Raw genomic sequence first — 72089 nt, forward strand, 5'->3', positions numbered from 1 at the left:
CCTTCGATAACTGCAACATTTCTCAATTTTTAAATAAAGAAAAGGAACGTGTATAAAAAAAGATAGATTGTAGTAAATGACAACGATCCCTTGAGTACTACATATAGCCATCAACGTGGCGCAAACATGGGAAGTTCACAGGGATCTGTGGCGTTTGTGTGAATAGTGGATTTAATCTTCTCTGATTTAATTGATTTGGGCCACTATTTCAAACGTGGTCCGACTCAAGCATACTTTCCTACCTTTATCTTCTTTACAAAGAATAATCAGCTTTATCAGTTTAATTACTTTTGTTAAGTTTAAGTTTCTACTTTCTAGATCAGTATTTATCCTATTAAATTTTAATCATAATCCTGATTTTAGCTATATCTTACTGAAATCATGTTGATGTATTTCATAAGGACAGATTTTTGCTTATTCATTAAACTTGGTGATATTTTTTTTTCTAAATTACCAAAATATACTCTCAAACCTTATACGTGCAATTCTTTAACATAGAGGAATATTTAGTCAATTGAAATGGTTATAATAGTATAGCTCTAGTTACCTATACAAATACTTTCATCAATTGACTAAACTACCCCTCATTTTAATAAAACTACATTACTTATGGTTTATGGGTACATTTAATAAGAGTAAATACATGTTCCACCCAAATATTAGCGAGATGGTAAGTTTCCACCCTTTCTTTATTCATTTCACACCCTTAAATAAATATTAATGATTTTTGTGTCCTGACAGTGATGTATTATCAACTCTCTTACAAATAAATTAATAATTACTTTTTAACCCTCAATTAGGAATATAGAAAATATCACTTATTCAAATTTTTCAATAACACATTCTCTCACTCTTTTTTCCATGCCATTTTAGCAGGTGACGCGCACGTTACAGTGTCGTTCCAGGACCTTTTTGTTGGACTTTCCAATGACAGAATTCCCCTACCCCATTTTCCGACTACCTTGCCTTCAACCATCCCAACATTTTTCGCCGTCACCCTTCACCTCATGTGTTCACTCCACAACTTCTTTCCGGCCAACCCCATCACCAAAAATCTTCACCAACCCCCATTGACTCACAAATGGCCTTATCTATAACCCTTGTTTTTCATCCCTGTGCTCACCTTTCACCCACCCATTGAAGCCCCCTCTCCTCTAGGGTTTTTTTCGGAGTTGTTGACATTTGGTGGTTTGTTGGTGGTTTTCTTGTGTTATTTTTGTTGCTGCGCCTCTTTCTCTCTTCCTTTTCTCCTTCCCTCTCTCTTTCTCTTTCTCTCTTTCCTTTCTCCATGGCAGATTTGGATTAGTTGCAGGGATTGTTGTGTAACAGTTTTGGATGTTGCGGCGATCTGGGTTTTTCTGTTTAGGGGTGCAGTCGACAGATTTCAAATTGTAAGGATTGCTAGCTTTTCTCAAGGTGGCTTGTGAGAGAAATTTGAGATGTAGAGGGTTTTTGAAAATTTTCTTTTCATTTAATGAAGTACAAATGACCACTTTACCCTTTGTCTGTTACATTGAATGTTTTTCTGTTAATTTAAGGTAATAATTTGGAATAAATGAATCGGGGTTGGAATCTTGTCATTTCGCTAAGAGTAATGCTACATGTACAAATATATCTTACAAAGATTTGTGTACAACTGATGTAGCACCAAATATAATGAAGAGTGAATATGATAAGTTTGAGTGAATATATCTATTCACTATTTCATTCATTTTATGCCACATCAGTTTGTACATAAATCTTTGTAAATTTGTTTGTATATCTATTTATTGTTTTGCCAATCTTTGGGTGGAAACATGTCTTTTATTCTTTAAAAATTTTGCCCAAAAGCGCCATGAATAGTAAACCTCGGCGATATTTTATGAAAATCTATTATTGAATTTGAATGCTTGCCTCCATTGCGTTTTGGTTCCTATTTTAAGTTTTTGTAACACATACACATTAACAATTTATACCATTGTTGTTGGTTTTTTTCTACTATTGCCAAACTATTACCAAACATATTGTATTTTTATGTAAGAGAAAACAAATTAGAGAAGTGAATGTTAAAATTAATATAATGTTTTTTCCTAAATTATGACATAATTTGGAGATTTAGTATTTCATATATAATTAGTAGTTTTATGATTAATTGAAACTCAATCTCATTCTAAATGTTTTATCAATTTTTAATTATGTACTTGTTTAATTGAACAACATTAACATACATCTTTCTTAGATGATAGACTGTTGTTCTCATGCGTATTTATTTTGTGAACAACAAATTCATTGTTCTTCAACCATATTAAGAATACAAAGTAGGGATGAAATTAGTCTTTTAAAATAAATAGTATCCCATTGGCCATCGTATAGAAAGTCAAAAGAGGTACAACTGCTAAAATATGATTATTTTAAAAAATAAAAAAAAAATTAGAATGGCTATTTTAATTAAAGCTAAAAATGTCAAATGAGAAAGTGGTAACTCACCCAACGCAAATCTTTCAAATATATTTTCAAGTGCAAGTTGGAAGTTTTGTCAATCATTTGATGGTTGATTATATATCACTCACTAATCTGTTTAAATAAGGTAATTAATAATGTATAATTTGTCTTTTTCTTTTTAATTACCGAGTAAAAACTGAAATATATAATTTAATCATAAGGTTAGAAAACCTTTTACAAATCTTAGTACTATTAACTAACCTGGCAAAGACGGGTGGGCCAGGTACGGGCCATATACGGGTCAAGGTATATGGGTCCAAAATATTAGACCTTCCCCTATCCTATACGGTATGGTGGACCGCAGTTACCATTTTTTTCAACATATAGGAGAAAAGAGATGACAATTCCACGGGCCAGGCGAGTAAATTCAAAGAATACCTACATACCTTGGGCATAAAAATGAATGCTATTGATTAACACAACTAATACTCTCTTCAAATTTAGAAAAATATTTATCCCCTCAATTGATGTGCCTCAATGCCCTTGAGTAAAAGATACACCTCATTCGTTAAAAACATTCAATTGCGGCACAGAGGTGTCAAAGACTCAGAACAAGAGAAAGAGAACCACCAAATGGATTTACAAGAGAACTTAGAATTAACATTTAACACAAAAATTATCTTTGGACGCTCTGTTTGTAACATGAGAACCAAACACTAACACGTATGCGTATTCGAATCCAAGCCAAAGCCACAAGTTTACAGCAATAATCAAATAAAACATAAAAGCAACAAATAAAGAACACCAGATATATGTGGTTCGGTAATCTTTCAGATTACCTACATCCACTCTTCAGGGCAAAAGAATAGAATCCACTAGAGAAAAATGAGAAACCTTACAGAGATTAGTTTTCAACCCCTTTACCACAAGTACAACCCGAGAAAAACCCCTCTGATTTACACCCGTACACCCAGATGCTCTCACCACTCATACATGATCAAATAGGCAGAAATTAGAGGCAAATTATACAGCAAACAAGGGAAAACAATAGGACAGCTAAGACCTACCATCACCGTTTGATTCTATCGACTTCTTCTCGGATTTCCGCACAGCATATTCCAACTGTTTTCTCTCTCTGTTAACCAAGAGAGAATGATCAAGATGAGCTGCGCAAACCTAAATCAGATTAGTTTTTTGAAGATACCGAAAGACTGAAATGCCCCTTAAGTCAATAACAATTAACATTGACCACCCAAGGTAAAAGTTGACTTCCGTGTGTGAATATTAGTGCCACATCACAACAAATCTCCACCTGGCATTTGATCTTCTCCCTTTCTTACTGCCCTGAAAAAATCCTTTAGTTCTCTTCATGCAGAAGGCTCTTAAAGAGCCTTAACTTTCCAAAGTCACTAATTTAGTAAACATATCTGTTGGGTTCTCCTTTCCAGGAATTTTCTCTATCTTAATGACTTTATCTTCAATCAAGTTTATGATGAAATGCAGTCTAACATCTATGTGTTTGACCTCTCATGAAAGACCTGATTTTTTGCACAGAAAAATGGCACTTTGACTGTCATTCTTGATTGAAACTTTTTCCTGAACTAGTCCCATCTCATCAAGCTTCCCCTGAGCCACATAGCCTCCTTGACTGCCTCTGTAATTGTAACATACTCTGCTTTCGTGGTGGACAAAGTTACAATAGCCTGCAAATTAGCTTTCCAACAAACCAGATTATTCCAAATGGAAACAGAAACCAGTCATGGATTTCTTATTGTCTACATTTCTAGCATAATCAGCATCCACACTCCCAAGATGGGATTCTCCTGGAATTTGCCCTTTGCTGTAAATAATACCATGGACAATGTACCCTTCACATATCTAAGTACCCATTTTACAGCTTCCCAATTAATCTTTCCAAGGTTACTCATGAATCTACTAACTGAACTAACTGCAAAAGCCAAATCTGTCTGGTACAGACCATTACGTATATCAGACTCCCTATGCATTTGCATATGACATACAAGCCATTTCCCTCTTTTTCTTCTTTAGTTTCTGGACCCTGGGTTACACTAAGTTTACAATGTTGACCTAGTTTGTTTTGACGGTTTAAGTCAGCATGTTAAACTTCTTGATTAATTTTCCAGCATACTCTTTCTATGACAGTATAAGACTTGCATTTTTCCTATCCCTTACATGTTCATACCCAAATTATTCTAGCTTGTCCTAAATCTTTCACCTCAAAATGTTTACTCATTTCCCTTTTGAATCTATCAATTTCAGAAAAATCCTTACAAGCTAATAGCATATCATCCACATATAAGACAAGTATATTAAGATTCACCATATAAACATTGAAATAGAAACAACCATCAAAACTACTTCGGTGAAACCAGCATTCAACATAAAATAATCAAATTTCCTATCCACTGCCTAGGTGATTGCTTCAAACCTACAAGATTTTTTCAAAAAAAAAAGACTTGGTTCTTAGGCCCCTTTTCAAACAGTTTCAGTTGTTCCATTAAAATTTTCTCTTCTAAATCACCATTTAAGAAGCTATTTTTATGTCTAACTGCTTAGTTCTAAACCAACTGAGCTACCAAAGATAACAGTATTCTAATGGTGGTATGTCTCCACTACAAGTGAGAAAATCTCATTGTAGTCCACCCCTTCAACCTGTGTAAACCCTTTTGTCACTAATCTTGCTTTAAACCTAGGTGCTTCTACCTCTGGTATGCCCTCTTTTCTTTTAAAACTCATTTGCATTAAATCACCCTACTGCCTTCAAGTTTGTCAACAAATCCAGGTGTTTTTTATTAAGGAATCAAATTCTCTTGCATAGCCAGTTTCCCACTGCCTAATTCTCTAACCTCATGGCTTCCTTAACAGTTTTAGGTTCCTCATCAATTTCTTCAGCAACTTAAAGAGCAAAGGCTACAAATCGCATGTGAATACCTACTAGGTAATCTGATTTCCCTTCTTTCTCTATCTCTAGCTAGTTGATAATTTTGCAATTCATTTTCAACTCTATCATTTATCACCATTATCCTCTAGGCTAGGTTCATCCTCCTGGGTTTGAACATCAATATTAGGGTCTGGACCAAGGCTGTCCAGGTTTGAGATATCTCCACCTAAATCTAGGTTAATCATTTTTGTCCTAATTGTATTGTCCTTTTCACACTCACTCAAACCATTTTGATTTAGACTAATCACCTCATCCTCATTAAACCTAACATCTCTACTGATTATACATCTTCTTCCTGCAATATCCCAACACCTATAACCTTTATGCCATCAGGATACCCTGAGAAAATACATTTATTGCCCTTGGTTTTAGCTTATTAGTTTTCTCATGAACATAAACAGTGCATCCAAAACCCTAAGGCTGCTATAATCAGCAAGATACCCACTACTTTTCCATGGGTGTTCGGAAACTAGAGCTGAGGAAGAGATTATATAATCAGTAAACAGTTGTTTGAGCAACCTCTGCCCAAAACCTGGTAGGTAATTTGGAACAAGATAACAACTTCTAACCTTTTCAGAATGATCCTATTCATCCTCTTTGCTAAATCATTCTGCTGGGGTGTGTGTCTAACTTTCTATTGTCTCAGAATTCCACTCTTCCTACACAGTTATCAAACTCTTTATTGATAATTCTAACCCAATATCTATCCTAAGTTTCTTGATTTTTCTTCCCAGATTGGTTTTCTATCATAATCTTCCAATCCTTGAACTTCTAAAGGCTTCTCCTTTAGTTTTCAAAATATAAATCCATACCCTCCAGAAAATCATCTATGATGCTAATGAATACCTACATCCTCCCAAAGTGGATGTTTGGTTGCCCCCACACATCAAAATAAATATAGGCCAAAATACCTTAGAACAGTGGTTTCCCACACTAAACCTGATTATGCTCACCTTCCATAAACACAGTGATCACAGAACTCTGGCTTCTCAATTTTATCCCCTCCTAAGGCATTCTGCTTACTTAACTCTATAGACCTCTTTCACACTAATGTGTCCCAACCTTTTGTGCCAAATAGAAGTCTTGTTAGGTTTTTGTGGGGTCACTGCTGCTGTTCCAGCAACAATGGATCCATTTAAGACATATAAGCCATTCTTTTTCTCTCCTTTCATACCACTAAAGACCCTTTAGTAACCTTAAGCACTCCACCTTGACCTTGACTAAACCCATTTGAGTCTAAGCTACCTAAGAGTAAGATCCTTTTCAACTCAGTACGTACCAACTTCTAAAAGGACTCTTGAACTGCCATCATGAAGACTTACCTGACATCCCCAATGCCTAAACCCTACACACTGCATTATTCCCCATTATAACCTTGCTAGATTCTATTTTCTTAAAATTCATCAGTGAACTCCTATTTGGAGTCATGTGAAAGTGCAACCAGAATCCAAAATCTACTCAGATTCAGATTCTCTATCAGAAGCTACTAGGACATTAGAGCTTTCATACCCATCTGGCTATATCAACACGGCTACTAGCCTCTTTCTCCCCTGATCTTTTCTTCCTATCTGGACAATCTCTTTTAAAGTGCCCTTCTTTATGACTGAAAACACTTCCTTACAAACTTTGATTTAGACTTAGATCTACCCCTAAGTGACCTTTCTTTGACACTTTTTTTCTCAGATCTACCTCTGATATTTGACCTTCTCCATCTAACCTTACCCTCCTTTTTAACGCACATCCTTAGTATAATGGCTACTACTACTTCATCTAGTTTAAGGTTTTTTCTACCATACTTAAGAGTATCCACAAAATTTGGAAAATTTTAAGGAGGAATTGATAAGGATCACAACTTGATCCTCATCCTCATCCTCAACTTTAATACTCAGACTTTCTAATCCTGTACAAGTTTCATAAAGTCATTCATATTGTCCCCTAATATTTTGTTTTCATCCATTTTAAAATTGAAAAATTTCTGTTTTAAAACTAACCTATTAGGAGAAGACTTTGACAAGTATAGTGAGTCTAACTTTTCCCAAATTTCTGCTGGTGTTTTCATCTTCTTAACCTCTCTTAGGACTTTATCTTCTACCCAGAATTAAAGTACTGTAAGCTTTATCTAACAGTCTCTCTTCTCCTTCTCGGACAAAGACTCTGGTAAGCTATCCTCACCATCTAAGGTATCGACAATCCATCCTTAACTAAGACAGCCCTCATCTTCATTTTCCATAACCCATAATCATTATTCCTTGTAAATTTTTCTACTTCAAACTTAGTCATTTCTAGGTTTCAAACCCTCCTAGATACTTAGAGTATAAAGCCCCAATTTTAAAGACAAATTGAAAACCCTAAGTTAAAGGAATAGACAACTGAAAAATAGTCAAACCCTAGACTACTTGCAAAATCGTAAACTGGATGTCACAACCTAGAATAAGACCTAGGTGCTCGAAAACAGAGCTCTGATACCACTTGTTTGTACATGGAACCAAAAGCAGAACATAGTATACGTATTCGAATCCAAGCCAAAGCCACAAGTTTACAACAATAATCAGATAAACAGAAAGCAAGAAAATAAAGAACATCAATTATATGTGTTCGGTAATCTTTCAGATTACCTACATCAACTCTTCAGGGCAAAAGAATAGATCCATTATGAGAAAAATGAAGAACCTTACAGAGATTAGGCTCACCCCCTTTACACAAGTACAACCTGAGAAAAACCCCTCTGATTTACACCCGTACACCCAGATGCTCTCACCACTCATACATGATCAAATAGGCAGAAATTAGAGGCCATTTATACACAAACAAAGGGAAAACAAATAGGACAGCTAAGACCTACCATCACCGTTTGATTCCATCGACGTTCTTCAGATTTCTAGCACAACATATTCCAACCGTTTTCTCTCTCTTTTTAACCAAGGAGAATGATCGAGAATGAGCTGCGCAAAACCTAAATCAGATTAGGTTTATTGAAGATGCCAGAAAGACTGAAATACCCCTTAAGTCATAACAAATAACATTGACCACCCAAGGTAAAAGTTGACTTTCACGTGTGTGAATATCAAGTGCCACGTCACAACAAGCTCCAATCAGGAAACCAATTAAACAAATAAAAAAAAAAAAAAAAAGAGAGAAAAACCTCCAATAAGATAAGCTTTATGAATTTTCATAAATTATTTAAATACAAAAATTACAATCAAGATTAATCAACAACTTAATCAACAAAATAGAACCCTTCATGGACCCATTTCTCACCTCGAACCCTCTCCATTACTCCTTTCACTCTTCTTGCTGTTTACTGCTATCAAAATCTTTGTAATCTTTACAAAACCTTCATTTAAATTGAACTTCACTCGATTGTTAAATAATAATAATAAAAAAATCATTAAATGAAACGCTAGAAAGATTAAAACAATTAAATGAAGAGAGGAAGATTGCGTACTCGATGGAGAGGGAGTAGGAAAAACTGTTGTTGGAGAGGAAGGATAAGGAGAGATGGACGGTGGAGATTGCAGTAGAGATGAAGCTTTTTGAGTTTGATTTTGAAACCCTAAGGAACTGGAAAGAGGAAATGAACTGTGAAGGTTTCGTACCAATACCAACAGCTTAAACATGAAACCCCAGTTATAGATTAATAAAAACAAGATTACAAAACCCCAACAAAACAAGTCACAATCATACCCTTTCGTGAGTTGCAACGGTGAGAGAGAGGAGATGGCAAGTGGTGAGGTGACTGTTAGAGAGGGAGATGGCGACAATGAAAAGAGGACTAGGCGATAGTGAGTTGCGATGGTGAAACTTGAGAGAGAGGAGATTAGAGATGGCGACGATGGGATGAGAATGATGAGAGAGTTAGAGACTTACTTGAACTGTCGAAGTGATTCTGAAATTTAGGGATTTCATTTTCAAATCCCCCCCCCCCCCCTTTTTTATAAACCGTACCCGCGGGTTGACCCGTATCACCCTTAAATTACGGGCCAGGCCAAGTACGGTCCAATACATTAGACCCTACCCTAATTTTTTATCCGAATACGGTCGACCCGCGGGTTTGGATCCATTTTGCCAGGTCTACTATTAACCCTTAAATAATGAACTCAATAAATCTTAGTTTATATCTATCTTTGAATGGTTAATTTTACCGTTTAAATGTATTTTAAATAATTGATGATTATATCAATTTTCTTTCCAAATAAAAATCATTTATTCAAACGTATCATCAAATATTAACCAAAAAGTGGTTTATTTTTCAAAATCCTTCTTTTGTGGATGAAAGCACTTACAAATACATGTTTAATTTTAGCGATGAAATTAATGCAAACTAACTAAGCACACTAATCTTTAGTTAGTGGAAGTTTACTTTTTAGGCAATTGGGTGCAATAATTCACATGGAAGAAAATTAGCCTCTCAAATGCTTCACCTTACTCTGCTGCGTTTTGTACATTTTTTATAGTATTTGTAAAATCCTATTTTGAAACATTTTAGGATAGGAAAACGATACAAAACTAAAGAGTAAAAGCTACAAAAGATGTATTCACGATTTCTTAAAATCATTCTATATTATAATCACTGCAACTTTTGATTAGTAAATTTATATATTTACAAAACGATCAAAATACACTATCTTGTATTTCTACATGTATTCCCCCCATCATAAAATTTTCATACAGTATGGTCATGACAAAATCCCATGCCTCCTTTTCTTGTCAACTACAATTCTAATTAATTCCTCTCCTTTCTCCTCTTGCCATGGCAAAAGCTGTGTCTGCGGGTTCACAAAACTTTCCAACACTCGCTCCCTCAGCCCACTGTCATTCACCTCACAGAACCGCCTCGACCAATCCTCCGGCTCCACCGCTCTCGTCCCCAACCCCGGTGCCCGATCCTTTGACCCCACATTATGAGTATCCTGCCAATCAACTACATAAGTCGCCACTCTCCTGTAAAACTTCTCTTTAAACACTTCCCACACTTGATACTTATAGTGATTAATTATCAACGTTCCTCTATCCACATTCACGTAACCAAACCCACTTCTCAGATGAAAATGGTGCACCACATTGATCAACGAAGAGTTCAACGCCTCTGGTTTAACTATACTCTTGTGCCTCTCCGAGGCAACCATTCTGCACGTGTAACCCACCATCACTCCCTCAGCCGGCACGTGCTTGAGCCCCGATGGTCCGAAACTATAACAGGAAACACGTAGCTCCGCGATTTTACTATCCGCGGAGTAATTTCCCACGACGTCGTATAGCGTTAATCCCGACGGCAAGTGAAAGAATTCATCCACGTCGATAAACCCGACCCAATCACACAACTCCCGCGCCCGTAATGCGCAGTGGGCGAACCCGGCCTCTTGTGTCTTGATCCATGGCCAAACGTGTCTAGTAATGTTATAGTTTGAATCAGATAATGACTTGATTACCATCTCAATTTCATCTTCACTGTTGTTGTCGTAAATGAACCACCGTTGGACTCCGATTTCTGCGTGGTACATCACCCATTCCTTCATAAACTTTGCCTGATTTCTCAACATGGTGCATATGCACATTTGGTGCTGCTTTCGGGCGGGCGGGTTACGATCCAACCGGCGAATCGGGCGGGCTATTGTGCGATATATACCTTTACCTTTGATCCTAATTGATACTTTGACAGAATTATCTCCTCTTTGGGGGCCGTTCAAGACACTTAAAGGTGTCTTACACCGTCCGATCTCCTGGCCGATTGACAATAGTTCTGATCTTAACAGAAACTTTGTGTTACTAAAATCCCAGCCGTACACACACTCGAATTTTGATGCATTGGACATTCTTTCTGGCCGTAGATTAAGTCCCTTAACAAAAACAACCGTGGAATTATCACGGTCGATTAAAGCTTCGTAAGCAAGTGCGTCCCACCATTGAATGTGAACGATTGGGATAATCCCATGTGGATTTAAATCAAGGGATAATATAAAGCCACGCGGGGGGATAGAACACCGTACTATCTGGTTCTCAAAATCCTCGCCGTCTATTTGAATAGGCGGTTGCTTGATGAGATTCGGCCAGGATGAGTTGGTCGACGAATAAACGCAGCGGAAGTCCTCTTTGGCAAATAACCGAGCCGACGGAGGGTATTTTAGGTAAACAAGTACCTGATCTGGAAGCATAACCGTTTCTTGTATCGAGACGGCCGGAGAAACTGGAGTTACGTCCTTCATAACTTCCAAGATCGAATTTTGCCTCGTGGACCCAAGAACTGGATGATATTTATCTGTTTTTATAAAATAGAAATAATGAATTTAACAATTTTTCAGTTAAAAATAATAATATTAAAAAAATTTAAGTAAAAAGAATAAGCAAGTATGCGTACCTGCGAAGAAGAGGCGAACTGCAGAGAAAGTGAAGAAAGAGGTGACAATGAAGACAGTGCACCAAAAGAAGTTGCTCCATGAAACGACGTCGCGCCTCCTACTACGAACCTTCATCGCTGCCATAAAGTGCTACTGTTGTCGTTGTCGAAAGAGCTAACAACAACTACAATGGCAACGAGATTAGACAGAATGACTCAGAGAAATCTTCATCGTCCTCAATCATATATAAATTTTTTGTCATTTTTATTTTTAATGGAGTCGTGATGGTTCTGTGTTTCTTTTTCTTCTTCTAAGTACTCGAAACCTCTAAGCAAAGTGGGAGAGAGAAAGGGGAAGAGAGGGAACATCAAGATTGAAAAAGAGAAAGAGACGGCTCGCAACTCAAATAATATCTTTGGTTTGGTCATTGGTGTTTCGACCGTTCATGTCGGTTTACAATTTTACATGCGGTCGTTATTTTGTCTCATTTGATTTTTATCTTCTGTTTCTGTGGTTTTTTTTTGTCCAACTCCTTCGCCAATGACATACTACCACTTCATCTCGAAAAAGCTGAAACTTTAGGTTTCGTTTGGCTAACATTTGGGAATACTAATAGTAGTATTCCCAATAAAGTTAAACAGTAAAATTGTAAAAACTCACAATATTATTCAATATTATTTAACTTTTTTTAAACCCTTTAAATTTGTTAATTTAATTAAATATCCCTAAATTTTTTTTAGAAACTACAAAAAAACCCCAACAACCATATTTACCAGATTCCGGCCACCACCGCTGGAAAATGGCCAGAATCTGGTATAATAGTGCACTACCGACTGAATCTGGTCAGTACTATGCCGATCTAGCCTTTTTTAACCAGATCCACAAAGGTCAGATCTAACGCCAAAGATCTGGCCTTGGTCGTAGTCAGTCGTCAACGACGGCCAACACATGGTCATCGTTGACCATCAACGACAGCTATATCTTTGGCCGTCGTTGATGAGCAAATACGGCCAGATCTGGCCGTCAATGGCCAGATCCAGTCGTCGATGGCTAGATCTAGCCTTTACTGGCCAGATCCACCGTAGATCTAGCATTTACCGGCTAGATCCACCATAGATCTGGCCGAAAAAGGCCATATCAGCGCAAGACCGACAAGATCCAGCCGGTGATGCACCGATACGACGACTCCGGCCACCCTCTGGCGGTGGTGGCCGACTGTCCATGTGTTGGCGGGTGGATTAGGGGTGTTTTTGTTACTTTTTAATGTTTTATTATAGAGGTTTTTAGTAGATAAACAAATATATGGGGTGTTTAGTAAATAAACAAATATAGAGGGTATTTTTATTTATTTTCAAATCCTACATCGTAATACTAAAAGTGTAAAAAAGTGAACCAAACGGAGCCTTAGTATTTTTATTTTGTTTTATTAAACCACGAGAAACATTGGGTGCAAGTACTACATCAACAACATTTCCTCGTATAACTCTTTCATAATCTGGTGTGACAGTTTATAATTGATTAGCTCATAATTAATTAGTGGAATCCATGTTAAACCCATATAAGATCCTTTATGAACTAACTAATAACAAATTCTCACGTTAAGATTATAAAAGAAGGTTATTGGTATAGTATTATTTCATATAGAACACTTTATTTAACTAATTATTTAAATTAGAAGGTAGAACATTTGGTCTTTTATAGATCAATATTTCAAAAAATAACAATAATAATAAAAAATTATTAGATAACTTAATTTCATCATTTGTATATAATTTTTTAAGAGAAGATTATTACTATAACTTTCAGTTTCATTTTTTCTTCCCTCTTTGCATCTACTTCTCACTTAATTCTTTATTTATCATAATTATAGATTGAATTTTTATTTTTATTTAAGAGTGTTTTGGGACTGTAAAATTAAATGGCAAATTAATTAAAATCATTAATATTGAATAAAAATAAAATTGGACAATATATCCCTAAACTTGACAAATTTTTAAGGAAAATGATAAAGTTATCGAAAGTTACACATCGAATGACATGACAAAATTCTGATCGTTGATTAATATTAATTTATAATGAATCAACGGTTAGGATTTTATCATGTCATTTGGTGTATAGATTCGATACACACCCTTCGATAACTGCAACATTTCTCAATTTTTAAATAAAGAAAAAGGAACAGTGTATAATAAAAAGATAGAATTGTGAGTAAATGACTAAACGATCCCTTGACCTTGAGTACTACATATAGCCATCAACGTGGCGCAAACATGGGGAGGTTCACAGGAGATCTGTGGCGTTTGGTGTGAATGAGTGGATTTAATCTTCTCTGATTTAATTGATTTGGGGCCACTATTTCAAACGTGGGTCCGACTCTAGCATCACTTTCTCTACCTTTATCTTCTTTACAAAGAATAATCAGGCTTTATCAGTTTAATTAGCTTTTGTTAAGTTTAAGTTTCTACTTTCTAGATCAGTATATTATATTTATCTAAATCCAATAGTTATGAATCTTATGATGTATTTCATAAGGACAGATTTTTGCTTATTCATCAAACTTGTGATATTTTTTTGTCTAAATTACCAAAATATACTCTCAAACCTTAATATCGTGCAATTCTTTTAACATATGAGGAATAGTTTAGTCAATTGATAATGGTTATGATAGTATTAGCTCTAGTTACTTATACAAAATACTTTCTATCAATTGACTAAACTACCCATCATTTTAATAAAACTGTATTACGTTATGGTTTATGGGTACATTTTAATAAGAGTAAATGACATGTTCCCACCCAAATATTAGCGAGATGGTAAGTTTTCACCCCTTCTATATTCTCACTCTTAAATTAATATTATTAATGATTTTTGTGTCCTGACAGTGTTATTATCAATCTACCCTTAACAAATAAATTAATAATTACTTTTTAACCCCTAAATTAGTAGAATTAGAAAAATAATCATCTTATTACAAATTTATTTCAATAACACATTCCTTTTTTCCATGTTTCATTTTAGCAGGTGACGGCGCACGTTAGCAGTGTCATCCCAGACCCTTTTTTGGGGACTTTCCCAATGACAGAAATTTCCCCTACCCCATTTTCCGACTACCCTGCCCTCACCATCCCAGCCCACTCTCCCTAAAACACCTTGAATCCCTTTTTCGCCGTCACCCTTCACCTCATGTGTTGCACTCCACCAACTTCTTTCCGGCCAACCCCATCGCCGAAAATCTTCACCAAGCCTACCATTCGACTCAGCAAATGGCCTTATCTAATAACCCATTGTTTTTCGTCCCTGATTGCTCACCTTTCAACGCCGACTGAAGCCCCCTCTCCCTAGGGTTTTTTTGGGAGTTGGTTGACGATTTGCGGTTTGTTTGTTGGTTTTCTTGTGTTATTTTGTTGGCCGCCGCCTCTTTCTCTCTTCTCTTTTCTCCTTCTCCTCTCTCTTTCTCTTTCTTCTTTCCTTTCTCCATGGCAGATTTGGATTAGATTGCAGGGATTGTTGTTGTGACAGTTTTGGATGTTGCGGCAGATCTGGGTTTTTCTATTGTAGGGGTGCAATTGATAGATTTCAAAATTGTAAGGATTCCTGGGCTATTTCTCAAGGGTGCTTGTGAGAGAAATTTGAGATGTAGAGAGTTGTTTTGAAAATTTTCTTTTCTTTTCTTTTCTTTCCATATTTAATGAAGTGCAGATGATCACTTTACCCTTTGTCTTTACATTAAATGATTTTCATTAATTTAAGAGTAATAATTTGGAATAAATTAAACCAAGTTGGAATCTTGTCATTTCACTAATCTTTGGGTGAAAACATGTCATTTATTCTTTTATAATTTTGTCTGAAGAGCGCCATGAATAGGTAAACATTGGGGGGTATTTTATGAAAATTTCCCATTTAACAATAATAGAGTGATTCATTGGGTTTTGGTTTCTATTTTAAGTTGTTGTTGTTATTTTTTTTTTTTTTTTTTTCCTACTATTGCCAAACTAATTACCAAACATATTGTATTTTTATGTAAATAGAAAACAAATTAGAGAAGGTGAATGTTATAAATTAATATAATGTTTTTTCCTAAATTATGACATAATTTGGAGATTTAGTATTTCATATATAATTAGAACTCAATCTCATTCTAAATGTTTTATCAAATTTATTAATTAATTTACTTGTTTAATTGAATAACATTAACATACATCTTTCTTAGGATGATAGACTGCTGTTTTCATGCGTATTTTATTTTGTAAACAACAAATTCAGTGTTCTTCAAACCATATTTAAGAATAAAAATGATATGGATGGAATTAGTCTTTTAAAATAAAATAGTATTCCATTGGCCATCGTATAGAGAAGTCAAAGAAGGTACAACTACTAAAATATGATTTTTTTTTTTTTTTTAAATAATAATAATTAGAATTGCTATTTTAATTAAAGCTAAAAATGTCAAATTAGAAAGTGATAACTCACCCAACGCAAATCTTTCAAATAATATTTTCAAGTGCAAGTTGGAAAGTTTTGTCAATCATTTGATAGTTGATTATATATCACTCACTAATCTGTTTAAATAAGGTAATTAATAATGTATTAATTTGTCTTTTCTTTTTAATTACCGAGTAAAAACTGAAATATATAAATTTAATCAGTAAGGTTAGAAAACTTATTACAGATCTTAGTACTATTAACCCTTAAATAATGAACTCAAATAAATCATTAGGTTATATCTATCTTTGAATGGTTAATTTTACCGTTTAAATGTATTTTAAATAATTGATCATTATAAGTCAATTTCTTTCCAAATAAAAAACATTTATTCAAACATATCATCAAATATTATACCAAAAAGTGGTTTATTTTCCAAAATCCTTCTTTTGTGGATGAAAGCACTTACAAATACACATTTAATTTTAGCGATGAAAATTAATGCAAAGACTAACTAAGCACACTAATCTTTAGTTAGTGGAAGTTTACTTTTTTAGGCAATTGGGTGCAATAAATAATTCACATGGAAGAAAATTAGCCTCTCAAATGCTTCACCTTACTCCGCTGCTTTTTGTACATTTTTTTTTAATAGTATTTGTAAAATCCTATTCTGAATACATTTTAGGATATGATTTTGAGAATGTGTTCCGTACATTATTAAAAAATATTTTTTGAAAATATTTAGATTACTTTTTAACCCCTCTATATTTGTTAATTTACTAAACACCCCTCAACAATAAAAGTTTATAAATTAACAAAAAAACTCTCACCCATCCAATCGACTTCCGACAGTTAGCCACCACTGTCAGATGGTGGCCGTCAGTCGTTGGAATGGTGCACGATCGGCTAGATCTGACTAGTTGTGCGTCGATCTAGCCTTTTTCGGCCAGATCCATCGTGGATCTGGCGTTAAAGGCCAAAGTCTAGTGATCGTCAACGGCCAAATCTCTGGCCGTTTCTAGCCAGATCCATGGTAGATTTGGCCAAAAAAGGAAAGATTAGCGCACGACCGGTCAAATCTAACCAGTCGTGCGTCGTTCCGAAGCCAGCGACTGGTGGTGGCTTCTTGTGGGTGATAGTGGCTTGGGTGAGTAAGGGTATTTTTGTTAATTTATGAACTTTTATTGTGAAAAGTAATTGTTAAATGTTTTGAGTTGAATATAATATGATTAGATTGTAAAGAATATTAAAACAATCACGGCTACGTTTGGATAATTATTTTTATCCATATTTTGAGTCTAGTTTTGGGAAAAGTGTTTGTTTTATTATCTACATAATAGAATCCTGAAAACTCTTTTTCGACATTTTACTGATAGCTTTTTGACCTTTTTGAATTTTTTCTGCAAACGCGTTCTCTTTTCTTCTTTCATGCCTTCACCTGTTTTTTTTTTTCAGTCCTTTTTCACGGTTCGTCATTTCTTCTTTCACGCTTCTTCATTTCTTCTTAGTACGAGTAATGAGCAAGTATATTGTGATCACTAAAACGGGATAGAATATGGGCGAAATGGAGAAGGACCGAGTCAACCACAATAAGGTATTATAGACAACATGACGACTGTACGGGATAACATAACGAATGCACTGTGGGCAACACAGTGGACTATGTCGCAGTTGTTAATGAAGTATACGTGTAATAATGATTGTAAGGGTTAATAATTAGTACTTTTGTCATATATGTATTAATGTAATGTTTTTAAACAGTTGGATTAGTACTTGAAATTAATATGGGTTTTTGCTTTTTAATATAAACGGGTGACAAAATTATCAATAAAATATTTAGTATTATTAAAATGTAACTTGATAAGTTTTATATATAATAATACATTATTTTAACAAAACACAATAAAATATTATATTAATAAAAAAATATATTAATCAAATATTCAACACAAATATCAAGGTCAAAATACTCTACCAAACACATATTCTACAAATCATATTCTCGTAATCATAACCCTATCTAACTATCTAATACTATCCCCAAAATTTAATCCAAAATAATAAACCAAACGCACCCCATATTTTTTATTTTTTAGGATAAGATAATAGAATATGATAGGGTGAGAAAAGAGTATCAAATGCAGCCTAATGATTTACACCTAATAACTGGTTGTATTTAATTAGGTTTTTATGTGTCACAAAATGGTAATCTAATGGGGTGACTGTTGTTAGGTCAGCGAATAACTATTTGGATATGATCTTTTCAGATGCTTTGGGGAGTCTGCACATGAGCATCCTTGTTGCTGTGCAAACAGGGTGTTGATACTTGATTCATCTCTACTGCTCATTGCAACTTTATTGCGTCGGTAGAAAGTGTCTAAGGGAGTTCAATTCCTTGTCCCAACACAAAATGGCGTCGTAGTCGGGGCAATCCTAGAATTTTTGGAGTAGAAAGTGTTGGAGAGTTTGGGCCTGCTGTGCTGATGGATCGATACCCAAGTCTGGTAATGTAAATTCTTAACTAGATTAATTTTCAATTTGCGTTTTTTCTAATTTGCATACAAATTAATGATGTTGGCCACTAAAACTTTCTCAGTTAATTATTATTGTGTGACCTGATGGTAAAAAAATAAAATAAGATTTTACGAATTTTTGAATTCGAATCTCCCAGATACTAATATAAGTGACTATTAAAACTCTTATCTATTTGTGTAATCCCTAGATAGTTAAGATTTTCCAATCAAAATTATCTCCTTTATCACGTGAATGTTTCAAATAAGATTATATAAGTTTGGTAAGCTAAACTTGAAATTCTATACACATGTTTTGTTTTTATATTTTCGTAAGCTCAATGGTCAATAAATATTCAACAAAACAGTATCGTTGATTTTCTCTAGCTTATCTTTTGCTTGTCTTCTTCCCCCGTCTGTTTCCCACTCACCATTATCATTATCAATTAGTTAATTAATTTCTCATGAAGCACTTTTCTAACAGTTTTAATTGGCTGCTGCGGTTTTTCTAAACACCAGCCAAAATTTCTCACCAACCTTCACTTATTTTCTCAACTGATGTCATCTCTTGTGATTGCTCAAATAATTTCGTGACACCACAATTAATTAATTAAATTCATTTCCCAGATTTATAATTGCTCAAACTACGACATCAATGACACAATGGTATCTAGCCCGTGCGAAAACTTGTCAAATCAAATCTTTTTTTTTATTTTAAATTCAAAAGAAGTGGCATATTTGGCTTTGACTATGATCGATAATAATTAATTATAAGAAGAGCAACAAGACCAGTACTGTCTTGGTTGCCCCCAGCACCCTTTCAATTCAAACTCAAATAGTAAGTTCATGCATTTGATCAAATGTTCAATAATCTTCAAAGAGTTTGGAATATTCGTTGTTTTATGTTCATGAACCAACACCCTAATCTTATCATTGTATTTCCGATTCTTTTGCACACCTAGAGGACATTTTCCTCCACATTTTTGTTCAGACTTTCCACTTGATTAATTAACTAACGACATTTTATTTAATTAACTTACCCACTTGATAACCTTGTTTTCATATGGTGAAGAGCCAGTGGCTTTGCTAAATTAATAGTTTTCATCTAAATTAAGTGATTAATTTGGCAGAACTTGGCTGTCTTCTATTCAATATCAGCACATTGGTAGTTCATATCATGGTTGCCCTCTAATATTACCCTTAATCTTCTTTTACTCCTTTTTCAACCATTAATTTCATCCTTTTTTTTTTTTTTTTCAATATATATTTGGCTCAGTCAAAGGAAGAAATTTTGTCTTACGTTTCTAAGTTCATTTTAAGTATAGAACTTTGGTGTTGGTTCGGCAATATTACATATTACTAGGTCAATTACAAAGCCAAAAAAAGAAAAAAAAAAAAAAATTAACCCATTTACCCATTAAATGGTGGAGTCTTTGATAATGCCCAATTAGATAGCGTTAAAAGTGTCTTCAAAAAAGCATCTGGGTTTTTCAAAGACTGCATAATAATTTGAAGACTTAATTAACAATTTGATATATGATTAGAAAAATAAGCAGTCGACATATTTCCACAAAAGTAGTTTAAATTAGATACAAGAACTAATCGAACATTATTGAAATAGACAAAAGGTAATTAAACTAAAGTACATCCAAATAACTTAGTTGGATTCCAATTTAACTTGTGTCTCGATCTTTCAATTACATTAAGACTAAAAAACATTGACCAAAACAATTTACAAATTACAAGCAATTGAATTGATTGACCAATCAAGTGAATCCATGGTGGTTCACATCAAGGGTGAAGGCATCTCTCAATCTCTCTAAAAAGTATACAAGAGTTGCATCCAACGACAAAACTGGCCAGCCTTTTAAGGGGGCCAAGGAATCATATTATTTAATTATATATCTTATAATAAAATAAATATTTGTGTTGGTTCAAAGCCAATGCCAATGGGAGAAGACTTTAGTTACAAGATTAAAAATTTGTCAACCACGTCGTCTGGTTCTTCTTTCCTTTACATTTTCGAGACTCATTCCATTGTCTCAATACGGGTGGTGGCCATTTTATTATTGCTTTAACCTCCATGCTTTTTCTAGGGTTATCAACACTTATTGCTTTTTTCCATTCAATCATTTATCTCCCCTCTTAAACTACAGGCTCTACTTTTTTTAAGTGTTGATGAACTGGCAGCATCTTTGCTTCTATTATAAGTTGTAGCTTTTTAGACATTTCCTTTTATATATTTTTGCAACTATTCCTTCGATCAAAGACTCTTGGCCATTGTCATCAAAAAATATGGGAAGGCAACCTTGTTGTGATAAGGTCGGGTTGAAGCGAGGTCCATGGACGATTGAAGAAGATCATAAGCTTTTGAACTTCATTCTCAGTAATGGTATTCATTGCTGGAGAATGGTTCCCAAGCTTGCAGGTATTTATATATATATATTTATATATGTATCATGTATGTATTCTTCAATTTGTTAATGAAGTTATTAATTAAAATGTTGGTGTTTTGCATGGTGATTTAAGGTTTGCTAAGATGTGGGAAGAGCTGCAGATTAAGATGGATTAATTATTTAAGACCTGACCTGAAGAGAGGTGCTTTTACGGAAGATGAGGAGGACCAGATTATTCAACTTCATTCTCGTCTTGGTAACAGGTACTGATTATTAATAACATTCTCTTCTTCTTTCTTGTTTAATTTCTCTCAACTAAACTTAATTAATTGTCTTCTAATTATGCATTATCTGTTGTAGGTGGTCCAAGATTGCTTCACATTTTCCTGGTCGAACTGATAATGAAATCAAGAACCACTGGAATACTCGGATTAAGAAGAGGCTGAAGCTCCTTGGTTTAGACCCGGTGTCTCACAAGCCCATTGACAAAACCGAAGAGATAATCAGTATTTCTGCAGAGGAAGAAGAGACGAAGAGCGGGGACATAAAGTCGAATGTTGATGACGATTTGATCAAGAAAGAAAATGAAGAGGTTCCAGCAGAGAAAGTACAAGTACAAGAAGAAGTGAAATCAATGACCATGGATGATACAGCTTCGCTTTTAAACAACTACGAAATGTTGTGTGGAAATTTGGAGATGGGATCGATTTTGTTTAACAACCAAGAAACCAACACAACTTCGACTACTTCAAATTGCAGTACATCCTCCTTCTCCTGGGAAGAATCAAATAATTACAACAGCAGCAGCAGCAGCAGCAACAACAACAACAACAATCCTTCACTGTGTGCGTCGTCTTCTCTACAGCATCAAGAAGACGCTTTACAGCAATGGATGGATAATGTGGATTCAATTATCTCATGGGACTGCTTCAATCAACTAGAAGGAAACCCTCTTTCTTCTTGGAAAATTATTTAACCTGATGAAAAACACATCCACAATTCTGTCTCTTAATTAGGTTCTTTCATGAGTATCCTAATCATGAAGTCATCCTATTTCAAGCAATAAATTAAAATCTGTTCAGCTAGAAAAGCCAATTACATGATGATGGTGATGACAGTTACTGCATGCCATCATGGAAACCTTTGCTTTTATTAATTAACCTTCATGTTTTTCTGTACAATATTTACCATTTTTTCATATGTTCATCAAGTTAATTACTTCAGTTTTCTGGTCTCCTTCCTTAATTAACCTAAAATATTTTACTTAATATTAAGCATCCTTATTAATTTGTTGATTTAAATAAGATTATATTCATACAAAAAAGGCCAAATAAATTATCATTTTCTAAAAACAAGTAAATTTTTTATTGTTACAAGCAACATAAAATTGGAGTTGGGGTCGTGCTAAGCACTGAAATGAATTGTTTAATTATTTACTTTTAGTGCATGCTTCTGGTGGAATTAATAAATAATAGGTAGGGCTTGGGAATCTTATCTATATTTCATAATTGAGAAGCAATGAAGTTATAGAAAATAAGAATAGAGAAATGTGTTTTAGAAAAAGCTTTGAATAGTTTATAATTCCCACTTCAGAAAAAACTCATGAAATAATTTAAGACTTTGTTTTCTATTTTTTCAACATTAGTTTATGAATCCAATACATTGCATCTCTCTTTTTCTTTTCTACTTTTTATAATCGATTTTGCTTCTTCAAGGGTCAAAGCTCATAATGCCCTTAGGTTGATGTTTGATTTTGACACCAACGATTTACACGTACAAAGTGTTAAGCGGGTTTAGAAATTATACGTGATCTAAAAATATGCAGTGAGCAAATAAATAAGAAACAGTTTTTAAAATGGTTCGGATGCTCAAAAGCGAATCCTACATCCAATGCAGTTATATTAATGGATGGTTACAATCAAGTCGCGTGTATCGAGCTGAATTACAATATTCTAGAGAGAATATAGAGAGCAGAAGAGAGAGAGTATATGCTTTTTAAGACTGAAGGTGAGTCAATCCCGTAATATGAGAGAAGAGCCCTCTATTGATAGTTGTAGGATTCAAGGCAATAATCATGAGTCGGCAGTCTGACAGGTGTAATACAATTCTTAACCCGCTTTCTATTGGTCGTCTGCATGAGAGACATCCTTGAATCACGTAGAGCTTGGGCAGGTGGACAATTCCTAGCTACTCACAAGTCTGACATTCACTTACTAAACTGACGATAACCATACCTCTTCCGTCTTTGCGCTACGTGACAGCCATTAACACCATGTTTGACTAGAAATGAAGTCATTAACAGTAAGTTTGATAAGACCTCTTAACTAACGAATAAACCTAGCTCAACTCCGAATAGATACTCTACAATACAATCAAGAATTAATTTTCTCACTTGTCAAAATGTAAAGTAATGGCTTTTAGTAACATATTTTCCCCAGATATTAATTGCAACATAAATTATGATACCACTTGTCTATATTTTAAGGCATTATTATCGACAACAACCCTATTATGTTATTTAATTTTTGTGTCTTTATCAATCAGCATTTCAGAAACATAATATATAGTATATATATATACTCCCCGTGGTTGTTTAGAAGCAATAAGATATTTATCAAAAACACCAATAAGAAATATTTTTGTGAAACATAAACTATGTTTCCAATGACAATAATATCTTAATTAAAACTTTGTATCATTAAGTTATTAACCTCTAAAATGTAAAATTGTTTTAAATTGCAATAATGTAAATGTTAATATACGAGAGAAATTTCAATTATCATCATCTGGATAAATGTTTAATTAGTTGTTTCCACTACCAAAATATCTTTCTTTCCAATTATAATCATCAGAATTTTGAACCAATGTTGACGATAATTACACTAAAATTACCTCTGGGTGATCGAATGGTTCAATAGGGACTTTTGGGTGTATTACTCAAGAGGTCATGAGTTTAAGTTATTCCTCGATTGCTAATAGGGGTAGTCACTGGAGTTTTTATCCGGTCGATAATTCTAGGGTTTCAGATAATTAGTTAAAGTATACGTAAACTGACATGAATACCTCCGGTATATAAAAAAAAAAAAAAAAAGATAATTACACTAAAACTAAAAAAATAGGCTCCGTTTGGTTCACAATTGGGTGTTTTTGGGAAAAGTTTTCTGAAAAAAGTTAAAAAAAAAGTTGAATTGGGCGGGTATTACGATGTAAGATTTATAAATTAATAAAATACCCCCTATATTTGTTTATTTACAAAACACCCCCTATAATAAAATCTTAAAAGTTAACAAAAACACCCCCAACCCAATGTCAAATACAGACAGCCGGCCACCACCGCCGGAGGGTGGCTGGGTTCACCGTATTGGCGCATGACCGGCTGGATCTTGCCGGTCGTGCGCCGATATGGCCTTTACCGGCTAGATCCACGGTGGATCTGGCCGTATTTTCTCGTCAACGACGACCAACAAACGGTCGTCGTTGATGGTCAACGACGACCGTTTGTTGGCCGTCGTTATAAACCGTTATGGCCAAAGATCTGGCCGTCAACGGCCAGATCTTTGGCCTTAGATCTGGCCTTTTCTGGCCAGATCCACCGTGGATCTGACCGGAAAAGGCTAGATCGGCGCACTACCGACCAGATTCAACCGGTAGTGCGTCATCCTAACAGATTCCGGCCATTTTTCGGCAGTGGTGGCCGGAATTTGGTACATATGAATTATTGGGGTGTTTTTGTAATTTTAAAAAAAATATTTAGGGGTATTTAATTAAATTATAAAATTTAAGGAATTTAAAAAAAGTTGAATAATATTCGGAGTAGTATTCCCAAAAATCAAAATTTTTAAGTATTTTACTGTTTAACTTTTTTGGGAATACTAAAAATAGTATTCCCAATTGGCAACCAAACGGAGCCATAATTTCTCGAAATAACTACGTAAGAATATCGGCATATAAATAACCATATTCTGACGCATTATCAGACAAAAGCACATAGCAATCAACACTAATTAGGGTTTGTTAATTAATATTAATTAGAGCATCTGGGTGCTATGTCATCACTCTATTTCTCAGGCCTACGATCGTCTCCAGCATCATCATCATTTTATGGTAATCTAATATTATACATATTACAAAGATAATGATAGGGTCTAAGTTTAATTAATTTTTTTTTCTTAATCTGTTGTTTGTATCAAAGCTTTTTAATATATGTTGTTTAATCATATAATACTTAATTAATCAACTTTGATATACACCAGATTAATTAATTAATTAAAAATTAAAAAAGATGATGATAGACATAATGATAAGTTTATGTTCTTTAGTTTTATATTTATATTAAAGCAAGTGTTGGCTAAAATAAAAGCAAGTTGTCTTTAAATAAATGACCTTATATTAAGCTAAATAATTATTATAATTAAGTGATATGTACAAAATACTTACCAAAAACAAAAGCAAGTTGTTTTTAATTAAATAAATTATCTAAGATATATATTTCAACAAACATAAAGTTTGATTAATTCAGAGAAAATACTTATTATATACATTAAACTTTTTAAATAAAATATTGATGTCAATCTTAAATTTAACAATCGCTAGTTGTCTCTTTGACATGTTTATTATTATCATTATTAAATTTAATTAAAAAAAAAAAGTCTAATTTGAGGTTGATGGAAAGATTTTACATATTATCGATTAAAAGACTATAACAGATTACGAGTTGTTATGCATGAAACATCAACGACCAAAGATACTAAACACATCTCTAGTCAATGAGTAAAACAAAAAACTGAAAATTAGGTTAATTAAAAATTTAAAGTATACATTATGAGGTGGTAATTTGTTTATAAGAATTTATATGGTTAATTTAGAAGTATAGTATATTTATATTACACTCAAAAGGCAAAGAAAATTCTCCATCAAAATTTGTGGGCCTTTTCATATAAAGCTATAAGCCCACATGATTTAGGATTGAAGCCCAACAAGATATAGAATTACGGCCCAATTACGTATATTATGGGCCAGATTTTGGGCTTTTCGGGTTTTAAGGCCCAGTGAAAATTGACGACATGATCAAAGCGAGAAAGAGAAGAAAGATTGAGGTTGGAGAAGAAGAAGAGCAATATGTTAGCGGTACAGAGAACGATACGGAGGATGTGTACGAGCGTGGACGCTCCACGTGTCACTCGGTTCTCTCTGAATGCACCAAAAAACGTGAGCACTTTTCTGAATCTATATCTCCATTCTAATGTTTTTAGTATTCAAGTTGTGGGTTAAAAATGATCGCTTTATGTTTTTATTTTATTTTTTTTAGGGTTACCATTCTGTTTCGTTTTGTATTTCGTAGTTTATTGAGTAACAGACAATACCCAGATGGGAATTTTGGAAACACTTTAAAGAAGACGAACGTGTTGAATGCTCTGGGCTTGTTTGAAAATAAATTGAGAGCGAAGCCTGAATGTGACGATTTTTATTTGGTTTAATTGACAAGAACAAAAATTATAGTTGCATGGTTAGCTTTATAGATTATCCTGATCAACTTACCAGTGACAGGGACACTATACATTTTTGGTCTGAAATGGTTTTGATTTTGCAAGTTTTTGATAAATTTGGACTTTGTTTCTTTTCTAAGTGATAGAGTCACCAAGTTGTCATGGAATCTAAAAATTAGAACTTTTTAAAAGTCAATTGAGGAACCCTGGGAGGTCGTTGGATTGAGAAATTTAATTTATTTGAGCAGGGGAGTGGAGGAATATAGTTTCACATTTACTTCAGTGGTAGGTTTCACACATTACAATCCAGTAGTAGTTTCTTGTAAATCTTGTGTAAACCCTGAACCATGTGGATTATCCTTTTAAGTTTAGTTTGACACTTATTTGTTTGTCCTTTACTTGACTTCTCATTTCAGGTAGAATTGGAATATGCTAATGGTAGCAAGTTTAGTCTGTCAGCTGAATTTCTAAGAGTATACAGCCCCGCAGCTGATGGCAAGATTAGGTCATTTGGGGGTGAAAAGGTAGTTGGAACATTTTTCATCTTCCTTTCTGAAAACTTGATTATTTCTGTTTCATTTATTTCTTAAACAAATTGTTGATTGTTTACTTAGAAAATTGGTATTATTATAAATTTCTCCATGCCTGTTTGTGGCCATACTGACTTTTAAACTGTTATACGGCTCATATACTAAGATTTTATATCTAGATTTGAAGGTACTAATGCTCATGTATTGTAGAAACAGACTTTTTCTTTTTTCTATTGATCTCAATCAAGTTTACCGGAAACATAACAATGCATCAACTAACTTTTTCACATGTTGCAGATATTTTGTTTTTCCTCATTGTCAATGCATAAATGAGTGTGAATTTTTTTTTCCCACCAGTGTTGCCCTTTATGAATGTTTAACATTTCTGGACTTAGGTAATATTTGGGCGGTGTTATGTTGGCATCATGTCTGCAGAACCTGTAGGAAACTATGGGGTAAGGTACTTTAACTTAATGTTCTGTCACATCACTACTTGAATTTTTCTCTGAAAGGCTGCTTATTATAAGATATATTTTCCCATAAATCTTATGCTGATTGAATCTTGGGTTGGATGGTTCAGGATAGTTTTTGATGATTTGCATAAAACTGGGATCTATCCTTGGGATTACTTCTATCATCTTGGGAGCAACAAGTTTAGCCTCATGAGAAATTATCTCAAAACACTAAAGAAGCATGGACTCAGTCGAGATCCACAAAAACGAAAATGATGAAATATCTAGTCTGATTTAGCTGGTTCTACTTCGATTGGGGTCAGATGATGAGTGCAAAGCGATTCCGTTCTCTCTTTGGAGCTGAAGAGTGCAAATTTTAATATATCACACATTTTTCTGCTGTTCACAATCTAGAATGTTGTGTAGCTGCTGTGTATTTGTAAACCAGTTGTTTTTTTTTTTTTTTTCATTTCCCATTTCTGAAATTGACTTTATTATTTCCCAGAGTGTTGGAGGAACAATAAACTGGGAAATGGCATAACTGAATTTTTAATTATAGGTTTGTGTTGATTGTTCTGTTTCAGTTACAAGAATCCCTGAATGAAATCCAAAAAAAGAAAAAAAAAGAAGCTTATGACAACATCCAGCTGGAATTTTCAACCTCGTCAAGAGTTCTATAGAATTGACACTGCAATGGTGCAAGTGCAATCTGCATTCTGCAGTCAAATATGTGTATTTGATGTTTGATAAACAATGTAACATCCAATCAACCCTTCGTTGTTTCCCTGCCTTGTGAAATATCCGAAGGAATATATCATGCTTAACGAGCAAGACAGCCCGGGCAGGAACTTGAGCAGTGTCATCTTCACTTATGAAAGGTGGGGTCTTTTTTATTTTGTTTAAAGTGCAGTGCTCAATGTTGTGCCAAGGGTTGTTTAATCATCAACTTTATTTTTGGTACTGGAAGATGTTTTCAATTATTGATTCTTTTTCATTGTTCACAATTTGGCATTGCATTTTGTAATCAAAGCACCTTTTTCTTTTTCAAAAATTTATTCCATTGAATTTAATCTCTAAATGGAATAAAATAGGCGGGCAGACATGGCTTATTGTTCACTCATCCCAAGCTCTTGCAGACAGCATTCCTGGGATAAAATGTCCCTAAAAAGCACTTACAAAAATGTGTCTCCATCAAGGATCTCCAGCCTCCAGGGTCCATATGCAAACTGAATGTCTCGAGAATGTACTATTTGTGGTCCTGGGAGGTCTAGATAATGGATTACATCAAATCGAACATCAACTCCTGTCCCAGTCTTATTATTTTCAGCTTAACCTGATAATCCCTTCAGGTTCGCAAATGCCACATGCTTGAAGTTAATCATACCACTTCTCTGAAGCATTTCTATGATAATTTCGATTTTGTGATTGGTTACTCTAAGCTTTGCCTGGTAAATAGCTGAAACTAGTTTAATATGGTGCCAAAGAAAGCCAAACCTGCCCATATTTTCTTTCTATGGAAGCAGAGTGGATAAAGTTAACAGCTTGCAGAGAAGTTTAGAAAAATGGAAGGGCAATCACGAGTTCCAGAGCATTTCCTAGTCTAGAAGCTGTCATTGGAGCCTTATAAATTTCTACTTGGACGTAAAACTTGCTTCACTTTATTGGTGACGTTTATCTATATCTGTAACTTTTCGTACGAGAATGGCACTTCATGCTAATATCTTTTACTCCCAGAGGAACTGAGAGAATCACTAGTTTTTCGAGCTATAAGTTTCCACCATTGCGGAAAACTGCTATAGTTTGTAACCGTATAAAGGCCGTCACAGAGAAAAGAGACAACCTTGACCACCTGCGAAGGGTGACCCAGCATTAACAACAGCCAAAGGAAAAAGCAGCTCAAGTTTCATCTCCAGGTGACTGAAAACTAAGACACCCTTTGCTTCACCTTTCAGAAGAAATGTTATAACTTTTGGAAGCATAAAATTAATCTCATTCTTGCTCCCAAAAACAAGAAAAATCAAAACAGGACGTTAAACAAACCTGCAACCTGTCCGAGTTATCAACCTCAACCCTCACTATTATTAAGAAAGACTGTATAGGCCGACTCACTGGAGTTTCTTTTTGACAGAGATGCATGATGGGTTTCCATCTGCTACAACAATGCGGCAGATGATTGATACCATGGAGAGAATGACGGAGGACCCCTGTACTGGCGGCAACAATTTGCCTTTGTTTCCAGAAACGATTAGAGACAGATATAGTGGATATGGTACGGGAAGGACACCTTGGGCGATAAAGGAAGGGAAAATGAGTATAGGGTCAGGTTCGATATGCCTGGCATGACGAAGAATGGTTTCAAGGTCTGGGTTGAAGATAGCATGCTTGTAGTTAAGGCAGAAAAGCTTCCAAGAAACAGAGGAATCAAGTTAAAGTGGTGAAAATATAACTGAGGATGAAGTTTGGCCGACCAATAGCTATGGAAGCTACAGCAGTAGGATTGCATTGCCAGAGAACATAGTGTTCGAGAAAATTAAGGCAGAGGTGAAAAAATGAAGTGTTGTATATAAGTATAACCATTCCAAAAGCCAGCACCACCAGTAAAGTTACAGACATTAATGTACAATAGAAGTATGCTTGTAAAACAATACTGTTCAACTTTCAGGCTGTGTACTTCATTAACATAAATTTGATGTACAACACATTCCTATTCACAATAAGTGAATCAGTTCATCTTCCAAACCATCGTAGCCATGAGGCCAGTGATTCTTGCAATAACAGTGAGGAGGTTCGTCTGCAACCTAGTAAACTTGCCTATTCAAAAAAATCTTGAGTGGCATATATTTCAGTGCCAAATGCAGTACATGAGTCGGTACTCAAAATGAATCTTTGTCAAGTCAATCGTTAATTCTTTTAGTTGACTGTCTTGCTCTTCTCCAAACTAAAAAGACTTCTTCTTCTGTTTACTTTCTGAGATGCGTTTCAGCGCTTGGGTGCCCCTTCTTATTCCCCTTTAACATAAACAAGACAACCACGAGGCCATAAAAAAGCTGCATGCGATGTGGCAATGAAGATAATAGAAAGTAGTTACCTTTGGTACAAGTAAACAAAAATGTAGAAAAGTGGCAGCACCATCAAAGCCAAAATGGAAAGAGTGACATAGGTTATACTTGTCTGCTTCTGAAAATATGAAAAATTGAGACATGGTAAAAAGAATATAACCAACAACATTCTCCTATAAAAAATCAATATGGAAATAAAACATGCAAGCTTCAAGATTATACAATGTCAAGTTATGTTAGCTTCTTAATTTCATAGATATGCATGCATGAACCACATTGCTGGCTGTACCGTGTAACCCTATTAAGATCTTCCAATTCAGAGATAAAATTGCTATAATTTACACCAACCATCATAAAATGATAGACATAATTTATTAGCGGAAAGTTTCTGGCATTTAATTTTTCTACGAACAAAAAAAGTTAGCATGAGAACAGATTTTCGTATTTCTGCATGATTTGTTCCCTTTTCCCTAGAACACAGGAACACTGCTCATCACTTACAACAAACCTTTTTTAATATGTAGCCACTCAAAAATGATTGAGCACACAAAATTTAGACAAAGGTGATAATGAACTTTACCCTGCGCCCTTTTGAGAAGGGTTTCAGATTCCCAGTGCATGTGTGGGCATCACAAAATTGGCGCAAAAAGAACTCTGGCAGTTCAATAAAAATAGAAAGCAATTATTATGAGTTGATTAAAGAAAATTACAAATTTCTTAATAATAAAATAAAAGTTTTACCATGAAGACGGCTTGCTGAAGGACCCTCATTGACAGGAAAACAACTATTGGCCAGACTCTGCAAATAATTATCAAATGAATGATAGAAAAAAAAAAAAAAAAAATGAAGACGGCTTGCTGAAGGACCCTCATTGACAGGAAAACAACTATTGGCCAGACTCTGCAAATAATTATCAAATGAATGATAAAAAAAAAAAAAAAAAAAAAAAAGAAAAAAAATTGGGATCGAATAGAAGATTGCTCAGAGACCACCTCACACTGATGTTGATTCCTAGCAGCAGCTGCAGGATTGCACTTAGTCTTCCGTGGTGCGGAATCCATTATTAGATCACAATGCAATGCGCCACATACATCAGCCAAGCACTTGCTTTGACTCTGGATTCAGCACAATCACAGTTCAAAAATACTCAAGTTAAAAGAATCCAGTTTGGCTAAAAATTTTCTAAGGATGTTTCTCCTATTTGTTACTGTGTTACCTACTTATTTGAAAACAAGTACCCATATTTTGAACAAGATATGTACATAGGTTTCAGGTACTTCAGTTTTTCCTTGAACATGAGAAAATTTAGGACCTATTAACAATTTCACCAGATTCCCATCTCAACATTTGGGATTGATGAACCTAAGAGCTTCTTCATAATTATTAAAATGAACAGCCAAAGTTTCACAGACTGAGTCCCAAATGCAATGCAAGAGAATGTAGTGAATACTAATTAAAAAATCCCTATTTCATAAATTATATTTATCTTGAAAACTACATTAAGACTAATGCTAAACAACATGAAATGAAACTCAAAGCAGACGGAGGCTACATACCACATTCAGCAAATTATAGTGCCTGTTGTCAAAATGCTGATCAATATATTTCTCTTCATAAAACCTTTTCTTACAGAATCCACATTTCCATTCATTTATATCCACATGGAATTTATGCTGTTCCTGATCTCTAAACAAATCATTATCAGGGTGAAGCCTACACCTAGTCGAAATCTGATAGCGTTCTTTCTCCACAAAGGGCATCAAATACTGGACCAAAAATCAAGTAGCAATCATGTTATTTGGTATGAACACAAAAACCAAGAAATTGATATGCTAATCTATGAAAATTGTACACATTGTGCTAACCTCCTCAATAATTTTCCATGCTGCCCTACTCCTTTCTCTTGAACAATGTATTTCATGAACATCCTCCTCCACTTGCTTCAAAGTTCTGACCATTATTTTTAACGAAAATAAGAATGTAAAATTTACGAATTCAGATTTACAATTCAATAGAAAAGACTATACATTACCTAGCAGCTGCACGTTCTTCAAAATCCTGTAGAAAACAGCACATATAATTGAATTACCAAAGTTTTGAACAATAAAAATGAAGTCATTTCATCAAACACGGACTTAATAAACAAAGAAAAACCCCAAAATCATCACAACAGCTCAAAAACCCCTAGAAAAAGTAAAGGAGCAAAAAAAATAAGTAAGTTGAAAACTGATCTAGTTCAAGATGTGCGAAAACAATCAATTAAAGACGGAAGCAAATCCGGCGAAATCAGTTTGGCTAAAAGAAGAACCGAAGAATACAAGAGATGACATAAGAAACCTGATTTAGTTGTAGAGTATAAGCAAAGAGCGAAATGAAGAGAAAGAGTAAAACGACAGCCTGTTTAGAGCAGAATGGAGTCTTCATGTTAGTTTTGTATTGGGAACATAAAATCTTTTAATCGGAATTACAGGAGGTGGGGGATTCTGATTCTCTAAGGAGAAGGTACCCGCCACGCCTTCCTGCGAAATTTAGCCAATCCTCGTTCGCCACCTCGGATACGTATGCCTGTACTTAATTTTCAAAAATTCTTTTGAAAAATAATTAAAAAATTAATCAATTTTTTTTTTTTTTTTTTTGCAAAGAAAAAATATACGTAATTTCTATTAAAAAATCAAATATTACTATACAAGTAATGGTCGAAAAATGACCCGGCGGGTTATGGGGGTTGGCGAGTTGAGCCTAACCCAGCCCGCCTCTTAGCTAGAAAGGCTGGCCCAGCCCAGCCCGCCAACCCTAACCCGTCGGGTTATTATGCGGGTCGGGTTAGCCCACACTTTTTTAAAAACTTTTTTTTTCTTTTGTGTAATTGTTTTTAGTTAACTTTATATATATAATTCAGTTAAATTAATTTTTTTTGTTAACATTTCAAATATTAATTCAATTTTAATACAATAAAATTGTAATATAAGAAAAATTAGATTTTTTTCATTTATTAAAAAATAAAATAAGTAATTACAATAATTATTGTCTCATTAAAAACTTTACTAAGAAAAACCCAATGGGACAAAAACTTGGTAAGAAAAAAAGAGTGCAATAATTGACAATTAATTTACAAGTTACAATTTACAAAATAACTAATTTGGGGGTTGACTATGACCTCCCTCATCTGTATCATCTATATTACAAAATTGAAATGATTCTATTAAAGTATCATCGACAACCTCGTTTTGATTTTGATGGCGTGACCATTCCCAATCTCGAAGACATGTGAGGACTTCAATTATTTTTTGTGAAAGTTTAGTCCTCCTTTCATTTAAAATTTTTCCACTTGCACTAAATGTTTGTTCGGATGAGACGATTGAGACAGGAACAGCGAAAACATCCAAGGCAAGTCTTGATAATACCGGAAAAATACATTTTCTGGTTTTCCAATATTCTAAGACATCAAAATTGACTCTTTGTTGTGGATCTACTGGTAACACTTCGGGGATTCCTAAATATTGTTGAAGCTCATTACTCTGTGACTGCATGGAGGACAACACATTCGCTGTTGGTGCTTCTGAAGAGGAGGTTGTGCTTCGGGTTCGTGTCCTCTTCGATCTATTAAGTGCACTCTAGGAGTCGAAGTCTTTATTTGTTTCTTCTTATGCAACTTCCCTGGGCTGGGTATTTCGACTCTTTGCTGGCTCCCATACCTGTTTTCATATTGCAAATATACCTCTACAAGACACTCCCTTGCCTCTCCTAGTTGATTGACATATGCTTCGTTTTGTAAATTTTCAGTTAATGTGTCTAAACCATTTTCTAAACTTACTACTTTAATTCTAGGATCAAATATAGCATCTAAACAATAAAAAAAATGAATGGTTTCCAATATTTTTAAAAAAAAAAAATTTCATTGCCTTTATTGGTCCCCCTAAAATTTCATTGTTTATGTTTTTTCTAAATAAATCTGAAATTTTTATAATTATATGTATTACCAATGGACTAGTAGGATAATACACATCAGAAAGTTGTAAAGTGAATTGGTAAAAAATTTTATGAAAATAATGAAATTTTTTAGCTATATGCCAATCATTTTCTACCAAATAATGAGGATTTCTATTATTTGCTACAAAATAACTAATTAAATTTGTATAAGGTAAACATAAATCAAACATTAAATAAGTATTATTCCATCTAACAGACATGTCTAATGCAAAAGTTTTAGAAGACATATTTGATTTTATACAAGCATCTTGAAATTGAATATTTCTTTTATTACTACTAGTAATCAAAGCTAAAGAATCTCTAATTCTATTAGTATTATCTTTAATTGTTTTCATACCACTTTTCACAATTAAATTAATAATGTGACATGCACATCATTGGTGAAAAAACTTTATGCTTCGTTTGTTACGCTATTGGGAATACTATTATTAGTATTCCCAATAAAGTTAAATAGTAAAATGTCATTATTCTCAAAATATTATTCTATATTTTTTAATTTCTTTTAAACCCTTTAAATTTATTAATTTAACTAAACACCCCCAAATATTTTTTTTAGAAATTACAAAAACACCCCGGCCACCCTCTGGCGGTGGTGGCCAGCTGTCCGTATTTAATGGATGGGTTGGGGGTGTTTTTGTTAACCTTTAATATTTTATTATAGGGGTGTTTAGTAAATAAATAAACATAGGGGGTATTTTTGTTAATTTTTAAATCCTACATCGTAATACATGCCCAATTTAATCTTTTTCAAAATATTATTCTAAAAACTATCAGAATAATGAACCAAACAGAGCCTAAATTGTCATTAAAAGGATAATTAATTTTAAAAAAAATCTATAGATGTACTATTAGCACTTGCACTATCTAAAGTTAAACTTATCACTTTATTAATAACATCATAATCTTCTAAAACTTCAACAATTTTATTATAAATTTGTTGACCACTATGATCTACATCTATTAATCTAAATCCTAATAAAGATTTATTTAATTTACATTCGTTATCAAAATAATGACCAGTCACACAAATATAATCTTGTTTAGCTCTACCACTCCAAATACCGGCGGTTAGAGCCACACTAACATGACAACTATGTATTTTATTTTCCCAAACAATTTTATTAAATCATTTATAGTTACAGTTTTAGAATAACTTTTAAATCCTGGAAAAAATGAATTTTTAATAAATATTTAAAAATATTTATCTTCAGCCATATTAATAGGTTGATCAGTTGCAGCAATATATAAAGTTAATTGTTCTCTATATACATCAGAATTAGAACGCCAAGTAGTACCCATATTATTTATTTGAGTTTGATTGGTTTCTCTATTTCCATGTTGAGTAATATATTTATTAACATGCCTTTTTAAAGTACTAGTACTATTACCTGAATCAGCTTTATAAATATTTTCACAATACGTGCATCTTGCTTTCTTCACTTGAACTCCATTTTATGTCTCGTAAAACTTATCGAAATATACCCAAACGTCTGATGTGTGCTTGTCGTCGGTTTCGACAGCAGTTGATGAAGCCGCTTCTGCTTGAGATGAAGTTGGACGAGGACGACTTCTAGAACCACCGAGAGCTGTAGCAGCATGGGGAGGAATCGGGGGCATATTATGAGATGTATCGGATTATGAGACTAGGAAAGCAAGACTATTTTAATCTACTGCATTTATGTTAGTAAATTCAGGGGGACTAGGATAGTAGTTTTCTTCATCATCGAAATTGATGGGATGGAAATATCTATCCATTGTAGTTAAAAAAAAATTGATATAGAAGAAATAAAAAATTAAAGAAGGAAAATTGGAATTTGGAAATATGGATTGAAAATTGCAAAAACTAATAAAAATTAAAATGAGAGCAAATTGACAACAAAGAGAATAATGGAGAGATTTCAATTGAGATTAGAGAAAATGAAAGAATGAGAGAATTGGGATGTGAGATAATATGAGAGTTAAGGGCCTATTTATAGAAAAAAAATGACGAAAAAGACCCCTCCAAATGCTATAAAACGGCTATATTTCAAGGGTAAAATGGATATTTGCAAAATGAAAAAAATCGTTAAATTTTTTTGGCCAACCCAGCGGGTCAACCATTGGTTAGCAACTGCCAACCCCCCGGCTTGGTGGGTTTCTTTGCAAAAAAAAAAAAAAAAAAGCAACCCGCCAGGTTGCTATATAAAAACCCGACCTGCCCGGCAGGGTGCATGCGGGTCGGGTTCAACCTGACCCACCTTGTTGAACCCTTCTTAACACGAGTCGGGTTAGGGTTGACCCGCCTAACCTGACTCATTTGTTCCACTTTTATATACAAGATTTTCAAGCACATTTAAAAACCATAAAAAGAAGAATAATATTAGTGGATTATCCTCGTGAGTCATGGCCTCAAATTTCCTCTTTAACCAAATCAGATAGTTTTCAAAAGACAAAGTTGGCCTTAGAATGTAATAGCAAATAGCAATTACATCATAACCTATTTATAATATTTTTATAAATTAAATTATTGTGACATTATTGTTACATAACGATACAAACTCACTAAAATATATTGATTCAAAAAATTAAGCCCCTGTTTGTTACACTATTCTGGATCCTTATTCTGTTATTCTATTTGAATTAAAAATAGGATATGTGTTTTTTTACTTATTGGGATCATTATTCTAAAAATTAAACCAAATCAAATAACATTTTTTTGTCTATAAGAAGAAAAGAGGGGAGACTTGGCTTTAGATTATTCAACTCAAAACATTTTTTAATCAAACTCTATTCAACATTTTTTTCTCTCTCCTTCTCATTTTTCTCTCCTTCTAAAATGAAAATTAATCAACGCAAGACCCCCACCGCCAACGCCAGCCAACATGGCCGAAACGATATACGATCGATCAGATCTGGAAGGTCATGCTTCGATCTAGTCAGAAATCGCTAGATCTACGGCCTAGCCATTGACGGCCAAATTTTGGCTGAGATTTGGCCATTAATGATGGCCGAATTTTTCTTGCTAATGATGACCAAATCTTTGGCGATTTGGCCGAAAACAGCCATACGATGCACTACCGGCCAAATATAACCAGTCGTGAGCTGTTTCGGTGACTGTCGACTGCTGTCCAGCGATGGTGGCTGGCGGTCGGCTATCCTCTTGGGTGTCTAGGGTGCTTTTATTAATTTTTTTTAAACTTTTATTGTGGGAGTGTTTAGCTAAATTAACAAATGTAAGAGATTAAAAAATAATAATAAATATTTTCAAAAAATATATCAAACAACCATTCCAATATTTTATTCAACTCTGATATAAATTTAAGATATTTTATTAAACACATTTTCAGAATCTGATCCTATTCGATTTAATGCAACTCAACTCAACTTAAAACACTTTTTCGGAATAAGATTTTTTAAATCCACACATGCTCTAAGAATTTGTATCTAACAATAGCCTAACCTCTTTTTTTTATTATGCTTTTATTTACGATTTATTGTATTGAAATTTTATATTGCATCATTACATTCATTATTTTATGTCATGGTCATTTATATAAAAAATGAGTAAATTTCATATTCCCACCCTTGAATTAACAAAAAATTGATTAATGTAATTGTTAAAGGGTAAAATGGTTATTGCCACTGCATTGAGTTTGAAATGAAAAAACTCCAAGAGAGCCCCCATTCCAAACCACCACCACCACAGATCTCCAAACCAGATGTCCCTTTTGCATCCACACCCCCTAATCACTCCTCATTCAACCAAACACCATTACCACTTAAAAAAAACAACACAACAGTAATACACAAACAAACAAACAACAATAGGTAACAATATGTAGAAAATTGGCATTATGCGGTGCAGCCGAGTCGAAAAACGTAACAGTCAGGTGACAACAACTGCAGGTGACGGACGATAAACGACGAGCAGGAACAATCAGGGGAGGTAGGGGTTTTGATGAGGAGGAGATGGGGATGTTGATGGTGGTGTTATGGGTGATTTTTGGCACCGAAATCGACCAGAATCCAACTTGAAAACTGAAAAGTCGCGTAGATCAGCAAGGAGTGACAATCAGTGATTAACGAGCACACTCTGGTGGAAAAGTTAGGGGTTTTGGTGAGGAGGATAAGGGGATGTTGATGGTGGTGTTGGGGAGGTTTAACGATGCTGGAATCAGGCCTGATTTTTGGCTTGGCCAGGATCTCCTGGCCAACGGTGGTAGAGGTGGAGGTGGAGACGGAGACAGGGAGATGATGGAGAGAAATTTGACATGTGGGGGTTATTTTGAATCAAAAGTAAAAGGTTCAAGGGTAGTTTGGTAATAGCACTTTCTATACTGTGTCAGAACCCAAAATCATTAACGGTGTTAATTTAAGGGTAAGATTTGGAATTAATGNATGGAGAGTTGCGTTTTTGAGAAGAAGAATGAGGGGTTTGCTAACTCTTAATTCCTTTTAATGAGATTTATACACAATCATTCCCATTTTGCCCTTACTCTTCTTTGGGAATTCCATCTATATCCTTTGATTCATTACAAACTCACCCCCATATCAACATATTCTCTATGAAAAATCTTTACAATTAACTCCCCACTTTTCCTGCTAATTAGGGGTAGAATGGTCAAATTGCTCTTAGGGAATAAAATATCTAAAACTCAACAAACATTTTAAACGGTCTGTCGCCGCGGCGAAGAAACTTCTGTCGCCGCGGCGAAACTGTCCAGAGAGTTTCCCCGAGGTTTCAACACATCTTCGCCGCGGCGAAGATTATCCTTCGCCCCGGCGAAGCTTGGTACACTAAACTTCTTCTATTTTCAACCAATTTCAGGGCAAACATTCAACATAACATTCAATCAAACAATATTACCAAAAACCAACTCAAATAAGAGCGAAAGAGGAAAAAATAACAACGTACCTCATGTGGGACGTTACATTTGGAGCCTTGGCTGTGTGAGTGAATTCTCTAATTCTGGGTACAGTCCTCATCCACACACACTTCTAACGGACTGTACAATTCTTCTTTCTGAATTCTGAGCCTGCTCACTAAAGGTGGCGTGCATGTGGGACTATGTCACTCATGGCTCCCCATCGCAACATCCTTCTCTTCTTTTTATCTTTTTTTTAACACTTCTTTAAGAAAAATTCAGATGTGAATATCTTTAATATTCTCACTTCTTTCTGTTTTCTCTTTAACATGTTTTAGGGCTTTTTCATGCTCTTATGAATATGTATGCATGTTGATGGTTTTATGCTTATAATTCTTTCTAAATTCACATATTTAAATGCAATTATGCATTATGGAAAGCAAACATGTCATTCTCTACCTTCTACAAACTCATCCCAAAGTAACACATAATCATTCTCATACATGCACTTCTCTTTGACATTTCATCAAACAATTCATGTACACAAATCAACACTAATTTGGCTACCCTTTTATCTCTATTTTAGGCCACTGAAAATTTGGAATAAACTCCTCCATAATTAACACCAAATCTACCCAAAATACACACTTCAAAATTTTCACTTCAATTCTTCCAAATCTCATCCAAACATTCATCAAATAATAGCTACACCAACACAACTTCTCATGGATAGGTTCTAATCATTATTCAACACCAAATCCATTAACAATTTTACATATAACACATATATATGCATAAAGAAAGTCCTCTACACAACATAACTTAAATCATACTTAGGGTAGGATTTACTTACCTTGTGCTTGAGTAATTCCACTAGAATCTCTCTTTCTTTGGTAGACTTGTTCTTTCTCTAAAACCCTAAGCATAAACACTATAAGAATTCAACATTTTAAAAATTAATCTCACATCCATTGCAAGAATTCTTACCTTTGGGTGCTTAGGATCAAATCTCTACCAAAATCCAACCAAAAGTCCTCTAAAATCCCTTGGAAATTTGATGAAGAGATGAGAGAAATTGAGAGTGAAGTAGTGTGAGAGGGAGTAGAGAATGATAGGGTCTTTTTGCTTGAACTCTTAATATCTCATATTAATATGCATACTTTCCCATTTTACCCTTGCACTTTCTTTAAAATTTCATCTATGTCCCTTAGTCAATTACCATAATGCCCTCATTAGCCGAGTCGAAAAACGTGACAGTCAGGCGACAACAACTGCAAGTGACAAACGATAAACAACGAGTAGGAACAATCGAGGGAGGTACGAGTTTTGATAAGGAGGAGATGGGGATGCTGATGGTGATGTCATGGGTTATTTTTGGCACCGAAATCGACCAGAATCCAACTTGAAAACTGAAAAGTCGAGTAGATCAGCAAGGAGCGACAACCAATGATTAGCGAGTGCACTTAGATGGAAAAGTTAAGGGTTTTGGTGAGGAGGATAAGAGAATGTTGATGGTGGTATTGGGGAGGTTTAACGATGCTAGAATCAAGCCTGATTTTTGGCTTGGCCGGGATCTCCTGGCCAACGGTGGTAGAGGTGGAGGTGGAGGTGGAGATGGGGAGATGATGGAGAGAAATTTGAGATGTGGGGGTTATTTTGAATCAAAAGTAAAAGGTTCAAGTGTAGTTTGGTAATAGCACTTTCTATACTGTGTCAGAACCCAAAATCATTAACGGTGTTAATTTAAGGGTAGGATTTGGAATTAATGAAAACATGGGTGGGAACTTGGAGATTGGCTAATCTTGGATGGGTAAATGCTTTAGTCATAAAATAAATAAATAAAATGTTTTCTACTGTTTTTACATTAAATGTTGAGCAAAATTGTTCAAGAAACTAGTCTTAAAGCCCATGCTTTGCTCGGCTATGTTTATACAATTTTTTTTTTACATTATTATTATTTTCCTTGTGGTGTTAAATGTATATTGTTTGTATTGAATTTAATTGGATATTGAATTTATACATTTTATTGTTGATAGTTGGTTTCTTGTTTGTCATTGGCTAATGAATATGTGAATGAAATGAGGAATTTTTTTGAACGTGTACGACTTGTTGAATGGAATATAAATTCTATTTGGTTATCCTTATACAGATATAAATATTGACTTTCCATGACTAGAGAATATAAACAGACAAAATATGAACAAACAACTGTTCATTAAAGCACACATTTATTCATGATGTTTAAAATAAGAGTAATATTACATTTACACCACTCTTTTACACCATATTTATTACATCATGATGTGGTATATGTCACAATTACATAAATTTTAAATTTTTAAAATTATAATAGAATTTGTGTGGTTGTGGTAAATATCTTTAATATTATAATAGAATTTGTGTGGTTGTGGTATATACCACATTATAATGTAATGAAAATTGTGTAAAAGAGTAGTGTAAATATAGTATTATTTTTAAAATAACTCTTCGGATATTGTGGAATAGCTATTTATTTAATATAAAAGTTAAAATAAACACCAAAACTATATACTATAATCGGTGTGCTTTTAAGTAGAATTGAATATGAAGAGTTTGTAGTTAAGTGGGTACTACTGTGTTAACCATGTTTAAAAAACTTTTAGGTTCTCAATAATATAAATTTCGTAATTAATATCATAATTATTATATTTATGTCTATCTATTTATCATGTTTTTCAAACACTCAATAGTAACTTAAAGGTTAGTTTTTTGAAGACATTATAATAGTATGAAATCTAATTTTTTTTTATTTTTTTATTTGCAATATCATACTAAATATGTAGTAAATTTATTGCATTACAAAGTTCATAGTTTTTTACCCTGATAGTATGGTTCGACCTGTTGGTTGTTGCAATTAATTATTGTTCAAAAAGGGTTTTTTAACGTGTAATGTTAGACCAACGGTTGTTGATGTGTTTGTAGTTGTAATGGTTGTGGAGACTTTAATTGTTCGGCCATTGTGTTGTATTGGTGGGACGTGTCACGTGTTTTCCAATAGGGTAATGCTATGCATACTAACGGATTTTACTAATCAGTGTACTAACTTAAAACATAGTACGGGTACTATATACATAGTACGGATACTATATGTAATTTTAACAAAGGTTAGTACATTGGTTAGTAAAATCCGTTAGTACGCAAAGTATTATTCTTTCCAATAACACCAGTTACAGTGGAATGAGTATATTCATACTTATTGCAACTGTTTCGTAATTAATATAATAATAAATATGGTTATGTCTATCTATTTATCCATATTTAATTTTTAGTTTCTTTTAGTTAACAATTTTATCATTGTTCGACATTAACTAATTACAATTATAGATTCAAATTTATGTTAGAAAGCTGTGATTTTTCAAACAGAAATTATACAACAACCTTTCAAAGCGATTGAACAGGACCTAGAGTAGAATGTAAATGACAACTACGCACGTATCCAAAGTAAATAATCCATTCATATTCAAATAAATATCTCTAACCTTTCATATCCTTCAAATTAAATTTCACACAAAAATAGTGAATCAAATTAAACTCAGCAAAAAGAATGAAACATAAAATATAATAAAACGTTTCAGTTGATGAAATGAATTGTAAGTACTAGGTAATACATCAAATCGTATACCATTACTATTACGATTTTTTAGTTTGAACTTTGAAACGGTATTATATTCACTAAAAAGGACATTACAAAATTACGATTGTTAATCTCTTGTAATTCTATAGTACAATCTAAATAGATTTGCATTGTTCCTCATACAATTAAACAGATGGTTCGGTTGCTTGCTACAATTCTACAAGACAGTGAATAATGGTTCGACATCAGGACTCTTGTAATGCTATAGTAAAATCTAAATAGAGTTACATATTTCCTCATACAATGAAACAATATGGTTCGGCTACTGCCAACAATTCTGTAGTACAATTAACAACAACTTGGTTATCAAAATGGTTCAGCAAAGACATTAGAAAACAACACCAAAACCATTGATCCACATAATTTGCCACATGGATTTGTTAAGTACAGTAGTAGACAAATAAGTGGTTTGGAATGGTCTGCCTATGTCTTCTTATAACTTCTTATAATTGAATGAGTAAACGACATATTCTCACCCAAGGTTTGACAAAATCCCAAGTTAATACTATATGTTTCATTTATTCTAGATTCTCACCCTTAAAATGATGAAAAAACGTTTGATGTAATGATAAAGGGGTAAATTGGTCATTTTACATGGGCGGCACACGTTAGCAGACCACCGCCTATAACAGTCCTCCGGCGCACATTAGCAGTTTGCATTTCCGATATTTTTCGCTCTTTTTTCGGTGATTCTTTCACCCAAAATCACCCTTGTCACCACCATTTGACTACTCACATCCTCCCCTACAAAACCCCTAACCTTTCCAGCCACGGCAGCTCACCGTTTGCCGTCCACCACTTCATCGAAAAATAGCCGATGAACATGAACTCTCGGCTGGTGAATGACGACGAAACGGTTGCTAGGGACATATGGGTTTTATAGATTTGGAGACGGTGGTTGCATTGGTGGTGTCCAATTAGATTTTCGTTGTCGGAATCGACCAGAATCCGGTGAAGAACACCAAAACACTAAGCCTAACGGCACCGACGATTGGAGGGGCAAATGAGTTGGGAACCAAAGAGGTTTTGGACGACGGACTACGGGGAAGGTGATGGAGGTGACCAGGGGGTTCGACGAGGGTATGTAGTGACTGAGGGTTTTTTTGATATAATTTGAAAATAAAATGATAAGTTTTATAATTCTACTAATTTAGGGGTTAAAACATAATTTATTCATTTAGGGTTAAGGGCATTATGGTAATTGCACCCTTTAAACCCTAAAAATTCATAACACTGTTACTTTAAGGGTGAGAATCTGGAATAAATGGAACCTATGGTACTAACTTGGAATTTCGTCAAACCTTGGGTGGCAATATGTCATTTACTCTAATTAAATAACAAAATTATTGGTTCAGCCGATGGATTTGGCAATTCTGCAGCAGAATTTACGGTTTATTATCTGGACTAAAACAACCAAATAGTGAAAACGATACAATAACTTACATAACCTTTTAACAAAAACTATATAACAAACATGATAAGCTATCGAAAAGTAGTATAACAACACAGTAGTCAATAAATTGCAACAACGCCTACAAATTTTACATTCTAACAAAATATATATAGCAATAATAAACCAAAATTACAGAGGCATAGGCAACTAAATACATTACCTTCGATAGCACGTAATTCACAACAACGACGACAAATATTATGACTCGACTAAAAGTATATACCTGTATTAAAATAAAATAAAAAGTTTAACAATACTGGCCAAACCAAAAGAAAACAATTACAAATAATAGCTAAAAGTTGACTACCTCTCTTTCTTCAGATAAATCATGTAACACATTGTTAATATATCCACATATATATAGGATTCAAAGTAACGAATTAAGTGATACAACACATCTCTTCAAATTCATGAAATTCAACAATACCTATAATAAATACATTAATATCCACATTTATTCATGCATATTAATTATAATGAATATTATATATATATATATATACCCTTTCACGTTTGGTACCCTCCACATTCAATATATTAATTATAATATATATATATATATAATTATGAAGGTGGTCCAACACTAAATGTATTATTATATGTCACTTTGTGATCTTATTATTCTAATAATCTAGCTAGCTCTTAATTGCAATAATAATAATTTATATATTATGGTTAACTAACTATATATGTATGAACAAAATAATAATAATAATGTTTGGTCAAATTAATTGATGGAAGTAGCCATGCACGATGTGTAGATACGGTTTGATTTTTTGTTTAATATTATACAATAAGATTTGTCACATTATTCTTATATAGAAAGGGCTCCCCGTGACCTAATTTGGGAGCTAGCCTAGCATTAGAAAAGCTATATGCTATTTGATCAATTAGCATCTAGTTCACATTCATATATTAATATTAACTATATATACATAGTTATGTATTATTATTTTGTATAACATACTCTAAACCCCCTAAGGTTTTCCCTAATTAAATAAACCCCCTGTCGTATTGGATATTGTTGTGAACCCCTTACAAAATTACAAATTGTCAAACGTTAGGGTTGTATCGTTAGATATAACAGATAAAGGGTATAAATGTAATAATATATACCAGATAAAGCTATGCTATTTGATCAACTAGCATCTAGTTCACATTCATATATTAATATTAACTATATAGATAGCTTGTATTATTATTTTTACATTATCTAAACCCCCTTGAGGTTTGCACCAATGACAAGAAACCCTCTGTTGTATTGGATATTGTTTTGAACCCTCTGCAAATTGCCAAACGTTAAGGTTTTATAGTTAAATATAACAGATAAAGGGCATAAATGTAAATGCAGTTATAAATATAACGGATATTGTTTGAAGCAAATAGCCTTTGGAATCCCAACAGATATGTTTCTTTTTTTGCAGTATTTTTTAGTGTAATGTATATTACTTTATTTGCGTAATATCCTAGCATCCTTGAGGGCATTTGTGTCATTTACTAACATGTTGATTTGCTACCATATAAAATTAACATTTTAAGCGTATGCCAGGGGTAAATAAGGTATTTAGCTGCTTAGGTTATGTCAGTAACTATGACAAACAACAGGGGGTTCACAATAATATCCAATACCACAGGGGTTATTGTCATAGAGGTAATTACCCCTTAATATTAATGTATTATTGCTTTTATATAATATGCTTCTTTATTCCTTAGTTTCCATGATAGTCAAAGATTTAATCTTATATTCTGAAAGACACTCGGTTTCTTCCGTCTCTAATCTTCAAATTTCTGTCCTTTAAAAATTTTAATTTTCGGGGTGAAACTTTCATTAATTTTGAACGGGTTTAACAATTTCCAAATATGATTTTTGTTAAAAAAAAATAAAAAAAATACCCGATACTAATAATATATCTCACGATAACCAGAAAACACACTCTTATAGTTCAATATATATAATTCATTTCATCATTAAAAAAGAAACTAAATCTATACGAACATATTTTCAAGATAACAGTATAAATTTAAATAATGGTTATCAAAGATATCTATATAATATTATTTTAACCTGTTAAATTATTAATTATTTTTGTTATATATATACATATAAAACATGTGTAAACATATATAGGCAGATGGAAATCAACCTAACCTACCCCATTGAAAATTTGAACCTAATGCGACTGAATTATCTTGATGGCCATGTGAAGGGGAATTGAAATTAGGTCACAAAGTAACATTCGTTCATATGGTAGAGACACTTTAAATATTTTCTTTTTTCTTTTATGACCCCATTTCATATCAATTCACTTTTATANAAAAAAAAAAAAAAAAAAAAAAGGTAACCAAACCGGAAAATAGGACTAAAACCAAACCGAAAAACCGATTTTCTAGCTTAACCGGTTTGGTTTCGATTTTTAAAAATGACCAGACCAATTTTCCGGTTCGGTTAACAGTTTAAGAGTAATATTAAACCAATTGACCGAAACCAATTTTCAAAATTGGTTTTGAAAAAAACTAAAAAAAAAAATTCCCTCATTTTCCCCCACTTTTTCTTGGGCATTGGGTCTGCAGTGCAATTTGCTTCAGTGCTTTTCCTGTTCTTCACCACTTTTTCTTGGTTTGCTTCTCCTCTTTTCTTTTTCGTTTTCACCTTCTTTTCCTTTCACTTTTCTGTTCTTTTTTTCTTTTCGTCTTCTCCTTCACTACTTTTCTATTTGGATTTGGATAAGAGGCGAAAGAGAACACCATGATCGAACTTCAGCCTTCTTCTTCTTCTTCGATGGTTTGGTAGATTTTTAGCATTAGGGATTGCAGTTGTGAGGCACCCATTTGGTGTCCTTATGGGTACTTTAAAACCGGTTAACCGATAGCTGAATTGATTATTCAGTTTGGTTAATAACCGGTTCAAAAGATAATTTGGTTCGGTTTCGGTTTGGATTATCCTTTGAACCAAAAACTGGTTCGATTTGAAAAGTGGGCAATCTAGTTCGGTTAACCGGATTTCCACACCCCTACCTACCCCACTCTCTCTCTCTCTCTCTCTCACGTTCTTTTTCATTGAGTGGAGAAGAAAAAAATTATTTCTTCTTGATTCTTGAAGTCATCTTGTTGTTCTAGCAAAACAACGGTTGGTTCTTTGGATTATCTTCGTGTGAATCAACGTTCGTGCTGTTCTACATTGAATCGGAAGTGAAATTGAATCAGAGACTTTTGAAGGAGCCTCCAAACATACATAAGTGAATCTAAATCCTTGTATGGTGATGCGTGGTTTGACAAACATGCATATGTAGCAAGTGCACTAGTTGCAAAAAGTAATACAATGATAAAGTGGAGTATCGATCCCATGAGGATTGCATGCTAATTACCGAGTTTCCTAATTCTATTACTAATTGAAGAATACAAAAACGGTGGAACTGTGGGGGAAAGTAAAGCCAGAATTAAAACACAAAATCAAACAACTAAGATTAACACTAAACTAATCAACAGAAATTCAAATCAAGGCAAAAGAGGTTAGGGTTCGACTTCACTAGAATACTCTACTTTAACCTACAATTTATATTGCTTCCAAATTCACATGCAAGGATTATAAATCGAATTCGTTAAGTTATAGAATATACCTTCTCAGGCTATATTCTCCTACCTATCCCTATTAAGCTTTTGCACCTAACAAAATGAAGGTTAATAGTTCAAAGTCTATCAAGCTAAATGGAATCCTATAAAGATTTCATAGATTGTTAAACCTATCTCTAGCGTTTGCTTAACAGTGTTTACTCTAAGAAACTAACACATGAATCACTTCTCAGTCTCATCATGCTCAACATTCAATTGAATCAAAAGAAATCAACATCCAACTGCATTAAGAACAAGAATAAACACATGATCCAAGCAATAGAACTAAAAAACAACACAAATTTATAGACTAAACTATTGTAATCCAAGTTACATCAAAACCATAACCCAAAAGTGAGTTAGTTCACGTAAACTATAAATGTGGAGTTCCACATATTAGAAATTGAGAGAGGAATGAATTCTTCCCTATTTTGGAGACCCAAATTCCTCAAATCTTCTTCTCCTCTCCCCCTTATCTAAATATGTCAACCTCCTCTCAAAAATGAACTAAGTCTCTCTTAAATAGTGGGCCAAAAATCATAGGCACCAAAAACTTGATGCGTGCTTTCACAAACGTGCATATGTAGTAAGTGCACCAGTCGTAAAAAGTAATAAAGTGATAAGTAGAGTACTATTCCCATGAGGATAGTGTTAGTAAATACTAATTTCTCTAGTTTAAGTCCTAATTGAAGCAACAATAAATTGGATTAGTGGAAAATTAACAACTAAGTACAAATTAACAAAATATAAATGAATGATAATGAAATTAAAGCAAAACCCAACAACTTAACTAATTAAACAATGCTGAAAAAATGTTAGGGTGTTGATTTCACCTAGATACGCTAACCAAATCATAGAATCTATTACCCAAGTTCTAATTCCTTGATTGAAAATCGAATTCCCTAAGTTGTAAAACATACCTTCTTAGGCTATATTTTCCTACTTATCCCTATTAAGCTTCCGCACCCAACAAAATGAAGATTAATAGTTTAAAGTTTTTTAAGCTTTATGGAATTCTATCTATATTTCATAGATCGTGTTTATCTATCTTTAGTTTTTGCTCAATCTATGGTATTTATCCCAAGAGGCACAATCACAAATCACTTCTCAATCTCATTGTGAACAACATACATTTGAATGGTGATCAAGCATCCAAAAGTCATTAAGCAAAGAGTAAACACTCAATCATGAAATTAAAACTCAAAGTAAATCAAAACATATAAATTTGAATCATTGTATCAAGGTTACAGCAAACCCTAGATAAAAAATTCAGTTCATACTTAAAAACAAAATAAAATAACAAAGACAAGTTGAATCAACGTTCATCATTGTAAAACAAGCAAAAGATGGAGAAATCTTCTCTTATTTGAAGCCCAAATCTTTAATACTCTTCTCATTCCATGAACTATCTCCCAAATGACGAACCAAGACCCTTTTCCCTTCATTTTTGTGCTAATTTATACTTCTCTCACTTAAGGATGAAGCCTTAGCAAGCCAAAATGCGTCGTTTTATTTTTCACATCTGACGTAGTTTCACCACGGCGAATATTTTTCTTTGCCCCAGCGAGAATATTTTGGGCCAAATTTGAGCTTGATAGAATCTGAATTTGGAAAAGTGGTAAACATATGAATTGTATCCCTTTTAATTATATTTCTACTCGTTTAAGAATAAGCCCAATCAGAGATCTACAGTTCAAGTTATGGCCAACATACTGAAGCACATCCAAAGACCTTTTCTTCAGTTACTAACGTACTGTTTACGACTTCAAGCCAAGTTTTCACTCTTTTCCAGTCATAATTAGGAAAATCCAAAAACATGAAAGTTGTAGCTCTGCGTCTTAGTTTTCCATAGGTTCTATATTCAGGTCATTCCGAGTTTCCAAGATCAAGCTACGCAATTTACGATCAAAACTATCATTTATGCTCAAAATCATCGTTTAGGCCTGCAAAGAAAAATTAATATAATTAGGTAGCAATTATGGCCCAAATTGTATGAGAATTATCCTAAATCCTATTGAAATTCAATGCAAAATCATAGGGAAAAAGAGGATTATTAAATATGCATAAAAAAAAAAAAAAACTCTGTAGATAGTTGTAATTAAATTTCTGATTTCCTTATGCATTTCCAGCACAAAAATAAGAAATGCATAAGTTTGGGGGTTGTGAAAAAGATTGTAAAAGTTGGTTGGAAAATGAGAAAGAATGGGTTTTGTAGATGTTGCTCTTTGTGTTTACATGAGGAAAACCGAGTTCTCTTACTTTGTTTTTCCTACCCCTTTTTTTGAGCCACACACCCAAGCCTAACGTTATAAGCCAACAAAGACCTTTTGATCCTTAGTGATGTCTAGTCTTCATTAGTGGAGAGTAGTTCGATACTTAGGCTTATAAAGCCTACCATCCTTTGATAAATTTCACATTTCTGCATAAAATAATTCGGGAAGTCGGAAGGTGGATTGAAGTGGGGATTACCTACTTAGGGGACTGGTAGCGTGCCGAATGCACCAAATTAATTAACCTTACTAACCTAACTATTAAATTGTATATAGGGTGAGCAAGGGTCGATCCCACAGGGAATGATTCGATTAAATCCTATATTCTATGCCAATAACCACAGCGAAGATAACAGGAAAATAAAATAAAATCCTAAACAGTAAACACGACAGCGTAATTAATGAAAGGGGTTGTAATCAATGCAATCTAAAGTGAAACAAATAAATCTCCAATGGTAGAAAATATCAAATTAAAAACAACCAGTTCTCGGTTCAAGATCCACCTAAACATGCATTGGACACGAACTAACTGTAATATTATTCTATCTCGTTATTATGGAATTACTGACCCTAGGAAACAACAAGCTCTGTTACCCTAATTTTCCTTAATAATCACCACTGAAAAAGCTCTTCAATTAGATCCTAACCCTTGAACAACCTAGAATAAGCTCTCTAAATTTAATTCAATGGCAGCCTTAAGCACTAGGAAAATAGATCAATCCAAGCAACAATCACACAAGATCGGATTATTAAACTTAGGTTATGTTATTCAAGGTTACAGATTGAAAACTTGTCCATAATCATCTGTCATCATGTGTTACTCATTGAATAGAAAGAGGACAATTACGTATCACACTTCCTAATTCTAACAGATAAAATTCCGATTAAACAATTCAGCAGGCCATTACTAAATCACCCAAACAGAAAATTATAAACAATTAAAATAGAATAACATAAACAATTCCAATAAAAACGAGATTGAGAAAAATGTTACTAAAGTTAAGTTACACCAATGAAATGAATTTAGGCTTCAAAATGCCCTTGAACTAAAGAAGAAAGATTAGCCGCACATCTTGACGTAGAAAGTAAAAGAAAACCCAAAAAACCTACTGTTGTCCTCCTTCCTTTTAACCTAACAACTCATAAATAAATAACATGTTTTTTTCTTCTTTCTCCCCCAGGAAAAACGGAAATTACTTTGCTAGATCTTTCCTAAACGATAGACTTCCAAAACTGTCAAAATCTTATAAGATATGGACAGCAGAATTCGTAATCCAGTTTGCACTAGGATTCTCACAATGTAAAAGAACTTTTATGGGCTTGGTCACTACATAAAAGTTGTAGTCCCGGATGTGTAGATGAATTTGGGCTTTTGAATCAGCTGCTTTCGATATCTGAAGCTCTAGTTAGGCCCATTCAAAGACTCGATACTCAGCTAGGAAATCCTTCCGCGAATAGGATTCCAGGTCCGGTTTTGCAACAACTAATGAGGGCCCGAACGAACTCGAATTCTCGCCCATAATACCTTCCTGGGAAGCTTGATTTGTCTACTTTACTTTTCCTAAAGAACCCTTTTGCAATCGAGAAATCTGACTCTATGAAAAATCTGAAAAACGCAGCACTGGTCAAAATAACAAAAACTCTGGAATTTCCTAATCTTTTCTCAATTATTTCATAAAGTCTATCCAAATATGTCAAACCTACAAAATAAACTCTAATCAACTCAACTAGGCATAAAACATAACAAAAAACATAATATGGAAGGAATAAAAATATATAAATTACACTCTTATCAGGGATCGATAGAGAAAGATAGTCAATCAATTTATAACTTCTTGGAGTGTTAAACATTTTCTCGTAATAATGTATCAACANGAACTTGCCACCAAATACTGCATCTGAATTGAAGTGATAACCTATGAAAAAATCACCCATATTTCTTTGAATTTGCTTGGATGCTTCGTGATTGAAGTATTTAAACTTCTGTGGTCTTTGTTGTATTCTCGGTATGAAAACTAAGTTTAAAGTATAATGTGTGTGTAATGTAGATCTCAGTATTCATTATCAAAAGGATCCCTGAGTTTGTAAGTTTTGACTTTAATTTAGGTCCTTGACATATTGATTATTTGTATGTTGTTGTGGTATTTTCTATTGGATTCCATTTTCTATGGTTGTAGAAAGTTGTCTTTTATTTCTTGATTGTATTCAATTGGAAATTACATTTTATTCTTTTTCATAGCGGTATGAGCTTGATAAAAATTTTACGAACACTGTTAAACATTATGCAGCGCTAAGTCTTACTTCAAATCATGATAACTTGGTCCAACCAGTGAAGAAAGTGCGCATGCATCTTCCATCTGCAAGTCGCATACTGCTCCCAGACGGCAGGAACTTGGCTTATCATGAGCTAGGTGTTTCAGCAAACAGAGCTAGATTCTCTGTGATTGCTCCACATTCTTTTCTTTCCTCCAGACTTGCAGGTAGAATAGATCAATCTGTGGTTCATTAAGAAAGTGGTATTGATGAAATTTGTATGCATGGTATTGGTCAAAATTGGGGCAGAGTCATTACTGATATTTTAAAAAAAAAATTGTACTATGAAAGGTATACCTGGTGTCAAAACGTCACTGCTTGAAGAGTTTGGTGTTCGCTTGGTGACATATGATCTTCCTGGCTTTGGAGAGAGTGATCCTTGTCCTAGCCGGAATCTTAACTCATCAGCATCAGATCTACAGGACCTAGCGGATTCTGTTGGTATCAGTGGCAAGTTTTGGGTGCTGGGTTACTCTAGTGGAAGCATGCATGCTTGGGCTGCACTGAAATATATTCCTAACAGAATTGCAGGTAAATCAATCTTTTTTTTTTATATGAATGCATAATCTCTAACTACTTTTTTGCTACTTAACAAGGTCAGCATCCTGTTATGTAGCAGGCCCTGGACTTATTTATATCAAGTTTAGGAAACAATTGCGTTGTACAGTTTTAAATAATTATTTTTACTCTTATTTTGATAACTGGACTAAATCTTCTCTCACTAATATAACTTTATTGTGAATTTTCTGATGTCTTCGCTGGTTCTGCAGGTGCTGCATTTTTTGCCCCTATGATTAATCCATATGAATCAGGCATGACTAAAGAAGAAATGAGAAGAAGTTGGGAAGAGTGGTTACCTAGGAGAAAATTAATGTTTTTTTTAGCTCGTAGATTTCCAAAATTGCTTTCACATTTCTATCGTCAAACCTTCCTATCTGGAAAGCATGGACGAATTGACAAGTGGATGTCATTGTCGCTTAGCAAGAAGGTAATCTATTTTATCTTTCTCAACAATCAAAACGCTTCCAAGCATTTTCATTTGCGTCTATCACATATTTCTCTGTTAGTGATTGCATGGTTGGTTTTAGTGATAGCTGTTGTTGGTGAAGTTTTCATGTTTTAATTTAAGAATGCAATTTATCATTTTTCTGTTACAACGGAGTGTTTCCCCTTATTGGATAATCTGCCTTAACTAGCTGCAACGCATACATTATTTTTTGAGACATTTATGTGATTTGAATAACATACGCTTGATATTTCAGGATGAAGTTCTGATTGAAGGGCCAATCTTTGAAGAGTTTTGGCATAGAGATGTAGAGGAGTCTGTTCGCCAGGGAAATACAAAACCATTCATTGAGGAAGCTGTGCTACAATTGTCCAACTGGGGTTTCAGCCTGGCAGATCTTCAGGTGCGGAAGGAGTGCCTGAGAAGAGGGATTCTTCCTTGGCTCAGGTCGATGTACAGTCAAGAACAATGTGAATTGGCAGGATTTTTAGGTCCAATACACATATGGCAGGTTTGCACATATTCTCTCTTGCTCTATCATATTAATATAATTCTTTTAATAAGAAACTCAAATTTGGAAGAAAATATCATGTATCATTTGTGAGAGTTGTTTGTCATAGAATTATTACTAATGGAATAATAAAATAAAATTTGTGAGATATTAATCATTATTATGTTTCATTTTAGAAAACTAGCTATATATAAACTGTTACATCAAGTCCCAAGGTTTTGCTGGAAACTTGGGTCCGTTTGGTTAGTTATTTAGAATAGCATTTTTGGAAAATAGGATAGGATTCTAAGAAGTTTTTGGTACCTTTTTTAATAGCATTTTCTGAAAAAATTTAGATTATTTTTAACCCTTAAGTTTTTTAATTTAACTAAACCTCGTTGTGTGCCATTCCGGCATTTTTCACTCAAATTCACCGTGGATCTGGCCGTTGACGGCCAAACAATGGCTAAGATATGATTGCCATTGACGGCTAGATCTGGCCATCAACTGTCAGATCTTTGACCGTAAATCTGGCTATTTCTGGCCAGATCGACGCACAACCGGCCAGATTCAGCCGGTCGTGTGTCGTTACAGCGACGGCGGCCGGCAGTGGCTATTGGCAGGCGATAGTGGCTTGGGTTTGTGGGGATGTTTTTGTTAATTTTAAAATTTTTATTGAGAAAGATAATTGTTAATGTTTTGAGTTGAGTTGAATAGAATATGATTAGATTTTAAAAAGAATTTTGAATATTGAAACAAATATGTATTTTGATAGGGTTGGGATAGTCAAACAAACACAACCTTTTCAAATTTTGAATTGATTTTATGTCTCCCTTTGTTTGGGCACATTTCAAACAAATCCTTGTCAATCTTATATGTCACCACCAAGCCTGCAATCTATGCTATCTCTGGAATCTCCTTATGAACCCCGAAAGATAAGAGCAAACATTTGGGAATCTTTATTAAGTAGTGACCATTTTTACTGTGATAACTTGCATAGGCTCTTCAAATTTCAAGTGTATTAATAATTTCTTCTCGTAGATATTCGGATTATTACGGTATTTCAAAAATTCAATATAATTGATTTCTCTTTTAATCTTTCTTTTCCTTATCAATGCTAAACAGGGAATGGATGATCAAGTTGTTCCACCTTCAATGACTGACTACATAAACCGAGTTTTACCTGCAGCAGTTATACATAAACTCCCATACGAAGGCCACTTTTCTTATTTCTTTTTCTGTGATGAATGCCACTGGCAAATTTTTTCCACTCTTTTTGGGAGCCCTCAAGGCCCTCTAGAACAGAAAATGGAAATGGTTGAAGCTCCATTTGAAGGAGACACCAAAGAGGCATACGGCATTACGGATTGAAGAATAATAATCTCACTACAATCTTACCAAGGTTTTTTCCTTTTATTTTGACCCTTCCAATTTTATGTAAATACTACAGGGTGCTCTTCCGCTTAGAGAGCATGAAAGATGAAATTGTAATTTTCTATATTACAATTTTTGGATGACAAAAACATTTAACGAGAGATGTTCTCAAGTAAGAAGGAATTTTTACCAATTTTTCTTTTGGTTCTATGTTGAGTGGTCAGGAATTTATATTGAACGGTTTATCTTGTAGTATTATTTTAAGACGAGATTTTAATAATGTTTTACTGTAAATATAAACTGGGAAATGAAAAAGTAAACATGTATATTGCAACCAGTGTTTTAAAACCCAAAACGAGGTGAAACCTAGCATAGTGGTTGGATCTTGGGTTGACCGGTTTTATCTGCGTCTAAAGGTTTCAAATCAAACAAAAATACCCCTAAAAATTACATGTAAGTTCTTATAGATTTGAAATATTGTAAAAACACTTCAAACACCACCGTCGACGTTAGCAAATAGGGTCTATTTCTAGCGAGGACAATACTCCCCATCACCACGAAAACACTCCCTTCAATCTCTTAACCCAAAACCCACCTCACCCATCCCCCGTTCGCCTCCCCAATCGCCGACAATAGCAAGCTTTTTTTGACAACATAGTTTTGTATTTCCAGTCGATTCACTCACCAAAAATCACCACCGTCACCACCATTATACTCACTGACCATTTCTTTTCAAAAGTCTTAACATTCCAGTCTTCAATTGTCACGGATTAATGTTCTAATTTCTACGGTTTTCAATGAATATAAAAATTTGTAACCTAATCCGATGAAGGCCCTAGGTCCCGATTCAACCAGTCGGACCAGACCAGGTTTTAAAACACTGGTTGCAACATCTATAACATCATCTTAAACTTTTCCATGATTAGAGGTTAGGCAATAGCGCGGTTTCCTTTGGGTGATAATTCATAGAAATTAAAATAAAAATTAAATTTCCAAGGGTTATGAAAGACTAACTACAATTGTTGCTATCAATAGAATGATGTTACACTTACTGAAGCAATCCACGCCGTTTTACAACAAATTTCCCTCACCTTACAACGGATAAATAATAGAAAAATCATGTGGGGACAATAGGGATATCATCAAGGCCAACGGTGTTAGAGATGTAGGAACGTGAGAGATGATTGAGCAATGATCGAAAGTGCTTTGCCCCTTTTTTTAGTAAATTTTCTAGTGAAAGAAGATTCGCTTGATAATGGTCGGTTGAATGTGTAGTGAGTAAACAAAGCGAGAATCCAAATCACGCTATCTAAAGTTTCAGTTTACGGTTTGTTTTTGTTATGATTTGAGGTCAGGATATTAATGGAATCTTCTCGATTAAAGCAAACTCTAACAGAGAATAAACATTCATAGTGGAGCGGTAGGACTTTTACGAGTTCAATGAAATGAGGAGATGAGAGGAAGAGTGAACACGTGGCGAGAGGAAACTGGCGAGTGTAGGGAAGATCCGGCAATACGATACGGCGGGAGATCCGAGGTATGTCGTACTACGACGAGGAAAAACGACGTGGATATGAACCGGAAAATGCGAAGGAGAGATTTACAAAAAAGGATCAAGTGACGGGGTTTTGAACTATGGGGTGAGAGATGCTTTTAGAATTAGGTGAAAGGCTGTAAGGATATTTTGCAGCAGACTGTAAATAACATGAGGACTCGTTTTATTATGCAAAAACTCGGAGACCGGTGGCTAAGGTTTCGGGCGATTAAGACTTTTTGAACGAGTTGTTTCCGAGGATAGAGATCCGGTTCACGCCTGGCCGTTGTTTTCTTCGTTTTATCCTCGCTCTCTCTGGTATTTTGTTTTTTTTTTTTTCCTTATTGTGATTGTTTATTATATTGAAGATTCCAATCTGGCTTGGGAATCATGAGAAATTACTTGCTATTTGTGTGATTCATGACCTATGGTTACTAACGTTCAACTTTGATAAGTTTTTGTTTATTGTTTTTATATGTAATCAGGGAGGACTGCTCATGGTAAAGAACTTTGCCACCAAACTACGCATCTGAATGGAAGTGATTGAAAACATATGAAAAAAATCACCCATATTCTTTGGATTTTGCTTGGATGCCTTCGTGATTGAACGTATGAAATTCATCTGTGTGGTCTCTGTTGGATTATTCTGCGGATTATGAAAAAGTTATGCAAAACTAAGTTTATATTAGTAGTATACGTGTGTCGTAAAGGCGATCACGCGAGTTTGTAGTTTTTTGACTTCTTAATTTGGTCCTTTGACATATTGATTATTTGTATGTTGTGTGTGGTTATTTTTATTGGAATTACAGTTTTCTATGGTTGAGTAGAAAGTTGTCTTATTCTCTGATGTATTCATATTTGGATAATATTTATTCTTCTTATCATAGCTGTATGAGACTGATAAACATTTAAGAACACGGTTAAAACAGTTATGCAGCGCTAAGTCTTAATTCAAATCATGATAATTGGTTCCAACGAGTTGAAGAAACGTGGGCATGAATCTTCATCTGAAGTCGCCAATACTGCTCCCAAGGCCAGAGCAGGTTGGCAGAGGAAAGGATGGACTTATCGGAGGAGCTAGGTGTTTCAGAACAAGACTAGATTCTGTTTCCTTGTGATTGCTCAACATTTCCCTTTCTTTCCTCACGATGAGGGTAGAATAGACAAATCTGGTGGTTCATAAGAAACGTGGTATCATGAATATTGTATGCGTGTGTATTGTCGTGGGGGGCGAGGAAATTGAGGGCAGTGGAGATCATTACCTGACTATTTTTAACAAAAAAAAAAATTGTACTATGAAAGGGAATACCTGGTGTTCAAAAGTCATGCTGGAAGAGTTGGGTTCACTTGGTTGACATATTGATCTTCCGGCTTTTGGATGAGAGTGAACTTATCCTAGACGGAATCTTAACTATCAGCATCGATATACGGACCTAGCGGATTCATGTTGGTAATCAGTGGCAAGGTTTGGGGTGCTTGGGTTTTACTCTAGTGAAGCCGCAATTCTGCGTTGGCTGCACTGAAATATATTCCTAACAGAATTGCAGGTAAATCAAGTCTTTTTTTGTTATATGATGCATAAGTCTGTAACTACTTTCTTGCTACTTAACAGGTCAGCATCCTGTTATGTAGCAGGGCCTGGACTATTTATATCAGTTTAGGAAACATTGCGGTTGTACAGTTTTAAATAATATTTTTACTCTTAGTTTGATGAACTGGACTAAATCTTCTCCACTAATATAACTTTATGTGAATTTTCTGATGTCTTCCCTGGTTCTGCAGGTGCTGCATTTTTTGCCCCATGATTAACCATATGAATCAAGCATGGATAAACAGAAGAAATGAGAAGAATTGGTGAAGAAGTGGTTACTAGGAGAAAATTATGCTTTTTTTAGTCGTAGATTTCCAAATTGCTTCAACATTTCTATCGTCCAAACCTTCCATTGGAAAGCTGGACGAAGTGACAATGGTGATGGCAGTGTCGCTTAGCAAAGAAGGGAATCTATTTTATCTTTCTCAACAATAAAAGCTTCCAAGCATTTTCTTGCTGGTATACACATATTTCCTCTGTTAGTGATTGTAATGGTTGGTTGTAGTGATGCTGTTGTTGGTGAAGTTTTCATTTTAATTAGAATGCAAATTTATCATTTTTCGTTTACAACGGAATAGTGTTTCCCCTTATTGGATAATCCTGCCTTAACTAGCTGCAACGATACAGTATGTTTGTGAGACATTTATGTTAGGAAACCTACGCTTGAATTTCAGGGTGAAGTTCTGAGTGAAGGGCCAATCTTTGAGAGAGTTTGGCCATAAGAGATGTAGAGGAGTCTGTTCGCAGGGAATACCAAAACCATTCAGTGAGGAAGACGTGCTAAAAGTGTTCCACTGGGGTTTCAGCGCATGAGCACGATCTTCAGGTGCCGGAAGGAGTGCCTGAACAGAGGCGATTTTCCCTTGGCTCAGGCTTGGGTCAGTCAAGAACAATGTGAATTGGCCAGGATGTTTAGGGTCCATATGGTGGGTAATTGTTGTTTTCAAACTTTTCGAGTAGTAAATTATTGTTAAGGCAAACTTCGGATGGGAAGATGTAGTTCGACCTATTAAAAATCACTTCCCTTGTCTAAAATGTAAGGCTTCGTTTGTTTAAGCTGAATAGGATTTAATCAAGTAGGATAGGATTCTGAGAATGTGTTTGGTACTTTTTTGTATTGTTTTTGTTAATTTATAAACTTTTATTAAGAATAGTAATTGTTAAATGTTTTAAGTTGAATAAAATAAGAATAGATTTTGAATTGAATGTTAGAATTTTAATTAATTCATTGCCTAAAATTACTATTTGGTCCTTCACTTTTATATATATTATTTTATATAAAATTCAACTGTTGAGCAGTTTCTTAGCAGTCATCCCCAACAATTGTCTTCGATGGAAAAACTTCTACATGCTTTAAAAGGGGAACAGTTACAGGTCTCCAATAAACGCTATTAATTCTGATTTCCCAAAAACCATCGTTCTGAAAACTGCAGTGCATTGGAAGAGTTTGTAACCTTTGAAGAACACAACAACAACAAATTGCTATGGCTGGAGGTTAGTGATTAAATTATTTCGCTTCCATAAATCTCCATGAATATATGAACATGTATATGAATAATGATATAAATATATACATGTTGATTCTGAGTGATTTACATTACTGATCTTATATTGAATAGTTAATATTAAAACAAATATATATTTTACTGGATTTAATAGGATAATATGATAAAATAGGGTTTGAAAAGTTAAGGCTCCGTTTGGTTCATTATTGGGTAATTTTTAGAATAATCTTTTGAAAAAAGTTAAATTGAGTGGGTATTACGATGTAGAATTTTGGAAATTAACATAAATACCCCTATGTTTATTTATTTACTAAACACTCCTATAATAAAATATTCAAAGTTAGCAAAAACACTCACAATCCACTAATAAATACGGACAGCCGGCCACCACCGCCGGAGGGTGGCCGGAGTTGTCTTATCGGAGTATGACCAGCTCGATATTGCTGGTCGTACATCGATATGGTCTTTTTCAGCCAGATCCACTGTGGATCTGGCAGGAAAATGCCAAATCTACAACTAGATCTGGCCATTGACGGCCAAATCTGGCTGTATTTGGTTATCAACGATGGCCGAAGATACGGTCGTCGTTGACGATTGTCTACGGCAAAAGATGGCCAGATCTTTAGCCGTAGATCTGACTTTTTCTAGTCAGATCCAACGCGAATCTGCATGAAAAAAGCTAGATTGATCCACTACCTGCTAGATTCAGCTGGTAGTACGTCATTACACCAGATTCTAGCCAGCTTCTGGTAGTAGTGGCTAAAATCTGGTAAATTTAGATTATTAGAGTGTTTTTGTTAATTTTAAAAAAATTAGAGGTTGTTTAATTAAATTAATCAATTTAAAAAAATTAAAGGAAATTAAATAATTTTAAAAATAGGTGGAATAAAATTAACTTTATTGGGATATGTGAACCAATAGGAGCCTAAAGGATGGGAGGGTAAATCTCGAGAGCCCATAGGGCGTAGTTAAGGGCCGATCCAATAGTACTTGTACCTTGGTAGTATATTTTCACATTAGTATCGTTTTACACAGCGGTAGCCGGTAGGGACCACTAGTAAAATTGTAAAAAAGGAAGCCGTGACCCGTGATTCGTTGGTTATTACCAGAGAATTCAGAGTTGATTTTACCAAAATTCTTTTAACTACCGTCGCTTTCACTTTCTCATTCTACATCATTACTCCCACTCACTTTTTTACTGTTTCATATCACAATAAATTTCTACCATCTTACTCACGAGTAACTTTACATGTCATCTTTACCGTACGATGATACCACTGATTACCTTCATTAACAATCAACGTTTCCGATCTAAGTTACAGATACTCATTACTGACATTATACAATTGCTTATTAAAATATTATAAACACAACGCTTGAACAACATTCTCAACTCACATGCACACACCGGATATCACTCCATCATACAGTGCCATACATTGTAACCGGGAGTAGCAGGTGGACATCGCTCACACATCCGCAGAACAGGCACCGGCATAACCGGTTACCCGGCCGTTAAGGTAACGGCAGAGTAGAGGACGACGTGGATAGATGATCCACCGTTGATATTTCAACACAGCCAAACATGACATCATCAACGGTGCGTCCTCATCCTCAACGCTGGCTAAAATGTAAAATAACTAAAAAAAAAAATGCTTATAAAAAACTGCCATTAATGGCCGAATAAAGAAGATTACTTAAGAAGTCAATTCATGAAAAGTTAAATAAAGAAACTTGGGCANCAGAGTAAAGTTGGCAAAGAAAAAATCCTTTTGGTTTGAGCCATTGCCTGATGTGAAACAGAAAAAGAAAGACAAGGCCGGGAATGAATTTTACTATTCTTTGGAGCCATTCAAGCACATTGTTAAGAGAAGGAATCTGAGTTGTGATAAAGAGCTTGGATTGTGCTGGTCTGGTAACAGACCTATCATCAAATTTGATTTCTCAGTTGTGTATTCACCAAGGTTGGAACTACACAACATTAGCTTTTGAGAGGTAAGTTGATTTATCACAAAAGATTTTAGGCCACAATACACATATTGTAACATGTCAGGCAATGTGCAGGATGATTAGGAAAAGCAAAGAATCCATGCCGCCAATAATTTATACTTGAAGAGGCCGTACCAAATGTATTCTTTGATTAAAATTTAGTACTTGACATTAATTTTGAGAATTTGCGCATGTGTTTCTATGGCTAAATGATGAATTTTCAAACTCTTCTATTCTGTGTAACAAAACTTAATTGTGGGTATAATCCAAAATTTTTATAATAAAAATAAGGTAAAAGGCACACTGTCTGAGGTTCGATTCTCCATATAAGTATTCGTAATTTAATTGGAAACTGTGGTCGTAGTTTGTTACGTTAGTCTCTCCCAACGATTAATTGAGATACGTGTGACCTTACTCAATTAAGGTTAAAGAAAAAATAACGTAAAAGTGATAAATATTAACATAGAACCACTAGAGTCTTAAAACCCGTCCCATACGGCCTAAACAAGTGTTTATTTGGAAAAATATTTCTCAACTATCTTATTGAAAAATTAAAGCCTATCAGTCATAATATTCTATACGAGTGATGCTATGGGTACTAACGGATGGGTACTAATCTGTGTACTAACTAAAGTATAGTACCCGTACTATGCGTATAGTACCCGTACTATGCTTTAGTTAGTACATCTGTTAGCACCCAAAGTATTATTCTATACTAATATAGTATAATTCTAATAACAAATGCCAAAATAATTAGTAAAACAAACGTTCAAAGGGTATAAAATAGCAGCATAGAACCGCTAACAAGCGTCGAGAGTCTTAAAACCCGCCCCATAAACTTTCGCTTGTATTGTCATGGATATAAAATAGCAGCTGCTAAGCCTACTATACACGAGATTAGAGAAGGAATTATGGAAAGCAATGCTAAAAGCGGATCATCAGCTTCCTCAGGAGATCCGAACCCGTGCCCCATCTGTCTCGGACCCATGGTTCAAGACTCCTATCTTGATAAATGCTACCGTATGTTCACTCTAACTCTTTGTTTTTGACATTTTCATGAGTTGGGTTTCTCCAAAACATTAAATTAAGAAAGCCCTTTATGTCGAAAGGTTATGTAACAGGTGTGACAGAAGGCCTAACAAGTTCATGCAATTAGTGCTGTGGAAGCTAAACAGATCATATTCGTGGCGATAGTCTAAAGCTTGTCACTTCACAGGAATTTTGAAGATCACAGGGTTAAAAAATCTTGATGAGCTAGCCGCAAGGTTGCGCAGGTTCTTCATATTAGCCGTATGGTATGGAATGGGATTTTTGTAATGTTAACAATAAACAGTGCGACCTTTGCATATTTACTCTAAAAACTGGTGCCTTTCAATATAATTCATCTGACTTGGGGCCTTTTAATAGTATTCTTATGAGCTGGGGAGCTTCCATCTGTTCTAAAATTAAACAAAGAACTCCACAGACAGCCAAAACGCCATTTTGAAATTATTTTGGAACCCAGCTAACGGTGCCATCCCCGAGTTGCTATACATCAAGCAGAGAGAAAAGAGTCCACAGAGTCACAGACCAGAACACATATAACCTCCCTTGTATCCATACTGCACTCGAATATTTCTGCCATCCAGTAACTGAAATGAATATCCACTACCCTTATTTATTTGAAAATAAACTGGCACTTAACAATGCTTCATTAATCTCAAACATTCCATGCCGCCCATTTCTTTAATAGCCCCATGGACAGCGAAATGGCTTTTGCAGATCATTATTGGACTTCACGATATGACCCCCAAGAGCCTGACTCACAGGCTGCGCGGAGTTATGACTAAAAGTTTGATTAGAGTACTACCTGAGGAGGAAAATTCAGTTTCCTGCAAATTTCTTCTTCACCTTCTAAAGTTAGGATTGATGATGAAAATTAATGGTGAATTATTGGATAAGCTTGAAAGAAGAATAGCTTCCATGTTGAAGTAATGTTGTCTGCCAGATATCTTGGTTAAAAATTATAGAGAAAATGAAACTATATATGATGTAATTATGTTTCTTTTGTTTTAAGAAATCCCGCTCCAAGAATATTAGTTGTGGGTAGATTAATGGATGGCTATCTTACTCTAATTGCTAGGTACAACAATCTTACAGCTAAAAATTTCCAGTTACTTGCAGAAGCATTGCCAAAAAGTGCTAGACATTACGACGATAACCTCTACCAAGCCATTGACATGTATCTGAAGGTATGCAAGTTATTTGTAGTCTGTTCTTGTACTTCTAGATCTTTAACAAATGTCAGGAATAGGTGAATAACTTGCATAGTTAATTTTCATGTTATTTGTAATTCTCGACCAATTTCGGCACATCCTAACCTAATAGAAGAAGAAAGGTCAAGTGTATGCAAAGCTATAGAATATCATAAATTATCACAAGAAGTGCGTCAACACATGATGAAAAATGTCTGGTTGCCATTGAAATTGAGAATGCAACTTATCCTTCTTGAACAAGTGAACATGACAAGGTCAATGACAGCTGCAGGATCAAATTACCAGCGAACAAATACTCCGGCCATTATTAGAGTAAGTAAAGGGTTAGAGAAGGGATGTTCTTTAACATCCCAGAAGGAGAAATGATGAAAAAAGAGGTTGACTATGAAAATGAAACTCAATCAGTTGCACATGTGAAAGATGCAGCTTCAGAATCAAGCAAAGAGATGTCGTTGGTCAGAAGATAAACAATTTCTTGTTTACCATCATAACTATAGCCATTTATGTCAATCATATCATGTTGAATTCCTGTTAAAGCAGTTTGGTATTAGAAAGAAAATCCAAGTGATAATCCTCGATTTTATTGCGAAAAAACATTTAGTTTTAGTCCATAACTGCAGTTACAGTTAAAGTTATAACCAGTCCAATTATCAGAATGGAGATCAAATATGAAAAAAAATAAAGATGACAATCCTCAATCTGATTCTACTTAGCATAATTTTTGAAGCTCTAGAATCAGAAACTGACATTAACACAATCTATGCAACTGGCCTAACCTATAACACCTGAATAAATTGAAAGAGGGATGAGCACGGAAGTAACAACGCATCAGAAACATCTGGTTTTATCAATCTTTAAACATTTCCCTAATTCTCTTGACAGGTTAGATCCAAGAAAAAATTACCAAAATTTCATTTTCATTTAGGTAACAGCTATGAGCTAACCATAACTTTATTGTCATGTATATAATAATAAATATCATTGTTGGATTAGTGCAAACTATACATGTACTTATGGTAATCACAGAACAATTAATTTGCATAGAAGGCAAAACATTAAAAAAGGAAATATCCAGTAAAGGAAATGGTGAGGAGATTTCACATATTAAACCAGGTTTTGCATAAGTACATATCATAAACTTATTCTCTTTACATAATGCAAAAACCATTGAGAAATGAAGATATGATTGAAAAAGGAACAGGGTTCTTACAGTTGTGACAGAAGCTAACAAGTCATGGCCATTCAGGTTGAAGCTTACACAGATCATATTCGTTGGATAGCTAAAAGATTCACCTTCACAGGAATTTGAAGATCAATGTTAAAAAATCTTGATGAAGCTAGCCGCAAGGTTTTGGACGCGTGGATTCCTATTGAAATACACATCATTGACACTGATTTCAAGAAATTACAGAGTAAAGTTGGCAAAGAAAAAAAAATCCTTTTGGTTGAGCCATTGCCTGATGTGAAAAAAGAAAAAGAAGACAAGGCCGGGAATGAATTTACTATTTTTGGAGCCATTCAAGCACATTGTTAAGAGAAGGAATCTGAGTTGTGATAAAGAGCTTGGATTGTGCTGGTCTGGTAACAGACTATCATCAAATTTGATTTCTCAGTTGTGTATTCACCAAGGTGGAACCACACAACATTAGCTTTGAGAGGTAAGTTGATTTATCACAAAAGATTTTAGGCCACATACCATATTGTAACATGTCAGGCAATGTGCAGGATGATTAGGAAAAGCAAAGAATCCATGCCGCCAATAATTTATACTTGAAGAGGCCGTACCAATGTATTCTTTGATTAAAATTTAGTACTTGACATAATTTTGAGAATTTGCGCATGTGTTTCTATGCTAAATGATGAATTTTCAAACTCTTCTTTCTGTGTAACAAAACTTAATTGTGGGTATAATCCAAAATTTTATAATAAAAATAAGGTAAAAGGCACACTGTCTGAGGTTCGATTCTCATATAAGTATTCGTAATTTAATTGGAAAATGTGGTCGTAGTTTGTTACGTTAGTCTCTCCCAACGATTAATGAGATAGTGGACCTACCAATTAAGGTAAAGAAAAAAAACGTAAAAGTGATAAATATTAACATAGAACCACTAGAGTTTAAAACCCGTCCCATACGGCCTAAACAAGTGTTTATTGGAAAAATTTCTCAACTATTCTATGAAAAATAAGCCTATCAGTCATATATATCTATACGGTGAGCTATGGGTAAACGGGAGATGGGTACAATCTGTGTGTACTAACTAAAGTATAGACCGTACTATGAGTATACCCGTATAGCTTTAGTTAGACATTGTTAGAACCCAAGTATTATCTATACTAATATAGTATAATTCTAATAACAAATGCCAAAATAATTAGTAAAACAAACGTTCAAAGGGTATAAAATAGCAGCAATAACCGCTAACAAAGCGTCGAGAGTCTTAAAACCCGCCCATAAACTTTCGCTTGTATGTCATGGATATAAATAGCAGCTGCTAAGCCTACATACACGAGATTAGAGAAGGAATTATGGAAAGCAATGCTAAAAGCGGATCATCAGCTTCCTCAGGAGATCCGAACCCCGTGCCCCATCTGTCTCGGACCCTGGTTCAAGACCCTATCTTGATAAAATGCTACCGTATGTTCACTCTAATCTTTGTTTTGACATTTTCATGAGTTGGGTTTCCAAACATAAATTAAGAAAGCCCTTTATGTCGAAACAGTGGAAGATATCGCTATGTATTCATAAATTGTTTATTGGTAAAGTGAAGATTTTATATGAATCGAAGAGAAATTAATTGCGGCAAAATGAACTTAACGCTAAGGATTAGATTTTTAATTTGTGATATTTCTTGTTTTCGAACGTACTGGAATTGTGCTCGCAATCGACATTGTTGTACTTTGCGTTATTTAATTGTTATTTATTTATTATATTTTTGGGGGATTACATCTGTGAAGTAAGTGTGATTTCAAATTTTTATTTTGAAAAATATTCTGCCTGCATGCGCATTTAGTTACAAGTTAGAATATATGATTGAGAAGAAAGTGGAATTTATGGTTTTGATCATTCGTGAAGGCTTTGGATTTGCATGCTGTGGTGCAGATAAGTTTTGTTATAACTGTATTGTGCAATGGACTAAAGTGGTTGCTAGCAAGCATTCGGAGCCTGCTTTCTTCAGTAAAGTGTCCTTATGCAAGGTTAGTGTGTTTAGCATTGCTAATGTGATTTTCTAGTTAGGTGGACTGGAAGCATGACAAGATGTAATGTGAAAAGTGTTACTGATTATGCTATGTTTATACCAAGATGCAGACTGAGAACTTTTCAATCATCTATGGATACGATGGAACTCATTTTCAAAGGCATTTATTGGTCAAAACTGGGGATAGGTAATTCTTTCTTCAAAATTTTTTTACATGATCATTAGATGTCTTTTTCACTCTTTTACTTTTGCTAATTGCAGGTTTATCTTTTCAAAAGCCCATAAGTTAGACTGCAATGCTATTACACAGAATCAGGTCTTAAGCAGCGTTTCTGATTCTTTGACTTCAAATCTGCTGTCATTTTGCTTTTATCTTCTGACAAATCAATGGTATCCGTATATGTTTTTCAGTCAATTATGTGTTCAACAGGTATCTTAAATGACATATTCAATGTTTTCGGTACTGGAAGTCTGGTAAGTATCTTCAGTCAAATCAGTGGCTGCATGGTTGGTTGAGAAGGGAAATCAAGCTCTGATGCAGGTATGATTTCATCAGTCTATTGGTCCTTGCAATTTCTTGCCCTTAGTTACTTAGAGCATGGGTTGGACATCCAATTAAAAGTTAAATTCTCTTTAGCCCTAGAGCAAATCCATGAAACTAAAAGGAGATTCCCTAATAGCAATACAAATATTGGTTATATAGCTTTTACTTGAACATCCTTCTATGTACTAAAGCATTGTTTATAATCATGGAACCTATATCTGCAAATATATTTCCATTTTGAGGGAGTTGTCCCAATAATGGAAGAGGAGAGATTATTTTGGCTGTCATAAATTTTCTTTTCTTGAAGCTCATTCGCTTGGCAATTATGTACCTTTTTCTCATTTACCTTTAGAAGAAGCCCTACGTTCTTTTCCGAATTGGAGGAAAACGGTTTGACAATATTTATTGTCTGAATTGCTTTCTGGAACATAAGCTGCTTGCTTTTCTTGTTGAATTCAGATTATGAACCTACTTCATAGGGATAGCAAGATTACTGGACAATTTTGATCTGTTTTGTCGTGAGGATAAAGGATAATTGACTAGATTTTTGGAGAACATATTGAAAAGTTCCTGTTGTTGACCGTAAATTTTTAGCATTTTGGAGCTGCATCTAATAGCATTGGCATAATTCTGTCTTTAATTTGTTTTTCACCAGAACAGACAGATTTTTAGTCTTCTGTGTCTCTTTTGGACTATGAACCAAAACTTTTGGTATTGGCAAGTTTAGGACCACCTGTATTATGGATATTGTCTATAATTGTGCTGTTTACAGGAGTTGGCCATGCATTTACCTCTTCCAAACTTGTTATATGTTATATCACTAGTAAAATTCCTCTACATTTTGTTGACTATTGAAGAATGGTTTGCTTGTTTTTTTATAGGAGCAAGATGTTGAAATTGTTGTGCATCACATAATTGGTGTGGTTGATTCATTTTTGAGGAGGTAATATTCAGTTTTGCTTGCATCGTAAATATATGGAAATTGATTTGAACTTTCAATCAATTGAAACTCCGTGTTTGTTTTCAGTTTTTTGGTTATGTATGATGAAACTTGTAATTTAACTTACCTAAATTTGCTGTGAGTTCCAGAAACGAGCATATGCGACGAGTAGAAAAACCTGAAGCAAAACAGGAAGACTTCAAGGCTCTAGTCTCTGATGCGGCAAGGCCTTTTCTAATGGCAAGAACAGATCGATTTGTGAACGAGATGGAACTTTTTCTTGCTTCTGGGTTGAACATTGAAGCCTATGATGCAGTCTACATGCAACGGTTGGGTTGGAACACTCCCAGAGTAACTATCGAGTCCACGGAAAGGGAATCTAGTGGGCAGGCCCCTGTAATAGTCCCATACTTGTATATCTTCGATGAGGATTCGGATGGAAATGATTGAATGTTTTCTTGCTATTTCTGGAGTTTGTATTGACTTCCATTATTATGAGTTGATACTTTGTTGCCAGTTCTTGATATTTAAAAAATAATATTATTAAAATATTTTAATTAACTTTTAAATACAATAAAATTTTATATTTAAAACTATATTATATTGAATGATAATAAATATTTTTGTTTATAGTATTAAAATAACTAGTTATTGGATCAGGATATTGTGATTTAATTTTTGACATTCCTTGTGAACCGTTCACAAGGAGTGTAAAAAAAATTTAAAATAATTAATATTATGTTCTATAATTAATTACTATATAAATATCACAATTATTAATATAAATAATTTGAATTCTGCAAATTGCACGGGCTTCAGAAAATTTTCAAAGGAACAGGAACATCAATTTTTAGTCAAATAAATAGGGTTCTTTATGATATTAGTCAAATGAACACGGATCTTTCTGATAGTAGTCAACTGATCAGGGTTCCTCGGTTGTAAGTGAAATGAACAGGGGACTTTCCGATATTATTATTCAAATGATCAAAGACTTTCTGCCGCCGTCCAATGGCGAGTAGCCACAAAGTCACCACATGTCTTGCGGTCCATGCATGCTTGTTGGCTGAAAGAAGTTTTACTAGCGGGATGTCTACCTCTACAACGACTTAGCTGTTTATGATAACATCAAGGATAAAGCCGAGCTAACCATATACTGTGAGAACAATGGCAGTGGAAGTAATGGCGAGAGACACAGATTATGGAGCTTTCGTCGAAAAATTTATTCTCCAGCCAGTCCCTTCACCTCATCCACTTCCCTTAAGTGGCCTTACTTTTGAAATTAAAGACATGTAAGTAAATACCTCTCTGTTCTCAATTCAATGAATTCCATTGGGGTCTGATCTTCTGATCATGTCAGTAAGATAGGCAGGAACATGAGTATTTGAAGTATCTTTGTTGTAAGTTCATAGGATCGTTTCAGCTTATGTGTTTCGCTCCGTCTTGCTTAAGTTGATGTGAGACAATGAGAGTGTTGAATTGTTTAAGAACTTAAGCTCTTTAGTTTCATTTGTGTTCCTCTCACAGTTCGTGCTTTACAATAGATAGGACTAATTCCATACTGATGTATTGATCTTGGCTGTTTTTTTTTTTTTTTTTCTTTTAAATTGTATTGGATTATTATTATTATTATTATTTTGAAATTTGTATGCAGATTTGATGTGGAAGGATATGTAACTGGATTTGGACATCCTGAATGGGCAAGGACTCATTCGGCAGCCACGTCAACGGCTCCGGCTGTTTTGGCTGTCTTGAGGGGAGGTGCCACTTGTATTGGTAAAACTGTCATGGATGAAATGGCATGCAGGTTGGAGTTCTTTTAACCAATGTATTGGTTTTAGTTAGTTATTCTTTGTGTTACTCTTTTGAAATAGTAGGAAACAAGTTCACTATTTGTCAATTCATAATCAATTGATGATTTGAGACTCCTCCTATAGGTAATTCATCTTTGAATGTTAATTTGCTAATTACTGATGAAACAATGAATAATCGTATGGCAGTATAAATGGAGAAAATATACATTATGGAACACCCACAAATCCGTGTGCACCTGACCGGATACCTGGAGGATCTTCTAGTGGATCAGCTGTTGCAGTAGGTGCAAAGCTTGTAGATTTTTCCTTGGGTCAGTATTTCTGTCTTATAGGTCCTTATGTTTCTCGGCTTGTCCATATCAGTTTTTAAGTGAAAAACTTCTCTCGGCTACAGGCACTGACACTGGAGGAAGTGTAAGAGTACCTGCATCATATTGTGGAATTTATGGGTTTCGGACTTCAATTGGTGCTGTTTCTACTGCTGGAGTAATTCCTATGTCACAGTTTTTTGATACTGTAGGTAAGGAATTGGTATCTGAGCAACCTACTTTGAGAGCATTGTGTATAACATCTTTAAAAATGCATTTTGAAATTGCTTCTGTAGTAAGGAAGCTTTATGTTTAATTTAAATAATAATACCAGTTTGCTTTACCAAATGGACCAACTGGTTATTATCTGTTAATGAGTGAAGCCTTTAAGCTGTCGTTTTAGTTTTAATACATCTTGCATTTCTGCTCATTGATCTCCAAGCAATCTAACGGTTGAAGACTTACTGCTGGTCAACCATATAAAAGCTAAAGTCTTTCCTCATTCTCAACAGTCTCTTTCGATCGATATCTGCTAGGGTTCTTTGTATAGTACTTTGCTCTTGTGTAAATTAGTGGTTGATCCACCCATCAAAGTTGTCTTTCTTTGTGGTGTAGAGAATCAGGGTTAGAATTTTCATTAAGGTTATAGATTTATGGGTATAGAAGTGAAGTTGGTGTGATTCTTGTTAGTAAGGGCTTGAAGGGAAGATTGGGTGGTGTGTTGTAATCTTTGGTGACAATAATAATAGTGCAGCGAGCCTCCATATTTTGGAGTTTAACGTGGACGTAGCTTGTTCAATCTTGAACAAGTGAATCACA

At 34.4% G+C, this 72089-nt stretch overlaps 6 protein-coding genes and 2 pseudogenes across 6 annotated transcripts in view; 6 read left to right on the forward strand and 2 right to left on the reverse strand.

Moving 5' to 3' along the window:
• Positions 1-10059: 10059 nt before the first annotated feature.
• On the reverse strand, positions 10060-11926 carry LOC116141945 (glycosyltransferase family 92 protein RCOM_0530710-like). The gene is made up of 2 exons (XM_031427417.1): positions 11739-11926; positions 10060-11639 (listed from the first exon to the last, which is right to left on the reverse strand). The coding sequence occupies exons 1-2, from the start codon at positions 11860-11862 to the stop codon at positions 10060-10062; spliced, it is 1704 nt and encodes a 567-aa protein (XP_031283277.1). The 5' UTR covers positions 11863-11926.
• Positions 11927-20653: 8727 nt separating this feature from the next.
• Positions 20654-22248, forward strand: LOC116141962 (myb-related protein 315). The gene is made up of 3 exons (XM_031427439.1): positions 20654-21078; positions 21180-21309; positions 21407-22248. Exons 1-3 carry the CDS (start codon positions 20946-20948, stop codon positions 22020-22022), a joined length of 879 nt encoding a protein of 292 aa, XP_031283299.1. The 5' UTR covers positions 20654-20945; the 3' UTR covers positions 22023-22248.
• A 3879-nt stretch (positions 22249-26127) lies between these two features.
• LOC116141964 lies at positions 26128-28140 on the forward strand. Its single transcript, XM_031427440.1, has 4 exons — positions 26128-26254; positions 26949-27056; positions 27458-27522; positions 27643-28140. The coding sequence occupies exons 1-4, from the start codon at positions 26165-26167 to the stop codon at positions 27788-27790; spliced, it is 411 nt and encodes a 136-aa protein (XP_031283300.1). The 5' UTR covers positions 26128-26164; the 3' UTR covers positions 27791-28140.
• Positions 28141-29423: 1283 nt separating this feature from the next.
• LOC116141931 lies at positions 29424-30140 on the forward strand (annotated as a pseudogene).
• LOC116141930 lies at positions 30057-33087 on the reverse strand. Its single transcript, XM_031427402.1, has 9 exons — positions 32912-33087; positions 32607-32632; positions 32440-32524; positions 32131-32340; positions 31567-31689; positions 31315-31372; positions 31154-31227; positions 30603-30691; positions 30057-30522 (listed from the first exon to the last, which is right to left on the reverse strand). Exons 1-9 carry the CDS (start codon positions 32996-32998, stop codon positions 30453-30455), a joined length of 822 nt encoding a protein of 273 aa, XP_031283262.1. The 5' UTR covers positions 32999-33087; the 3' UTR covers positions 30057-30452.
• A 5596-nt stretch (positions 33088-38683) lies between these two features.
• Positions 38684-55812, forward strand: LOC116141946. Its single transcript, XM_031427418.1, has 6 exons — positions 38684-38854; positions 52653-52893; positions 53018-53257; positions 53497-53714; positions 53989-54243; positions 55348-55812. The coding sequence occupies exons 1-6, from the start codon at positions 38684-38686 to the stop codon at positions 55591-55593; spliced, it is 1371 nt and encodes a 456-aa protein (XP_031283278.1). The 3' UTR covers positions 55594-55812.
• Positions 55813-67771: 11959 nt separating this feature from the next.
• Positions 67772-69674, forward strand: LOC116141968 (annotated as a pseudogene).
• A 619-nt stretch (positions 69675-70293) lies between these two features.
• LOC116141957 (amidase 1-like) overlaps positions 70294-72089 on the forward strand; it is a 4416-nt gene continuing 2620 nt past the window's right edge. The window contains exons 1-4 of the mRNA XM_031427432.1: positions 70294-70440; positions 70803-70955; positions 71149-71273; positions 71357-71482. Of these exons, the coding sequence (XP_031283292.1) occupies positions 70316-70440; positions 70803-70955; positions 71149-71273; positions 71357-71482 (529 nt within the window). The 5' untranslated portion in view covers positions 70294-70315. The remainder of the gene's footprint in view (positions 70441-70802; positions 70956-71148; positions 71274-71356; positions 71483-72089) is intronic.

The sequence above is a fragment of the Pistacia vera genome, unplaced genomic scaffold, assembly GCF_008641045.1.
Source record: "Pistacia vera cultivar Batoury unplaced genomic scaffold, PisVer_v2 Contig401, whole genome shotgun sequence".
NCBI lineage: Eukaryota > Viridiplantae > Streptophyta > Magnoliopsida > Sapindales > Anacardiaceae > Pistacia > Pistacia vera.

Bases quoted from the DNA above. Each gene is read 5' to 3' on its own strand.
- LOC116141962 (XM_031427439.1), top strand. From the start codon at position 20,946: ATGGGAAGGCAACCTTGTTGTGATAAGGTCGGGTTGAAGCGAGGTCCA. The intron at 21,079-21,179 runs GTATTTATATAT...TGGTGATTTAAG, and splicing joins AATGGTTCCCAAGCTTGCAG to GTTTGCTAAGATGTGGGAAG. The intron at 21,310-21,406 runs GTACTGATTATT...TATCTGTTGTAG, and splicing joins CATTCTCGTCTTGGTAACAG to GTGGTCCAAGATTGCTTCAC.
- LOC116141946 (XM_031427418.1), top strand. From the start codon at position 38,684: ATGGTGGTGTTGGGGAGGTTTAACGATGCTGGAATCAGGCCTGATTTT. The intron at 53,258-53,496 runs GTAAATCAATCT...CTGGTTCTGCAG, and splicing joins TATTCCTAACAGAATTGCAG to GTGCTGCATTTTTTGCCCCT. The intron at 53,715-53,988 runs GTAATCTATTTT...TTGATATTTCAG, and splicing joins CATTGTCGCTTAGCAAGAAG to GATGAAGTTCTGATTGAAGG.
- LOC116141930 (XM_031427402.1), bottom strand. From the start codon at position 32,998: ATGAAGACTCCATTCTGCTCTAAACAGGCTGTCGTTTTACTCTTTCTC. The intron at 32,341-32,439 runs GTTAGCACAATG...TTTTTGGTCCAG, and splicing joins CATGGAAAATTATTGAGGAG to TATTTGATGCCCTTTGTGGA. The intron at 31,373-31,566 runs GTGGTCTCTGAG...AATTATTTGCAG, and splicing joins GGAATCAACATCAGTGTGAG to AGTCTGGCCAATAGTTGTTT.
- LOC116141945 (XM_031427417.1), bottom strand. From the start codon at position 11,862: ATGGCAGCGATGAAGGTTCGTAGTAGGAGGCGCGACGTCGTTTCATGG. The intron at 11,640-11,738 runs GTACGCATACTT...TTATAAAAACAG, and splicing joins AGTTCGCCTCTTCTTCGCAG to ATAAATATCATCCAGTTCTT.
- LOC116141964 (XM_031427440.1), top strand. From the start codon at position 26,165: ATGTTAGCGGTACAGAGAACGATACGGAGGATGTGTACGAGCGTGGAC. The intron at 27,057-27,457 runs GTAGTTGGAACA...TTCTGGACTTAG, and splicing joins GGTCATTTGGGGGTGAAAAG to GTAATATTTGGGCGGTGTTA. The intron at 27,523-27,642 runs GTACTTTAACTT...TGGATGGTTCAG, and splicing joins GTAGGAAACTATGGGGTAAG to GATAGTTTTTGATGATTTGC.